The 72,089-nt window shown below is 47.0% G+C and overlaps 2 pseudogenes; both read right to left on the bottom strand.

Annotated features, from left to right (window-relative positions):
* Positions 1–26,383: 26,383 nt before the first annotated feature.
* LOC120849848 lies at positions 26,384–31,500 on the bottom strand (annotated as a pseudogene).
* Positions 31,501–34,578: 3,078 nt separating this feature from the next.
* On the bottom strand, positions 34,579–35,958 carry LOC121835422 (annotated as a pseudogene).
* Positions 35,959–72,089: the final 36,131 nt, after the last annotated feature.

Raw genomic sequence — 72,089 nt, 5'->3', positions numbered from 1 at the left:
CTTAGGTCTAGATGCATTGGTCAAGAAATTCTGGGGGTGTGTCGCCCCCAACCTGGAGATAAAAAGGGGGTGTTGGAAGGGGCTGGCTTTACGTTTATATACATTGCTTAAAACATTCTGGGGGGGGGGGGGGGTGTCACACCCCACCTGGAGATAATTATGCGAGTCGGGTGTACAAATCACTGCAGCAAACTTGTCCTTTGCAGCTGCTCCTAACTATTCGCAGCCGAAATATCTAAATAAATCATGTTGAAAGCTGTACTGTCAAAAATGGTTTCTCAAAAAGTTTATACAACAGATAGCCATTGATCTATGATTATAGGGACGAACTTGGGGAAGAGAGCGCTGCAGACCTGAGGATGTTGAGGGCTCCAATGCTATTACTGCGCCACCTTCGAAAGACGGGGTCACACATAACGCATCCTACGAATACAGTTTGCAGACAAATAGTAATTCGAGGCACCGCAGCATCCCTGCTTTGTATGTCGCATGGCAACCAATGAAAGGAGCAGCCTGGCACGCGGCTTATGAAACACGGATGCGTCAGTGAGTCGCGTTCGATCAATGTCTGCAGACTGTTTTTTTGTCTTTTGTATAAGCAGTCTGACACCGGCCTGACTTGGGCTTAATATGATAGCTTACAAAAGTAAGTGGTAAGTGCCTGGAGCTGGGCTAGTTGGCTAAACATGCTTCTGAAAGTTTAAGCTGAACGTAAAAAAAACGGATCGAGGGTGAAAAAAAAAACAGACACACAGCTTTTCAGATTCAGTTACAAAAGTATTCGCAATTGTTAAGCGTCAACAAGTATTTCTCATATTTGAGGATGCATTTATTACCAGTATTACTATAGGTAAAGTAAGATTACATTAACGGCTTTTAAATAACAACGTAAAACCATGTGTGAACTTTGTGCTGTACTTCTAGCTCCCATCAAGGATCACAAAGGAAAATTGCCAAGGGCTTTGAGACAGGGCGAAATTTTCCTCATTGTGTGGGGAGCGTTGACGGAAAACACGGACATATCGAAGCCCTTGCCGATTCTGGAAGCCTGTACTATAACTACGAGGTGCTGTATATGGGTCTACAAATTTACTTTAACACATATCATGTTTTGCAAGAGCGCATGAAGTGAGGTAACATTCGGCTTTTCAGGGTAACCTACTCTATAGTGCTGATGGCCGTCGTGGACAGCAAGTCGAGGTTTAAGGCCACAGACGCTGGAGCGTATGGCCACCAAAGTGATGGTGGCGTCTTCAATTCATCAAGGATAGGACAGTGCCTCAGTCAAGCTGCCTTGAATTGTCCACCACCAAATCTGCTGCCATCTTCCCATGTTATCGCCGCGTCCGTTTTCGTTGGAGACGAGGCGTTTCAACTGAGGTCGGACTTTCTGAGGCCCTGTCCTGGTTGATACCTCATCGATTATCTAAAAATATTCAACTATCAACTGTGTAGAGCGAGGTAACCTTTAGAATTGTTGCACTTGCATTATAATAGCAAAAATCAGAGTGTTGTCTTTGTCCCATTTCCAGAAGGTGCGTCCAGAACGCATTCGAAATTTTGGCAACTAGATTTTGCATCTTCCGCAGGCCAGTCGACCTCCTCCCAGACCACGCCACTGGAGTCGTCCGCGCAGCTTGTGTATTGCACAACTACCTACAAGACGACAAGTTGCCCATGCTAAATGCCAATGCTGATTGAAGTCGACCACTTCGGCAACATCGTTGATGGCCAGTGGCGCAAGGAGGTCTCTCAACAGACAAACGCGTTCCTCCACCTACTGAAACTGAGATCGTGGCACGTCGACCAATCTGCCCGAAAATGCAACACAGTGGCCACCGCAGTGAGAGACCTGTACTGCAGGTACTTTGTAAAGGAAGCTGCGGTGTCATGGCAAAGGAACCGCGCTGGATTGAAATCCTAAGTAGTGTCAGCGGTATGGTGACAAATCACGAAGTTTTCAAGTTTTTGTGTGTGAGGATCGTCTGACCTATTTCCGGTGGAACAGGGAGCTGAGGCCACCATTAAAACAATATTGTGCCGCTGCTAGTTAGCTACTTTTGAACGGGCGCTCTGGTGAGAGACGGCTTCCGTGTGAGGCCCACTAGGACTTTGAACAGAGAAAGTGAAACATCTGTATTGTACCAAGACCAGTGCTACTGGAGGGGGATGAAATTAAGGACCCTCCCTGTTCATGTACGCTCTTAATGTGCTTAACTAGGAGTGGACGTAATTTATACTCTACCGCCCGTGGACGAGTGACACAGTCCTCTCAGATCCTTGGTTGGATAAGTGGGACGAGTGTTTTCAGTGCACGTTCTGCAAGATCCTGAACTGAGGCGCAGTCCTTAAAGGGAAGCCGGAACACTTCTTTAAAAAAAAATGAGATAGAGCTTGATTCTAGCGTAGTTTTATCCCGTGGATATGAATATCGCGTTCGTTTTCCCCGAAGATGTAACTAAACTCGAGAAAACGCGAGAAACACCCGACCCGTCGTGGCTTCATAGAAGGGCCTTTCGGCCGCAAAGCTCGTGTCGCTCGAGGGCCGCGCATGCAATCCCTACTGAGCTTGCCAGGTGTATTCCCCCGTACTGGCACAAGTGTCAACATCTTCTTCTGCCCCTCTTAAAAAAAATAGCAAGAGTACGTGTGCATAGCTTTGGTGGACGCTGCTGGAAGGAAGATTCTGAAAACTCCTTTCGTGGCGACACGCTCCTGGAAGGACGGCCTTCGGCGGTACATTGAAAATGATTTTCTGCAACCTCCATGCACCAAATTATAAAATAAATAATTTTTATATTCACGATCCTGGAGGTGAAATGAAGACGATTTAAGTGTGTTTCCTCAAATACAAAACCGCTTCAGCTTCCCTTTAACTTGGTGTGTGATAGTTATTTGAGTAGTCTCCGAAATATGTGCATTTAGGTGGTTCAGGTAGATCTGCAATGTGCTGGAGGTAGTGTAGTGTTGAGAGAGAGCGTGTTTGTACACGCCGAAGAAGCGTAGCATCTACCCTCTTTGCAGTGTGGGGTGGGCTGTAGGGGGTTATGTGGTTACGACGAAACTATAACAGAAGGCACGGCGAGTTTCCTTCTCGTCGTGCCTTGCGTTGTAGCTTCCGGGTCACGTAGGGGTCAATTTCGTCTGGCCATTGACAAGGGGTACTCGGACCGTCGGCGGCGTGCGTAGATGAGCGGGCGGCCTTGCAACACCGGCGCACAATTCAAATATTTGCCTTTTGGCGCCGGTGCACCCCATGACTCCAGCAACCTGTTATGTTCCTCTTTATTCATATTTGATGTCTGCCAAAAAGGTGAGCCTGTACTTGATTTTTTTTTCTTTTGTAATTGCATCTTTTTTTTGTCTTTTGTTAGTTGCTATCTTTCAACGTTTAAAGCCCGCAATAAAAAAATTTATTCCTGGATCACCCCTGCCTCATGTCATCTCTCTAGTTCATTTCCACCCCGGACCTGTTGCCTGCAAATCAGTCAATTTTTTTGTAGAAAATGGGTTGTGGTCTTTGCCTCTTTTACGGACAAACTGGCGAAAACTTTTTTGAGGCAGATATAGCCCAAAGTATATCGACAGAGTACTGGCTGATTCCCCACAGTGTGAGGTGCTATTTTACTGTTTTCGTTAGACCTACGCTGCCCAATCGGGTCTTTACTTAACACAGAATGCGTTTTATTGGCCGACTTTCATAAAATGAACGACACGCTGGACGTGCAAAACACATTCTGCACTTCCTCAGTGTATGTCAGCATGAACAAGCTAACGTAAATGTTTAGCTTTTTTTTTCAATTCAAAACAATATTAGCGATTACGAACATGACAAGAACACTGAAGATAAAGGAAACGGCATAAATAAAAAAAATCAGGTTATCAGATGCAAAAAAAGCCAAAACAATCATGGTGAAATAATCGCAAACTATGCACGAAACCAAATTGTCGCAGGATTTTTACGACAAATGTCACGCGTGGCACGTGTGACATTTGCGTAGGGGACTCATTGAATAGCAGAAAGACCCTTTCTTGAAATCTGTTTGGGGATCTAACACGAAGGTCTGTCCAGAAACCGAGAATCGCTGATCGGCACCTTGTAATTAAAGCCATTTTACACGCGTGTCGCTCGCGTAGGACGCCTCCAGCGCGTTTACATATCAATAGTTGTTGTCACTATACGTAAAAATGTGAAGCTCGATTTTTATCAAACGGCTTTAATAACAAGGTGCTTTTCAGCGTTTCTCGGTTTCTAGACAGACCTTCGCGTCATCTGCAAACCGCTTTGAAGAAAGGATCTTTCAACTATGCCACGAGTCCCTTACGCAAAGTGATCGAACAGAAGAGTGAATTGTTCTCGCCCGCAATTTTACAAAGCAAGCAACCACAACCCTCGCGTGGTACGCAAACGCCAGTTCGTTTTAATGCCGAGCTGAAGCTTACATTTCCCGGCGAAGAATATTCACATGGAAGAAGCACATCCGCCGCCCCACCCCCGGAGCGAATTTTGAAGACGACGACGTAGGTGACGCATTTTTCGTATCTTTGATTCCCACGTTGCTATAACCACCGTGACGTCTTTCACGAGCCGCGTTTGATTGGCTGTCCGTACCCTCCGCAAGAGCGGCCGTTCGCAAGGAAAGTTTGGCAAAATACGGAGTGGCGAATTAGTCGAATTCGCACCGCAATTGCGTTGTGCCGCAAAACGGCGTCGCAATTGCGAAATCGCAGGCAAATTCGCACCATGTGAATCAGGCATTACGGAGTGTATTATGCGGAAATCGCAGTGACTGGTCCTCATGGTAAGGCAACAAACAGCCAGTCATCGTGGCTCAAATCTGTGGCTCAGGAATTAGCGATGTGCGCGGCCAAAAGCGTCGCTGCGGTCAGCTTTCCACGATTATTTGATTAAACACGTCTTTAATGAAACCGCCCTCTGGCTGATAAGGCCTCGAGGTGGGCGGGGGTAAGGGAAGAGGGAAATGGGGTGATTATGTCAAATGAAAGTCCTGACCCCGGAGGATCGGAGGAATGTTATGATGGATGAGTATATAAGCTTGAGTTCCACCTCCTCAGTCGTGGTCGGCTGGGTACTTTCCTCAAAGGAGGTAGGGCGTAAGTGGTTTGGGAGGTCTGCGATGACGGCAGTCCGCTCCCGCGAGGTCCCCCTACAATCCCACATTAAGTGTTGGCACGTTGCAGGGACTTTGCAGCACACGCAGTTCGGGTTTGGTCCGATATCTTGGGTGTCGGCTGGACGGTGTATCCTGGCTCTCCACACGGGGGTCATCATCGTCAGCGTTTGTATACGGTGGAGAGCCACCTTTTCCCAGCGCGGAAATCCGCGAGGGATCGGATGGGAATTATGTGGCAGCAGGGCGGCGAGTCTTGCTTTTCTTGCAATTCTTTCTTCTCGTTTGACTTCGAAGATGTCGAAGTCGTCTTCGTCTTGCTCGTCCCGTTGAACGGGCGAGAAGACGAGACCTTTTGAGGGCAATTTTTCTGCTTGTAGCTGCGCCCTCGCGGCCCCGTCCGCCCGCTCGTTCCCCGGGATGCTCGCGTGGCCCGGAATCCACGAGACCGTGATTGTCTGTTGTGGTTTCGCTTGGCGGACCAGGGTTCGAATTTTTGCGACTGTGGCGTTGCAAGCGTCTGAGCGTCTAAGTTCGCGTAATGCTTCTTGCGAGTCCGTGTAGATTCGAGATTCAGTAATTCCTGCCTGGCGTGTTGTCGTCGATGCATGGACTGCCATCTGTATTGCGAGTAGCTCTGCGGCGCAAGCGCTTCGCGTGCGTGCGGCTAGTTGTTGCTGGGTTTCTTTCCTGGTGGTGGAATGCCAGGCGATGGCTGTGCGGCCACTCTCGTCGCGAGCCGCATCGGTGTAAAACACCTCAACGTTCGCTTTGAGGGAGCCAATTTCTGCGAGATGCATTTTGACCTGTGTGCCGCGACGTCCCGAGTTGTCGCTTCCTTGGTGCTTGGGAGTAGGTTTGATTGAGGTGATCATTTCTGTGTCCCACGGGGGAGGTGTGATGGGCATTAGTGGGCCTTTCGCTAGATGTCTTATCCCGCTCTTTTCGAGAATGACTCGTCCATGGGGTGTGCGCGCCAGTCGGCGCTCCTGGCTGATGGCCATCTCTTGTGCGATTTCTCGGATGGTATTCATTTGCGCTGCACGTTCGAGCTGTTCCACGGTGGTGAAGCGGGGCAGGCCAGTGACAATTCGCATCGCTGCTCGGTTCCTTGTAACTAAGGTCGCTTCCTGTGCACGCGTTAATCGAAGATAATTGATACCATAAACCACTTTGGATACGAGCAGGGCTCGGACTAGGCGGCGTAGTAGTTCTTCTTGTGCCCCCCAAGACTTGCTGGAGATGGCTTTGAGGAGTTCAAGACCTTTCTTCCATTGTCCTTTGACTTGCTTAATCCATGTAGTGGCGCCCCCGTTCTGGTTAAAGAAGACACCCAGGATTTTCACGTTGTTAGATGGTGTGATAGGATCTCCGTCGAGATGAAGTTTGATGTTGACGCTAGATTTCCTGCGCCTGCTTGGGATGACCATGTAGGTAGTTTTATCTTTAGATATTTCCATTCCAGTGGTGCAGGCAAAGGTGGTGACAATATTCAATGCTTGCTGCATGTAGTGCTGCTGTTGTTCAGCTCCCCCGGCCGTAGTCCATAGGGTGATATCGTCCGCGTAGATGGTGTGCAGAACTTGTGGGACATTATCGAGGGCTCGAGCGAGATCCGTCATTACAATATTGAAGAGTAGCGGCGACAGGACGCACCCTGTGGTACTCCAACGTTGTTGAGCTTCCATTTTCCATTTGTGTTGCCGATCATTATTTGGTAGGTACGATCCTGCAGGAACGTCTTAATGAAGTTCAGAAGGCGTCCTTGGATCCCGAGCTTCTTAGCAGCATCTACCACGGTGTGATGGGGGACAGAGTCAAACGCCTTCCGTAGGTCGATGGCGACAAGTGTGCGGGGTTGACTCTTGAATAGCCGTCGCTCATACATGTGGTAGTGTATCATGAGGAGGCTATCTTGTGTTGACATGTGTGGTCTGAAGCCAGTTTGTGTGGGGTGGAATGCTTTGGAGGTCTCGAGGATCCATGAAAGGCGAGTGGTGACCATACGTTCCATGACCTTGCACAGATTAGAGGTGAGGGAGATAGGCCTAAGGTTAGCGACCGTGTGTGGTGTTTTGCCGGCCTTCGGGATGGGAATCACGGTCGATCGTTTCCAATCAGCGGGAATTTCCCCTTCGGACCATATCTTGTTAAAAGTTTCTAAGAGTTCTTCCATGGCGTCTGTGGGAAGGTTCCGGAGCGCCGTAACGGTAATTTTGTCTGGGCCAGGCGCGGACTTCGCGTTCGCCGAGCAAAGAGCGTCAACAAGCTCCGCAAGAGTAAATGGTGCGTCTGCTGGCTGTTCGTGCAAAATAGGCTGTCGAGTGTAAGTTTCGCTTGGCGGAGGGTTGGGTTGCTGTGGACAAAAATGTTCTCCCGCTTCATCTGCCAGTCGTTCTTCGCTTATTTTGAGGCGGAGGGCAAGGTTGCTTCCCGTGTTTCGTGTTTTCGTTTTCCCGGAAAGGCCTTTGTATGCGTGCCATACTTTGTAGTAGCCCGTTCTGTAGTTGAAAGAGTCACACAGGCCACGCCATGTTGTTCGGCAGAGCTCTATCGTGTACTTCTTAGCTTCAGCTGTAACTTGATTGAGGCGGATCTTGTTGGTCAGTGACCGTCGGACTCTGTAGTGCTGGAGGGCGGCTAAACGGTTGTCCCATAGGTTGGTCAGGTGAAGATCTGGCTGAGGAGTGTCTTCTTTCACCTGGTATTCCGTGCGTGCTTCTTTCAAGGCGCGCTGAATTCTCTCGGTGAATGGAATGTCACTGTGCCGGCTCATCGCCGTGCGGTAGTTGTCCCATTTGGTGAGGGTTACTCGCCGTCTCGGGGAAGTACGGATGCCGAGTTTGAGATAAATGGGCAGGTGATCGCTACCCATGGGATCTGACTGGACCTGCCATTGAAGTCTCAATCTCGGGGATGCCCACGTTAGGTCGGGTGACGTGTCATTTTGGCTGGTGGACTGGGCCAACCGGGTGGGAACGCAGGGGTTGTTGCATAGCTTGAGCTTGGCTGTGGCACAGGCTTTCTTGATGTTCCTTCCGCGGGCGTTCTCGTCTGGGTACCCCCACGCAGTGTGACGAGCATTGAAATCACCGGCCAGGATAGTATGTTGTCCAGGTGTTACGAGTCCCTCGATCCAATCGGCCTCGTTGGGACCCACGGACGGCCGTGTGTATATGTTGTGGATTGTAATTACAGTGTCACCGAGCTTGACCTGTGTAGAGACGACCTCACGGTCGCCTGAACACGCCGACTCGGAATCTAATTGCGTGTGTGGATGTGTTTTCTTAATTAGTGTGGCCACGATGCCGTAGTTATTTGTTTGTCTCTGAATACTTGGATATATGAATGTTTTGTATCCCCGTACTCTGAGTTTATTGACATTAGCTTCCTGAAGGAGGATAATGTCGGGTGCGCGGTTTTTAAGCTTTTGCAGACGAACTTTAAGTTCTGGTAGCTTTTGTTGCAACCCTCCACAGTTCCATTTTTGGATCCACGGTGAAGTGTTTGAGCAGCGTTTGTTCTGTGTACGTGAGGATGGTGTCTTTTGAGTGGTTCCGGATATGTTTTGTGTATTAATATTTATCATTATGTGTGTCAATGAGCTTGTGTATTGCCGCCGTGAGCGCGGCCAATTGTTTCTCCATTCGTGCAAAACTTGCTTGCTGAGCTTGCAAGGTTTGTAGCGTGATGTCGTGTTGTTCCAGTTGGTGAGCAGGTGTTGCTACTGGCTCGGAAGTTGCTGCGGTTACCGCTGCATACGATGTCCCACCACTTTGCAGCTTCGGTGGTGCCATATGTGCTTCGGGTGGCGGGACCTTACCCTTTCCTTGTTCTTGTCTGGCCCTTGGCCGCTTGTTGCGCCGTTCTGGGATTGCTCTTTTCGGGCAGTCATTGCTCGTGGCCAGGTGAGCTCCGCTGCAATTCACGCGCTGTGGGCTCCGCGAGCATGTTTCCATAGCATCGTGCTCAGAGCCGCACGTTCCACAGCGCGCAGCGCTTCGTGGGCATACATCCATTTTGTGTCCGATCGTGTGACAACGAAAACACACCAACGGACGCGGGCGATACTCGCGGACATTTAGGACCTCACACATGTAGGTCACTTTCTTCGGAAGAATCTTGCCTTCGAATGTCACTAGAACGGTGTTGCCTTTTGTCCCAATGGGCCTCGCTGATGCGATTTTTCGACCCTTGCAGGTGATGTCGGCCTGTAGTGATCCAGGCGTCACCGTGTTTCCTTGGCCCAGGAGGTAAATAACTCCCCGGCATTGGTTTCCCGCCAAAGCTTTGTACGGCTGTAGTGCGTGTGTATCCTCGCCTTTCCTTATTTCTTTCACTTGCAGAAGTTTCTCCAGCATGAGAGGGTCCCGTGCTGTAATGGCGATTGTGTTCGCTTTTTCATTGCGATGGACGGCATAGCCGTCTAGATTTTGTATTCCAGCCTTCTTGACTGCTTCTTGTATTTCTTTTCCAGTGAAAGAGTTCACCTCTTTCTTTCCAATGGAGCGCAGCACGACAGTCTGCGTCGGATGTGAGGTGGGTGTTGACCTTCCCGCGGTTTCTGTAGCTAATGGATTCCACCTTCTTTTCTTAGGTGTTGCACCCAGGAGTGGCCATTCTTCAAAGTCTATATCTTCAGCATTCCGCAGGCCGGGCTGTTCCATCCCGTGTTTTGTAGATGAGCCGCCATTACTCCCCGACGTGCTGTCTTGGGGCGTTCCTTGCGAGGGCCAGCCGCCATCTTTTGCCGGCAGGTGGGCCGGAGTGGAATGGTCGCCATCTTGGATTTGCCGGTGACCTTGAGTAGGCATCGTGTCGTTTTGTCCAGGCGCTGATCTAGGAGAGCGGGACCTTTCATTTCTGCTTCTCGATGAACATCGCAGTCGTGGGATATGTTGCCGCGTCTGTGGAGGTGGGCTGCTCTCAGGTTGCGGAGGTGGCATGAACTGCGCGACAAGCTAGTTCAGTGCCACAAGAAATGCCGGGTTCTTCTCAATTATGGTCGCAAGAACATTAAGGGTATGCTTCATAACCGATGGTGATAACCTCTGTGGTTGTCCACTGGATGGTGGAAGGCTAACGTGCTGCGGGTGCGAGGTCCCTTCCAGTCTTCTGTCATTATAGGTGCAGTGGGCTCGGGGTGGCTGCTGCTGCTGGTTTATGGTGGTTATTTCGGCACTGGAGGCATCCAGTGGTGGTTGTGGTGGGTCACCGCCCGGGCGGGGGTGGCCCGAGGCCAGGGCTGGAACCGCAGGGGTCCCTTAGGATAGTGAAGCGAGCGCTAGGTTGAAAATTTGGGAGCAGCGAAGAAACACGTCCTATTGCCGTTCGAAAACCTCGTCTTCCTCTTTCAGCTTTCCACGATTGGCCAAACCATGGGCATATGAGCATTGTCAGATTGTCAACTTTGACGGTGTTGGTTTCGGATTGCGATGGCTCCTAGCTTCTACTGTGCGTTTTAAACACACCATCGAACTCGTCGTCCCTCCCGATGGTAAGTAGCCAGAATGACAACTGTCGACGTCACGGCGAGGCAAATCCCGGTCGTGACGTCACGGAGGGAAACCATAAGAGGGCGCCACCGAGACATCTCGGCGCTAATAGGGCCTAATAAACCCCCTTTGCGTGAAGTGCCCTATCAAAAGCGTTGCACATATGCGAAACCATCAATAGGTCGCCTTTCTTTGGATTAAGTTTTATTTCATTTAATCATATAAGAGTAATGTCAGACGATCAACTTTCATGGTGTTGGTTCAATATTGCAACGACTCCAAGCTTCTACTTTGCGCTTTACACCAACCATGGCTCTTGCCCTTTGCAACTAATTATAAGCAGCCAGGTCCGACTTGCTAGAAATAAAGCTAGAAACAGCGTTCCAGTTGAGAGTGTGAGAAAGGAAGCAATGCCAAAGCCAGCGCTCGAGCTGAGCGGCACTCAAGCTGCGTCTCAAGACAGTCGCGCGCCCCACCCTTTGCACTGCTTTTTTTACTCATGGCGAATTCGCGTGGTCGTTTCCCGGCAAAATATTTTGCCATATCTCCGCCAAGGGCGTTCGCGTAGTCAAAGGCTGGCGAGTGCGCGCCGTTCGGGTGGCAGTTCTCAGGCGTGTGCTGGCAATTTACCGGCACAATTTTTGCCCGAGCTCCAAAAGGTCGGGCAGCTTGTCTGCCAGACTGTATCTGGTATCGTCATATCCGAATCGGGAAAGGGAACCAAACGAAACAATGGTCGCCGAGAGCGTGTTCTAGTAGAAAACGAAGCCACTGAGACAGACACCCCTCTGTGGTTTGAGAAAGACAGCAAAAACAACGGAGACAAAGATAAAATATTTTAAAGGAAGCTTCCGCAAGATCAGTTTCCTATGGGACGCAGCGTGTTATTACACCGCTGTAAAAAATGTATTGATAGTGCTGCAGCTCGACACTTAAACGCGCATTACTATTTTAGAGGGCTGGGTCAAATCAAAATGCTGAGGATTCCAGCAAAAAGGTACTAACAAGAAAATGGAATATAAAATGGCGACGCTGGTGAGCCTTCTAGGATCCTTGTAAGATGGCAACAGTTCCTCGAGAATCTAAACAAAATATATTACAATTTGTTTACCCACATCTCAGAGTCCGAATATATGTTGCTGATGCCTAGAGCGTGCCTATTGTATCATAAAATAATTGTGGAAGAAGTTAACGAAGTTCACGAGCGACCCAGGCAGACGAAAACGCCAGTTGCAGGTGCTTTGTGTTCGAGTGGAGAGGGTCACGTGGTGCGCCGCTGGCGCGGTTTTCGCTATGGATTTTCGTTGCCTGTGCCGCCGGCGTGAGCTCGCCGGCGATTGACCACCCGAATTCGCCATCAGTCTCAGCTGAGACTGAGTGAAATAATGCAGCGCAAAGGGTTTGCGGGGTTCCCTAAAACGAAAGGGAAGCGCAAGGAAACTTTACGAGTGTTTACGAGTTGTGATCTAGGAGGGCTATGTTGCGCTTTTTGCACTCCCAGGAGACTTGGAAGAGGGAAGTGACGTCAACGATACAGCAAACGCAGATTGGATGTTGACAGAGAAAACAAAATCAACATCCAATCTGCATTTGCTGCGTTGTTGACGTCACTTCCCTCTTCCAAGTCTGCTGGGAGTGCAGAAAGCGCAACATAGCCCCCTAGGGCCGGCTTGCAGGAACAGCGTCTCAAGATAAATCTCAAGACAGTCGCGCGCCCCACCCTTTGCACTGCTTTCTTTCACTCAGTCTCAACTGAGACTGAGTGAAAGTAGGCTTAGTGAAAGAAAGTAGTGCAAAGGGAGGGGCGCGCGACTGTATTAAGACGCTGTTCCTGCAAGCCGGCCCAGGATCACAACTCGTAAAGTTCCCTTGCGCTTCCCTTTCGTTTTTGGGTACCCCGGAATGAGTGCTGCAAAATAAAATCAAGCGAAATGCTCAGTGATGCCCTGACATATTCTTCCATGACCGGACTATAGGGAGTATTCACTGGCGGCCATATCCGTGTTCCCTGCTGCTGTGCGCGTGCTGACTGCGAGCTTCCGGAGTCCTTTTGGAGCGTGCATTTAGCACCATCAAGGTTGCCGGTGTTAGCAGGCTATTAATGTGAGCTCGTTCTGAGCATGCGCTCTAAACATCGCCCTCAAATATGGCGTCCAGTGAATACCTCCTATACTCCGTTTCATCTTATGTTGTACCGCAGCGATGGCTGGAAGCGCGAGCTCATAGCGTCGGCAGCAGCCCTTAGTGCACGAGGGCTTGTGCCGCCGAGACGTGCCCTAGAGCAAGGAGCTCGCGCTTGTAGCCTTCCCTGCGGTACATCATAAGGTGAAACAGAGTATTAGCGATGTGCGCGGCCAAAAGCGTCGCTGTGGTCAGCTTTCCACGATTGGCCAAACCATGGGTATATTAGCACGGTCAGAGTGTCAACTTTGACAGTGTTAGTTTCGGATTGCGATGACTCCTAGCTTCCACTGTGCTTTTTAAACACACCATCGGACTCGTCGTCGCACCCGATGGTAAGTAGCCAGAATAACAATTGGTGACGTCACGGCGAGGCAAATCCCAGTCGTGACGTCACGGAGGGAAACCATAAGAGGGAGCCACCGAAACATCTCGGCGCTAATAGAGCGGTTTCCTCTTGGCCTTCACTCTTGCCGAGGAGCATTGGGACTTCTTTAGCCGCGTAGCCTCGTGGGATCCGAGAAAAATATGGCGTAGGTATTTAAGGCTGCGGTCCCACGGCAGCCATCTTGAACAAGGCGTTAGTTCAACCAATAGATGGCGACACGCACCCGTGGGGTGGCCGAAACATTGGTTCACAGTGGGATGGCTCGAGCACCATCACGTTCCCCTCGTGGTCTTGCTCGCGCCGCTGCCAGCTGTGCTCAGCTAGCTCAAGTAGCGTGGCCCAGCAAACGGATGTATGCGAGAATGTCAGGCTGGGTATAAATTGTGGTCTGATATAGGGAGATGCGGTCGGCGGTTGTAACGTGCTTTCGCAATAAATCTTACCAAGAAGGAATCAAATGTTGATTGACGTGTCAATATTCTATCAATGAAAATTTCCTCTGCAGGAATGCACGCTCAGTAGACTCAACCAGTGGAAGCGGACGTCGAGTAAACTGCTTCGCGATTTACGGTACTTACCTCACCATTTTAATGACGACTAAAATAACGTCACGAAATATTGTGTTTCACGGGGTCCGGAAGATGTTGTAAAGGTTGTTACATTATAGTTCCCGGAAAACAAACGCCGTTGCAATATTTTCGGAAGTACCGACACACATTATGTTGTAAGTACAGCTTAGGGAAACCATCAGAAGAAATAGGAAGCCGTTTATTTGCAATGAAGACGCTATGAATGAACGGCGTTTAGCGACGGCAAGTTATGAGCGTTCGGGAACTTATAAGTTGACGTGATTGCTAACCATGGACATGCGGACAATGAAGACCAGTTTTGTCGGGAGATGGTGTTGTGGTGATGACCGGATATCGGACGACTCATGGCAGACGAACAAGCAAGTTTCTTCTCAGCGATAGGTAAGTGTCCAGTTTCAAGCACAACACGTGGCTACCGACGTTGTCGACGTTTCCAACACTTACCGCTTTCGACAAAAGTCCTGGCACCTGGGCTAACTTTGTGGAAAGACTCGAAGAGTAACTGAAAACGATCCACTATTCAGTCGGTGGGTGGCGAAACGTATCCACATCTGCGGAGTCATGTACGATGCGTACTCTAAGTGGCTGGAAGTTTACACGATGTCTGCCACGACGTCCAAACACGTCATTGACGTTCTACGGTCTCTTTTACCTACTTTTGCCCTACCGAAAATACTTTTCTCTGATAACGCGCCAAATCTTGCTTCAAATAAAATAAACAAGTTTTTAAAGAAAAAAAAAACGGCATCTGGCATCACATTAGTGCACCATACCATCCTGCAACTAACGGGCAAGCAGAACAGATGGTGTGCGAAACGAAAAAAAAAATCCCTTTTGAAGCTGACGGAAGAAGCAGTTCAGTGAAGAATCGCCAGGTTCTTGTTCCGGCAGCACGCGCCGGTCTCATCTTACACGGAAAAAAACCCGCCGAAGCAATATTCGGCGGAAGAATAGCCACACCCCTCGATCTCACGATACTATCGCTTACGAACAAAGATCGAGAGATAACCACATCGGGAGTAATGGCAGTTTATTCGGTCGGACAACTCGTCTACGTGAGGAATTTCAGCGGAAGTCTGGCCTTCCATGTAAAACTTGAGTAGAAAAGGCTCTATGTTGGTTGACCAGGAGGTGTCATCTCTCTGAATAGGTTGGATATCAATGCCCTTAAGTGTAAATATAACTAAATCACAAACCTTTCTTTGTGTATTGTGTAACTGGCCTTGTATTTGATAGTAGAAGCTACGGTGGTGATCTGGACCTTTCACACCAGACTCCTTTTTCTTATTTTTCGCCTCATACTCCTTTGCGGTTTAAGTATGCTTCAAGAATCTTTTGGAACGGGGACACTTTACGTCAACAAGGCCATTTGTTCCAAGTAGTCAATCAGGGAATGCTGCTAGAAATCCGTCCCTCATATTAACGAATAAGCCGCGCTTCTGCACAGTGCAGTTTTCCTGTTCCACGTACAGCTGTAAAGCAACATCCTCATTGATTCTACCATATACTGTTGCGGGTGAAGAAAGTCTTTGGGTACACGATACTTGAAACAAGTCTGGCACTGTACGTTGTGGTTCAACACCCATTAATGTCGTCGTCCTTATAGAGCCTCATCATTTAATCATTACCTCGTCACCTCATATTGCTCTTCATCAACAGTAAGTACAATAGGCTACCGCCACATTACAATCCAAGAATTGAAAAATTAAGTCGTTCAGTCCTTCAACCAGTTTATAATTTATATAATGTTATTACGTTACATTACCTCGAGACGATCGACGTCCATTGTCGATCTTCAAATACTTATACCTGTATATAAATTAGACGCACAAGGGGGGGTTGGTTGCCGAGTGCATGGTCTAGCGCACACCAGCTCGGAGCACTGAGAGCGAAAGCTCGCGCTGTAGAACCCACCCCGCCCCTGCCCGTTTCGATCTGGAAGAGCATCGTACCGGCGTGCGGTCGTGCATCACTACTGCGTGGCGCACGTTGAAGACCCCAGGTTTTCGGTTGTACCGCACTGGCTAAATTGCTCATCTACAGCTGAGACACCAGACGACCACTAAGGCAGACTAACTTCCGGCTGAATAAACATACACACAACAATTTGCAATTAGACGGATAATAACAAAGAACACAGTGTGCCGCCTCTTTTCTTTGAATGCCTTTTTTTCTAAACCAGCGCAAGCTCGTGCGTTCTCTCTTTTGAGACGGTTAGAACGGTCGCGTATAAAACCCGCGTTTCTCCTACCCGCCCGCTTCCTCCTCTCATTATGTGTATTTGGTTATAACTAAATAAGCTATAATAATGGTGTATTATTCATATTTACTTTCAGTTTCAGTCAGGGAAAAGGAGTTTCGCGGCAACTAGAGCCAATAAATGAGCTGCGCTTAGAGTATCGGCACTCTCTTCCCCGACAGTGTTGTGAACGCCGCCATTTTGGTGCTTGTGCAGAGCAGGCGCAACTGCCGATCGTCATGATTCAAAAGTGCGACATCGTCAGCATTAGATTCAGTGTTAGGAAGCTCATGTAATGTTGCTTTGCTTTGTCGCAAACTGTTTAAAGTAGGGTGCCTTCATGTGCGCTTTGCTTAGGGTGGAGACATCTGGCCATTTTGTCTCACACTTTTATTTTTATTTTTTGTTCAGAAGCGCGTGAAAGAACGTGTCCCTGCACGCGCTCGTGGCGCTGACTGTGCTACGGCGACATTTTGTTTTCGTCGATTTCTTTGTATTTTACCCGTGAGCGCGTGCTGTCGGCATCGGGTACTACAAAGGGTGGCATCACCCTAAAGAGAAGGACATTGAGGCACCCTAGTTTAAAGTGGGGGGCGGAAAAGCGTTTCTTGTGATTTCAGATAAAGCTTCAAATAACTGGCAACCATAATTTTAAGCCATACTAAGGCCAAGCGTGGCTACTCTGAAGCGTAGCTTATTTAATAACACTATTCATGCTCTTGTTCAAGAGGCTTGTAATACCTAGGGTGCCTCTATGTCCTTCTGTTTAGGGTGATGCCACCCTCTGTAGTACCCGATGCCGACAGCACGCGCTCACGGGGAAAATACAAAGAAATCGACGAAAACAAAATGTCGCCATAGCACAATCAGCGCCACGAGCGCGTGCAGGGACACGCTCTTTCACGCGCTTCTGAACAAAAAATAAAAATAAAAGAGGGGGACAAAATGGCCAGATGTCGTGCTCCACCCTAAGCAAAGGGCACATGAAGTGCTCCACCCAGTAATACCTGGAGGGGCCATATCGTAAGCCCCGTGGATTCCACAAGCCACTACCTTTTGACACCTGCCTCTTCTTCATTGTTCCCGCTTGTGCCAGTAAATTAGCTACGGTTCAGAGTAACGACACTTGGCCATATTGTGGCTTAAAATCATGGTTGCCAGTTATATGAAGCTTTATCTAAAATCACAGGGAACGCTTTTCCCTCCCTCACAAATGTTTAAACAAAATTGGACGTTTGAGTGATTTATACAGCGTAAGGTTGGTCTGCCAGTAGGGGCGACACTGGTTTACACTGTAGATGAGCAATTTAGCCAGTGCAGTACAACCGCTAGCCTGGGGTCTTTAACGTGCACCACGCAGTAGTGATACACGACCGCACGCCGGTACGATGCTCATCCAGATTGAAACGGGCAGGGGTGGGGCTCGAACCCAGGATTCCTGGGTTCTGCAGCGCGAGCTTTCGCTCCACGCGCGTCGAGCTGGGTGTGCGCTTCAGCCCACTCGGCCACCGATCCCCCTAAATGTTTAAACAACCCGCGACAGAGCATTGCAATATTGCATCAGCTTCCTAGCACCGCCACTAATGCTGAGGAAGTCGTACTTTTAGATCACGATGATCGGCAGTTGCGTTTGCTCTGAGCAAGACCCAAAATGGCGGCGGCCAAAACAATTTTGGGGAACGGAGTGCCGATACTTTAAAGCTCTTTTAGTGACTCTAGGCATAAAGTGAACTCGGGTGTATTATTTTCCTCTTCGTCTTCATTGTTTATTGATTTCAATCATATCGAATAATGAACACATTATATCACGCTACGCTTGTGTAAATATTGGTCTTAGATTTATTAGCCTGACCCAGTACTTAAACCAATCAGTTATCGATAGTAAATCTTCCAATATATTTTTTAAATGTGAGGGTAAAAAGACACGGAGATTGATGATGATACAGACGCCAACGCCGCCCTCGGAAATTTTTTGAACATTAGAAACCAGCAGTTTGTCTGCCATCCGCCAGGTAGCAAAACAAAACACCCAAACAGTTTTTAATTGTTTTTAAAATTAGCTAAGCTCTACACCTATTAAGAAACCAAAGCAATATCATTGTGAAAATTTAATACATCGCCATGTATATCTATTCCAAACTATAGATGTTATTAAATGCCAATAAATCTGTTTGATGTCCAAAACAGATATGCGTCAAAAACAGGTAAGTTTGAAGGGCTCCTGGAGCGTTATGACTTTGAAAATGAAAAAAAGCCATCGTCCACCTCTTAGGCAACCATTGTAGCTCTAAATTTTATAAAAGATTTTATCATAGTTTAATTATTTCTTCAGCGGCATTTGAACTACCATGACACGAAGCACAAAAAATTGCTACGTTTGATATAAAATATCTAAACAAAAAAAAAATTTACACAACATTAAATTTTTTTCTGCATATTACCAATTATAAGCACTACATCTGTAGCTAATTTCATTGCCCTAGCTCTTGTCATTAAAAACATATTTGTGTGGAAAAATGTCAATTTTAGGGCAATATTTGGAGGGATGAAAAAAACAAAGTAGTGCAAATATAAAAAAAGTGGATCGTTAGATTCTGCTTCGACATCATCTTAACAAAACTGCTATATTGGAACCGTGCTATCTTTAATGGATCGTTCATAAAACATGAACTAGCGGAGCAAGTGAGGGTCCGCGCCATCATATTCGCAACGCTACAAATGCGCCTGAACAGTAAAAACCAACACATACATAATATCAAATGAAAGAGGATTGCATTGCCTTTCAAATGACATCTATCCCACAAAACAGTATTTAAAAGGAGATGCGTAATGGCCTGCCAAAAAGTACATAAACTGCCACATTCAGTGGGACCGTGGCCTTAAGATTGAATACCATTAACTGCTTCGTTAGGAGTCAGTTTGAGCATTTCTGACTTTTTTTTTTTTGCAATGTTAAGGCCTGTTCACACATACAGCGGAGCGCTATGTTAGTGCTACGTGAGCGCTCCATGGAGCGCTCACGTGGCGCTTCCTAGCGCGTGACTTAGTTCTAACATAGCGCGCGATTAGCGCTTCTGTAGCGCCTTGTTAGCGCTCCTGTAGTGCCTTGTTAGCGCTCCAGTAGCGCCTTGTTAGCGCTTCAGTAGCGCCCTGTTAGCGCTTCAGAAGTGCTTTTTGTACCGCGGTGCTGCGGATTAGTGCGTGCACTGCGGTTCCAGTTCCTGTGGTTGGGTGTGCATCAGCCGCACCATGGCGGACATGTGGGATGCTGAAATATAAATGCGACAAATGCTATAACATACGCAATTAGTGCATGTGTGTGTGGACGATTTAACGCCCAGAAGAGCCTTTTGGGTGCGCAAAATCTCTCGCCACCGAGATACCGACGGGTATCCGGCGAACCTTGTTCCCAGGCTGAGGGACCGAGACACAGAGCTCTTTCGAAGGTGAATATTTTTTAACTGCGTGTCTTTGAAACCAGGGTCACGCATATCGAATAGAAAGCGATGAGGTCGTACCCTATCAATTAGTCGCTCAGAGTCCATGAGTCTGGATCGTCTGCCCGAACCTTTGCTTGGAGAGCGGCTCTTTTACTTCCCCTTCTTTCAATGCCAAAGACAAAACAACAACGGAATCGACGTGCACGCGCTGTTCCGCAGCAGCAAGCACGGTACAAGGAGCGTGAGAGCGCTAACAAAGCGCTTCTGTAGTGCTAAAAGAGCGCTAACAAAGCGCTTCGGAAGCGCTAACAGAGCGCTTCTGAAGCGCTAACAGAGCGCTACATCACGCGCTAGGAAGCGCCACATTAGCGCTCCTTGGAGCGCTCACGTAGCGCTAACTTAGCACTCCGCTGTATGTGTGAACCGGCCTTTAGTTTGCAGACTCAGTAAAAGTGGATGTCCACACACATGGGCAGTGGGACTCTGCACTTCAAATCAGGAAAATTATCACATTTTATTCAACATTTTATGAGTTAATTTTACAAGTTAGGTTTCTGGCGGAAGAATAAAAAAAAACTGGAGTGATGACGACAAAACAATGACGCTCATTTCTTGATAAGAAAATCAAAGAAGCAGTGCCAGTCAGTTTCAGTGCAACGTAGATGTCACAGGACGTGCAGCGGTACTGAGTTTTCTTTGAGCAGCCAGGGTTCCTGCACCGTGCAATATCCTTGATGTCGTCTTTTTTTGGCATGTGAAGTGCCTGCGCCGTCCGGACTGGCAAGCTTGGCAGTGAGTTGACTCTCTTGCGCGGAACCTGTGGCAGCGCACAAACTTCCTAAAATGGCATCAGTCTGACTTGTTGTTAGTCCTTAAAAAATTAACAGAATCAATCAAACCAATTGTTTTCACTTCGCGAGTGTTTTACATTGATTGGTTGATTGGTTGATTGGGTTTTTTTGGCACATCAGCATCTAAGGCCATAATGCGCCAAGAGTCTGAACTATTGCAGTAGAGGGTTAGAGAGAGGAAAGAGCTATAGTAGCAGGTGATGTGATAAAAATATGGACATGCATTTGTATAAGTGTAAAAGGTATGGTCATGACTTAGGGGTTTGAAAATAAAATCACAGTCGGTGTATAAGGCCGATATCAGTAAGAAACTTAAATAAGGAAACATGAGAAATAAGTGGTTCATCACCTAGCAGCAGGGCTAGGTGTAGTGGGACATGTTCCCTATATAGTTGTGAGAAGTGTTTCTGACGGTATTGATCATAAGTGCGACATTCAATTAAAATGTGTAAAACGCTTAAGGTTATGTTACAGTATTCACATACTGGAGCATCCTCCCCACTCAAAAGGTGTCCATGTGTGAGACGTGTATGACCAATTCGTAACCGACACAGGATTACTTCGTAGAAGCGCTCCCGATGCCGGGCACTCTCCCTATCACTTATGTAAGGTTTTACTGCATGTAATTTGTTGTACATTTCAGTATTCCACTGAAGTTGCCACTTTAACCGAATGCACCGTTTTAGAGACGTGTGATAGTCTTTATAAGGTATTTCACGCAAGTCTATTTGTTTCTTGCTAGCAGAACGTGCTGCAGAATCAGCCGCTTCATTTCCCGGGATGCCAACATGGCTAGGCACCCAGCATAAAGTTATGCGAATGTTGCTGTTTGCGGCTAGAATAATCTTACTCTGCAATCCAGAAACAAGTGGGTTTGTGACCCGTTCCAGCGATAAAACTGCTTTTAAAGAACTCAAAGAGTCAGTGAATACTACTGAGCGAGGAAACCTTTTCTTGGTTATGTAGTCGACCGCCAATAGCAGACCATAGAGCTCTGCCGTGAATATGGTGGCGTTTGAGTTTATTCTCCTTACTCGCTTAACGGATGGTCCAATCATAGCGCATCCCACAGTGGAGTCGTCTTTTGTCCCGTCCGTATAGAAACTTGTATACTCTTGATATTTACACTGAAGTTCCAAAAATTCCTGCTTCATGACTTCCTTTGGAACATCTTTTTTACTATGTTTCGTTAGTGTGAAGTCGCAGTGAATGTTGCTGTAGTCCCATGGGGCAATATGTGCAGGGTATTGGACTACTGGGGCCTTTGCATCCATCCCAATAGACTCTGCTGAACTACAATTCCTAATTGAAAAAGGAGGAACTATGGAGGGCTTGTTTTGAAATGTTCTTTGGTACCGAATGTTTTCTATGTTATCTCGGGCAGGATGCTCAGGGACCGAGCGGACCCTAATGGAGTACATGAAACCTAGTGTGAACCTTCTATACTCCAAGGATGGTTCATTAGCTTCTACGTACAGACTAGGTACTGGGGAGGTGCGGAACGCACCAGTAGCTAAACGCAACCCCTGATGGTGAATGGGGTCCAACATCTTCAAAGCCGATGCCCGGGCAGAACCATACACTATGCAACCATAGTCAAGCCGGGAACGAACGACAGAGCGATAGATGCGTAATAGACATAGTCGGTCTGAGCCCCATGCCACATGCGATAAAACCTTAAGAACGTTGAGAGATTTCAGACATTTCAGTTTAACACTCTTAATATGTGGAATAAACGTGAGTTTTGAATCAAATATGGGACCCAGAAACTTGTGTTCACTTTTTACGGAAATTGGAGTACCATACATACTTAAAGATGGATCATGGCAAATTCCACGCCGACGAGAAAAACAAACACAGGCTGTTTTTTCGGGCGAAAATCTAAAACCATTTGTATCAGCCCATTTGATCAAGTTATTAACCGTAAGTTGTACCCGACGTTCACAAATCGACAAGTTAGAGGACGAGACGGAGATCTGCAGGTCATCAACATACATAGAATATTGTACTGAAGGTGGTATTACACGGGTAATTGAATTTAACTTAACTATAAAAAGAGTGACGCTGAGCACGCCTCCCTGGGGGACTCCATTTTCCTGTATGAACTCTCTTGAAAGTGTTGTGCCCAGCTTCACGTGAAAAGTACGGTGCTCCAAGTAACTTTGGATGGCAGCTAACATGCGACCTCGAACACCAAAACTGAACAAGTCTTGCAGTATGCCAAAACGCCAAACCGTGTCATAAGCCTTCTCTAAATCAAAGAAAACAGAAAGGCATTGTTGCCTGTTCACAAATGCCTCCCGCACAGCAGTCTCAAAACGAACTAGATGATCAATTGTGGACCGGGCTCAACGGAAACCGCACTGGTACTTATCAAGTAGGTTGTTTCTCTCCAAGTAAAATATAAGTCTCTTATTAATCATTCGCTCCATAGTCTTTGAAATACAGCTAGTTAAAGCTATGGGCCTAAAGCTAGATGAACATGAGGGATCCTTGCCTGGCTTTAGCACTGGTACGATGATAGCAACCTTCCAAGAGGATGGAAAGTGACTCTGGAGCCAAACTCTATTAAAAAGGTACAAAATAAGTTCCAGGGTGGACGGGTGGAGATGTTCGAGCATTTTATAATGAATCCCATCGGGTCCAGGTGCAGACTGCTTGGATGAAAGAGCCGACTGAAGTTCGTGTAGTGTGAATGGAGCATTATATGGTTCTCTCATAGCACCAAAGGTGGTCACGGTCTTTTTTTCAGCGTGCAACTTGTGTCGCTGGAAATTTCGAGTATAATGCTCGGAACTCAATACAAATTCGAAGTGTTCCCCTAGGATGTCTGCCTGCTCTTTCAGACTCGCAGGGCATATTTCATTTCGACTTAAAAGTGGGACAGAAAATGCCCTGTAAGAACCGTCGATTTTATGCACTCGGTCCCAAATTTCTTTCAGGGATGCACTGCTATTAATAGAGGAAGCATATCCTCTAAAGCTTCGCCGCTTAGCGTGCCTTCGGATGTACCTTGCCAGTGCCCTCATTCTTTTGAAATTAATAAGGTTGTTCGGTGTAGGATATCGCCTAAAAATTCCCCACGCTTTGTTTTGTTTCTTTTTAGCCTCTCGGCAGTCTTCATTCCACCACGGCTTTGGCCTTTTAGGAAGATGGGTGGACGTCATTGGTATGGCAATCATTGCAGCTTGCAGGATGTGCTTTGTGAGATGGTCTGTCGCTTCGTCGATAGAGTTGATGTAGGGATGAAACAGCTAAAAGAGATGATTGCTTAAAACGTGCCCATTCAGCTTTTTTAAACTTCCACCGAGGTGAACGCGATGAAAGAGTGACGTGAGAGTGGTTGAACTCTAAAATCAGTGGGAAGTGGTCACTTCCATATGGATTTTGGATGACCTTCCATAAAAGCAATGGTAACATTAAAGGGAGAGATGGATAAGTCTATAGAAGTATAAGTATGAGTGGTAGAACTAAAATAGGTAGCTTCATTCGTGTTAAGTAGGCACAATCCCGAGGAAAGAAGGAAGCGTTCAATGAGAGCCCCTCTGGGATCTCGTCTGCCACTCCCCCACAGAGGATTGTGTGCATTGAAGTCTCCTAAAGTAAAAAAGGTGGTGGAAGCTGACTAACAAGGTCTTCAAGCTCTTCAATCTTTAGCTGATAACTGGGAGGTATATATAAAGAACAAACTGTAATTATACGATCTAATAAAATGCGGGCTGCCACAGCCTCCAGCGGAGTCTGCAGAGTAACTTCGCTACATGGAGTTGAGCGTTGCACTACAACTGCAACACCTCCAGATCAATGAAGTGCTTGTATCCGGTCCTTGAGAAATACCTGAAAGTATTTAATATATTAGTGTGGCTGGCTTTTAGATGTGTTTCCTGCAAGCAAAATGCAATGGGGGCATGATCGTCTAGCAGCTGGCTCACATCGTCATAATTCGGAAGGAGGCCTCTACAGTTCCATTGAAGTAAAAGAGACATTGGCATTCTAAAAGGAAGTCAGATTGATATATATATATATATATGTATATATATATATATATATATATATATATATATATACATACATACCAGAGAAGACTAAGACACAAATTTACGGGGCTTTTGGTGCCTCAACACGGCGGATTGTTTTTTTCCTGGCAGTGTCCTTCGGTCGTCCTACAACCTCAGAGGAGACCAGAGGAAGAGACTCTGTTTCGGGAAGAGACTGGTCGTCTTCAGAGAGCGGTAGGCTCTCGTCCATTTTTTCATCCGGCGAGAGCGTTGGGCCCTTGGGCGGTGGAGGTTGTTCTGTCCGCCTGGGCTTTTGGTTGCTGCAGGAAGCACGAGGAGGGAGCCCTCGACCCCTGCCAGAAGGACCAGCTAGGGCCGCTATTGGCGCCCCTGATACCTGGGACGGTGTGGTACCCTCCTTGGAGGGTACAGCACCCTTAGAACATGAAGGTGACTGAGTGTGCGTCACCTTCAAAAGTTCGGGAGGGGACCCCTGTGGAGAGGACAGGTCTTCCAGGGAAGTCTGTGTCTCCACAGATGCCGTAGACAGTGGGGGTCCCCTCAACACTGCCTGGGCATAAGAACCCCTTGCCTGAAAGGCAAGCTGTTCTTTGGCTGCTTGGTAGCTCAGGTTATGTTTCACTTTGAAAGTCAAGACGTCTTTTTCCTCTTTCCATTTTGGGCAAGAGCGAAAGAAAGCAGGGTGAGCTCCGCTACAGTTTACACATTTCGGTTCATTTTCACAGATGTCCGCTACATGGTCAGTACCACCGCACTTTCCACACGTTTCTCGGCCGCGACAGTTTCGGGAACCATGCCCAAAACGTTGGAAACGGAAACACCGCTGAGGATTTGGAATGGAAGGGCGGACTCTGCAGCTCAAATATCCTGCCTTCACGGTGGATGGAAGGGCATGGAGCTCAAATGTGAGTATCAGATGGCGGGTTGGTTTTTCTTGTCCGTCACGTTTTAAGGTGATTCGTCGAACAGCAACGACAGCACTCTTGCGAAGACCTTCGAGGATCTCGTCTTCACTGCATTCAAGAAGGTCATCTTCTGAGATAACACCACGAACAGTATTTAGGGTACGGTGGGGGGTGACAGTAACCGGGTAGTCTCCCAGGCTTGTCATCTTCAAGAGTGCTGTGCTCTGTGGCTTGTTTTCTACCTCAACAAGGAGGTCTCCAGCAAGTTTCTTTGCCTTATAAGATTTTCCAACCACTTGTTCTAGATGCTTTGCAATCACAAAGGGAGAAACTTTTGACAAATGCACAGTGTCACTTGCGGAGTGTACTACAAGAAATCGAGGATATTTTTCAGGTTCATTAGCTTTTTCAAAAGTAAGGGGAGCGGGGCGAACCCTTTTCGGGGGTCGCTCTGCTCGGGGTTGAGAAGAGAGGGGCGCCATAAAAAGGCAAAGGGTTTTCGGAATCTGTAGCGCGCCGCCCACCACGGAGCCCAACGAGGGAATAGGTAATACCCCATAACAAATATGGCTTTGCTGGAAGCATTACTCTATTAGCGCTACCCAGAAACTATAACCAAGTGTGGATCTGGACGAGAGTATCTGTCACCACCCAAGGTTAGCCCTTGCCGCCAAAGAAGTTGAAAAGGAAAGAAGAGAAATGAAAAGAGTGAAAAGAAGGAGGAGACAAGGGTGAAAGAAGGGAGGGGATAGTAGAAGGAGTGGCGACTAGACTGAATCATCCTGGCCGGGCCTTACCAGGACTCCCGTCTATGAGAAGCGGGGGCCGAAGTGGTGTATTGCCTCGCCCGGGGGGCCCCGAAGGGTCCAAACCTACCCCGGGCTCGGCTCAACCACCAGGATGCCCTTTTCCCCAGACACGGGTAAGCCACGCACAGTCAGATGTGGGCGGGCGAACCCGCATGGCTCGGGGTCCGTGGAGACGCCACTCTCCAAACACCTGCTTTCACAGGTGCCCCCTGCGGGGTGTTTTACTTTGATGACGAACAAAACATGGTCATCGTGAAATTCATGTCACAAGTTTTGGGTCCCGGCGTCCACCCACGTGGACACACAGTTTGACGAGCGACTACCACAACCTATGCTAATACTCTAGTAAATATTAAGCATTAATAATTATCTGTGAACTTTCAAGAGCACTAGAAATATAAATTAACACAGACTCCGTTTGTGTAAATCACGTAAACTGATTACATACCTTGGTGTCGCCCGTAGAACGTGCGAGTGCTGCAGGTCGCCATTTGGAACAGCGAGCCACCAGTTGTTTTCAGCGGTGTTTGCTCAACACTCCTTCTGATGGCATCACAGACTATGTCCATGACGTTGGGGGGGAGTTCTTTCCTGTGTGCGGCGGCGTTTTTCTTTAACAATTCAAAACCCAATGTCTACACTGGTGGACGCAGGGTCTCAGGAGGGTAGGGGTGCGACCACACAACCATGCCCAACGCGGCCTGAGCCATCTTGAACAGCTGTTCCCCGATAAATGCGATTAAAAATGTGTGCAATTATACTTGCTTCAAATAACTGTAGTGAGCCATTTGAAATAAGTTTCGGCTTACAATAACTAAATGCTTGTCTATACAAACTTGTTTCTTAAGGAGGCGGAGAGAAAGACGTGTTCCGAATAAGTCCCTGAGGGCAGCCGGCCTCACGACCTGTAGGTATAATTGCTTTAGGAGCTTATCCAACTGAACCCCGGAACCAAGGGGACAACACGGTGAGTAGGACGTGCCTCTGAGAAAGAATAAAAGCGCTGTAGGAGCGGTTAGAGTTCCTCGATATGCTCCCCCGAAGGGGAAGCATAGTTGCGCGTTTCTTTTCCCTCTCCGCCACGTCGCTATCGCCGAGATTCATCACGTGAGGAGCAAAGCGTCCGGCGCCGGGCAAGAAAGCCTCCTTTACGGTCGCTCCGCCGACGTTGCTCGCGCCTCGGCGTATGTTTCCCTGCTTTTGCCTCCTTCTCCTCCTGTCCTGTTTTCCATGCGCGGCGGCGCGCGTAGCGCCGCTTTTCGCCAAATTTAGTCACGTGAGGAGCAAAGCATCCAGGGCGTGCAGGAAAGCCGGCGCTACGGCCACCCGCCGACGCTGAATGCGCAACTCTGCTACCTACGGTAGCTATATACAGGAACTCTAGGAGCGGTAAGGTTCCAGCGACCCCTCCAAGCTGCCGCCGCAGGGAGCAACTACTCCCGGAGCAAAGACCGTAAGAGATCGCGCCTGTTCACTCTAGCCCTGCCATTGCTCTCCAAACTGCTGATAAAGGCAATGTCCACTCACACAAAGGCGTTTGCTCAATTTTCCTACGTTGCATTATAACTAGGTCTAGGCACCTGATCGAAGGACCTACCGATGAATCAATTAATGATTTACTGGCGATTAAATGTTTCACCAGTGAATGCGTTAATTATTGACAAACGAATCAGTAAAAATTTAGCGCTTTCACCACGCAGACGTGTACGAGTACACCTGTATGAACGCAAACTTTAGGTGAAAATCTGGCCTAAAGTAAACTGTGGGGGTGATATGTGTGACTCAAAGAAGTGGAGAAGGTTATATGGTCCCCCCAGCCACTTGAACGCCACGCGATTGTCCGTTTAGCGCTGCTTAGCCTATAGAAGGTATTCACGGGACGCCATATTTGAGGGCGATGTTTAGAGCGCATGCTCAGAACGAGCTGACATTAATAGCCTGCTAAGACCGGCAACCTTGATGGTGCTAAATGCACGCTCCAAAAGGACTGCGGAAGCTCGTCGTCAGCATGCGCTCAACAGCAGCGCACACGGATATGGCCGCCAGTGAATACTCCCTATTACTAAATTACCCAACTATCAAGTCAAGAAAAATACCGGGAATGGTGTTCCACGCGCCTCACGTGCTGGCGTCTGCAGCAGTAACTGTCCTAAAGAAAAAGCCTGAAACAAATGTCATCTTGCACGCGCTTTCATTAATGCTTTATTTTGGTTATTTATTTCGATTGATTTATACGGCGAAGGAGTGCGCGTGCGGCGCGTGCGGCTCGTGAAACAGCAATCCTTGCATCCTCCTTGGTGCTTGGGTAATTTAGCAATAGGTCTATTGGAAACAATCAAAGGAGTTCCCTATTGCTGGAAATATATTAACGAACCTGTTTGCTTCTGTGGCTAAAGTAATAATTTCTGAGTGTGGCTGCCTTTCGAGTGTTTTCAAATACACATCAATTACACATAAAAAAATGACGCACGCACTAGACACACCTTAGTTAGCCAGGGACTTCGGGGAAGGGTGCCCGTGTCGCACCCCGGAGGCCCGGGTTCTTTTCCCATTTAGACCGCAATGTACTGAAGTTTCTTTCCAAAGCCATTCATTTACTTTGTTTGTGGGAACCTTCGTGAAAACTGTGACGTCAATCCGAGCATTTCTAACGTGTTTTTACTCTTTGCGCCGTCGGCCATTTTTGGTACCATCGCTCGGTCATGCCGCCGCCGCCGCCGCCAGATTTTCGCGTAATGGGGCAAATAATTTTTTCGCATTAAAACGTCTTCTGACCAGGCCAGTGTCAGCATAAAAAGCAAATATGCATAGAGTAATCAAATTGACATTAGCTAAGCATCGTAGTCACAATAAGTAATATGAACATCATCGAAAGTTTCAAATAGAAATAATTCACATCGACATTTTATTTCATTCATTTATTTAACCCTTAAATGCCCACAGGGGGCTTTACCTAAACGGGGGGGGGGGGGGGGGGGGGGGGCAAATGTAAACACATAAAATAACACAAACAAAAAGACTAGAAAGTTTATGAACACGTGCAAGCAGGACGCTAAGTGGTGACGGGAGAGGAAATGGCAGATCTGGAAGCTATTGCAGTCCGTGATGCTCACAATACGTTCCGGTAGGTTTTTCCAATCAGTAATAGCCAATTGTAAGGATGAAAATTTGAATAGGTTTGTCCTAGGCGTAGTCAGTTGAATTTTGAGTGGGTGGTCACAGCGGGGGCAGATGTGGATGGCCGGAGGGCAGTATTCATCTTTTTTTAAAGGAAAATTATAATATATTTTGTGCAGCTGGGCAGTACGTGATACTTTGCTTCTGTGTTTTAAAAGAAGGAGGTTTAATTCCGCTTTCATTGCGGTAACACTTGTAGGCTGATAATTGTGGAGAATGAAACGTGTAGTCCGGTTCCGTACAACTTCTGATTTTTCTTCCAGGTACAACTGGTGGGGGTTCCTGTCAATGGATGCATACACGAGTTGAGGACGGATGAGAGAATGGTATGCGAAGTATCTTTGTTTCTTGCGTGGCCTTATGGAGATGGTGCTTTAAAAATCCCAAACTTCTGTTTGCTTTCGCAGATATGTAGTTTATATGAGGCTCCGATGATAACTTATGGTTAAAGTTGATGCCAAGATACTTTTTTGGCTGTTACGGCTTCAATTGGTATGATAGCAAGTTAATAGTTAATCTGAGTAATGTTTTTTTTTTTGTAGTGAAGTTAAGAAATTTTGTTTCGTCTCCATTGATCTCCATTTGCCATTCTCGACACCATGCTCGAATTTGTGACAAGTCATTTTGGAAAAAGGGTACAGTCGGTTACACTCATTATTTTTCTCTAAATCACGCAGTCGTCCGCATTTAGTCTAATAGTGAAATGCAGAAGATCCGGCAGGTCATTTATGCAAATTAGAAACAACAATGGACCCAGCACGGTTCCCTGCGGCACTCCCGATTTAACAAGTTTTTTTGTGACGAACAATTGTCCTCTATAACAACGTTATGTATTCTGTTTGAAAGGAAATTTTCAATCCTGTTTATAATGGACTTTTCTACTTTAAGTGCTTTTAATTTTTGGATAAGATGGCAATGTGGGACTTTATCGAACGCTCTTTTTAAAATCAATGAAGATAGAATGAGTCATGTTTTTTTATGTAGGATATGGTGGACGTCCTTTAAAAATTCAAAAAGCTGAGATTCACAGGAGTACGACCGCCGGAAACCGTGCTGGTTTGTAAAGAGTATATTGTTTACACATAAATAACTTATTACATTAGAATACACGACATGTTCTATCAATTTACTTACAACAGAGGCTAGAGATATGGGTCTGAAATTGGTAGAGACATCTTTTGTGTCATCTTTAAAAATCGGGACAACCGTTGCAGATTTCCAGTCAGCCGGATCAACACCAGAGTCAAGAGATTCTTGAAATATGCGCGATAAGAGCACAAGATATTTCACTTGTAATCTTTAGCAACTTTGTAGTTATAAGGTCAGGACTGGGAGCCAAGTTACATGGTAAATTTGATATTAATTTTGAAATTCCGATATTTGTCACAATGATCGCGTCTATTTAGGTGGTCATAAAATATTCTGGGCAGTACGAGGGTAATGAAAAAAATTCATCAGCGAACACTTCATTAAAGAAAGTACATAACAACTCACAAGTCTCTGCGGTCGGTAAACTTTTGCCAGAGGCGTCAGTCAAGCTGAACGAGTTCTTTACCTGCTTTGGATTCACAGCGGACCAAACGTTTTTGGGGTTTGTTTTCAGTATATTACAAAGATCATAGTTTAAAAAGTTATCTTTTGCATTTTTTATTCCATATTTGCAAGTTAAATAAAACTCCTTGTATTTTAACCATTAAATAGCAGTCTGAGACACCTTTGCGGCACGAAAAAGCCTATCCTTTTTATTTAGCAACCTCTTCAAACATGTTGAAAACCACGGGTTCGAAAACGACGCGTGAATTGCTAGTTTCGGAATAAATTTGTTGCACAAGTCAAGCAATTTACACTTAAACAAAAGCCAGTTTTCATTCAGAGACCTAGAGTCTAATTCTTCTAAAAACCAAGCTGAAAATGGCGAAAAGTGTTGGTGAATAGCGTCGAGGTTTGCTCTAGAGTAACTGGAAATTGTTTTTGCCCGAAGAGGTTGCTCACATGATGGAATGGAAACTTCATCATTAATATATATGTGATCACTTAATGGTTTCATATACACAGTATTTGCAACTAGATCGGGTTTTGAAATAAAAAAAGGTCAAGCATGGCTTCACCACGACTGGGTTTATTAACAATTTGAGAAAGTGCAAAAGAGTATATAACGTCAACAAAATCGCGAGACTGTTTTGGAGGGTTCTGCTACGATAGAAATGGTATTTTATCATACAGAATGGACCATTTAATTTCAGGGTAGTTGAAATCGCCAGAGATAACTTTCATGAACATACAATGTGAGCGTTACTGTAAAATTCTCCATTTGTTCTGCATTCAAACAGAATATATATATCTATATACATATATATATAACGGGCATGGTGGCGGGAGGCCGAAGGCGTGGGTATAAAACTGAGAAGAAAAAAACCCTTAGTGAAAACAGAAACAACGGACAATTTAATCTTCGACGTTTCGGCCGGAGTCCGGCCTTCGTCCTATATATATATATATATATATATATATATATATATATATATATATATATATATATATATATATATATATATATATATATATATATATATATATATATATATATATACATGTAAGACGTTGGTATATTTTTTTGAACCTCAAAATAACAATAGACCTAATATTAATGAAACAAATCAAAAGCACTATCAAAAGCACTTTCAAATCTGCTTCCCACTCGCCTAACAAATTTGAAGTTTAGGTCACTGGAGCTAAAAAATACACTTTTACTGTTCTCTCGAACATGCAGAATCTTCGACCTCGGCGTACTATTTTAACAATATTGGGGTGGTTATTTATAAGGTCAGATAATTGGTAATCAAGTTTAATCAAACTATCATCAAAATTATAAGTTATATAAAGCACCCTTCTGAACACCCGTCTTGAAATAAAAGTGCTATTGATTGTTCTATCATGAATCAAAATGCAGTCAAATACTATAAGGTACACAAGCACAAACACGCATACTAAAAGCGCAAGGCCACGGTGCACGGTTTGCGCTTAATTGCTTTGACCGGGGACAAAAAACGCACTATACGACGTTGAGCTCCATGACAGTTTTTTCTGACTCTGCTTGATTGGCCTCATTGATATGTTACGTCGGCTGCGCTCTGACTTAGAGCGAAAATTAATTTAAACGTTTGTGTCGTGCAAAAGCTCTTTCGTTGACGAAATACTGACAAGGCATGTCTCATATATGTTATTTAACGTTTGATAACAATCTTCACTGATTGATTGACTATGTTTTTAATTCTTGAATAGTTCAAATGATAGCTACTGACTCGCAAGCCTCTAACGACAACGCTTTGCCAACCCTGCAGCGCGGACCAACGCCAGTATCAAAGAACAAATTTTGCCCAGCTAGGCTTTCTCGATCGGGTCGATGAGCTAGCTGGGCTCCGCTTCTCTGCGAACTGGGTACTACTATGCTCTGCTTCACCTCATGATGTACGGCAGAAAAGGCTACAAGCGCGAGCTCCTTGCAATAGGGCACATCTCGGCGGCACAAGCTCTGGTACGTTAAAAGCAACTCCCAACGCTATGAGCCCGCGCTTCTAGCCTTCTCTGCGGTAACACATAAGGTGAAACAGACTACAGCACCCCTGGCACGTTCGCTGGCATTTGTGTCAGCAGCAGCTGACACAAATGCCAGCAAACGTGCCAGCAAATGATGTTGTTGCACCGCTCCACTGGGTAGCGGGCTTAGTGACGCCTCCTTGAATTATTCGATCTGTATTTCTTTACTTTATGTCTCTCGAAACATGAAAACTATTTTTATAACAAATTCGAATGGTGATTACAATCATACATATTATTTCGTGTTCCAAGAGAAACGTTTGACTGTTCTGACCATCAGGGAACCAGGTAAGTTAACGTCATTAGCCGCGTGCATTTACCATCACGCAGCACCACCGTACATCCAATTGTTTTGCGTCTTGTCATTTTAAAATATGATACACTATTTTTTGTGGTTTTGTCTTTATTCCCTAAGTCTCCCGAACCACTAGGAAATGAAAAGAGCACAAAACAGACAGAAGCTAAAAGAGCATTGGAGGGGCCCTTTAACATTCGCTGTATTCCATGTCAAGGCAAGACGCGAGTACAGCCGGTGTAGCTATGTGACGCTCCATTACGCGTGGACCTACAAACTGGAGTTGGGCAAGTTGGTACATCTTAGATTCGAAAAGCGCCAAAAAACAAGGACAACAGAAGGAATAGCGCATCGTTTCGTCTATTCCTTCTGTTGTCTTTGTTTTCTGGCGCTGGGTAGACCTAGGTAGGGTAGACCTACCTAGGTCTACCCAAAATGAACCATGTCGCAATCCGTCAAAATTTTTTTACATTTTTCGTTCGCATACTCACATACTGTGTTTGCAAAGGTCATGAAACATCCATTCTAGGATGCGTTGCCGCTAATGATAAGGAATGAGTCCGCCGACTTTGATCTGGCTCACGGCAAATTGAATATCCTTGGGCAGCTCTGGGCGCGTGTACTGTTGCAGGGGAACCACACTTTCTGGCCACGACTGTCCTTGCGGCCCAGTCGGTACCACGGAACTCTGGGAAACAGAAATAAAGTATATTATATTCTTCGCACATCATAATCAACAGGTGGCAGTTTTGGAAGCATCGTGGATAACTAAGGTTGCCAGTTAAAATTGCGAGGCTTCGCTCTAGCTGATACGTCGGGCTATGGGAAAGATGCGTTAGCCGAGTCAGCCACGAGCGGAGCTCGTGGCCGAGTCCTGAACTCTTTACAGTTCAGAACCAGGTGTGTAATTAACCTATCCACTTATCTATCTGCTTACAAGAAAGTGAAAAGCAGTCATGAAAATTGAGAGCCTTGAACGAAACAAATAACAGTCATTGATGTCAACCCTTTAATGACTTCAGCTGCCATGATAGCTCGGCCCATGTCAGCCGCTGCAGGCTTCGTGACCAGCTGTATGCGTTATTTGTCTTCCAACACAGTGTCGGGACAAAGGTCCAAAAACGTTTTGAACTCAATCAATGTTTATTTAATGAGATGAAGATTTTAGCCCCATAATTTGGGGCTGGCTACTTCAATGCTAATAATGGGGTAAAGTATGATATGATATGTTCAATAATTATGAAATCTGGGCATAATGAATAACAAAGTAAACTATGAACGTGCTGCGTTAATATCACAAGCAAGCGCACTTTGAGAAGTACGATATGCACAGTATTATACAGTGGTACAAAATATGTGCAATTAAATCCTGCTATACCAGTAACTCGTAATCATTGAACTTAATATTTGGCTTCTATCTTTGAGTCTTTCAGAAATGCAGTTAGTGAGGCTAATGCACGCTTTTGTTTCTTTAAGTCGGGCCAAGGGCCTAGAGCTTTGGCGAGAGAAAATGGACGATTGTCGAGTATCCCGAGACTAATCCGTAAGCGGGCGCGCCACTGATCGTATCTCGGACAGTCCATGATTAAATGTTCGACGTCTTCAACCGGGTTGTCGCACTTGCAACTCGGTGTTTCTACTTGTTTTATCCGGTGAAGGAAGCTTCCCGTGTATGCTACCTCAAGTCGTAGGCGATGGATAAGGGTGTCGATTGACCTGGCTGAATAGGTGTACACTGGGCAAAGGAGGTCCGGATCGATTAGACGGATCAGGCTGTCTTGTGGGATGCTGCTAAGCCATTCATCATGAGACATTCGCTCACGTAGTCGACGGATGTATCTTTTGGCGTCGCTCTTTGTGAAAGGTGTAAGGTGGACATTGTTACTTGTATGGGCTGCGGTAGCCAATTGGTCAGCTTGGTGATTTCCTGAAACTCCGGTATGCCCGGGGACCCACTGTAGATGTATAGTGTTGCCAAATTCGATGATATCAGAGAGTTCTAAGTAAATTCTGTGTACAAGGGAGTTGTGTTCACTACGACTATTCATAGTCTTAATAGATTGCAAAGCTGCCTTTGAATCAGTACATATTACCCAAGAATTCGCTGCCGAGTTGCTTTTTATGTACGTTGCAGCCGCGAGTAAAGCATGTAATTCCGCAGTGGTTGAGGAAGTAGGATGCGATAGTCGAAAGGATGACCAATGGCTAAAATCAGGCACAATAAATGCTGATGTCGATCCGTCTTCAGTGGTTGATCCATCAGTATACACGTGGATGTCATCTTTATATTTTTCTTCCAGATGTGAAAGAGTCAATGTTCTTGCAATCTGTGCGTTAACTGATGTTTTTGTTTGCATGCCTGGAATGTCCATGTTGATCTCCAATAATGATAGCGTCCAGGGTGGTTTACAGATCTCTTAAATCCAGTTAGGTTGTTCGGGAATCCATAATGGAAGAGAATTCAGTGTGGAAAGAAAGTTTGTCCCTTTGCGAGTAAAAATATCATTGAACAGAGGCCGCGTGGAGAGTCGAAAGAAATTATGACATATCTCCTGTGTTCTTAGAATATGTATAGTCGGCTCTCTTGCCGTTACGAGTACAAGCGCGATGGATGTTGATCGCGGTAAACCTAGGCATACTCTTAAGCTTCTTGCTAGCATGTAGGTAAGGCGAGACTCTGATGTCCGGGAAAGTCCGTTTAACACCCGAATAGAGTATGCAATCGCTTGTCGTATTAGCGCCGTGTGGAATGAGAGCATCGCATCTATTGATGCTCCCCATCTTGCCCCCGCAATGCAGCGGAATACATTAATCACAGAATTAATTCTACCCTCTAACATGTCTAAATGTTTGGACCAAGTGAGAGATTGATCTAATATTACACCAAGAAATCTATAGGATTTAACCCTTTGAATTGATGCTCCGTTGAGATCTAGCCTAAGCCCAGGGAGTTTCTTTCTTGTAAATGGCAGAAATGCTGATTTCGCGGCAGAGAGTTCCATTCCTCGTTCTTTTAGAAATCTAAAAGTGGTGTCTAAGCCCGCTTGTAACTTATTCTTTAGGATATCGCGAGATGAACCAGAGATCCATATACATATGTCATCCGCATAGATGGATATTTTTAAAGGTGATTCAAGTTTCTGCGGTAGCTGTGCCATTACTGCATTGAAAAGAGTAGGGCTCAGCACGCTGCCTTGGGGTACTCCATGGTGTACTTCATGTCTCATGCTGTTTCATCGTTGGTTTTTACTATTATGTTCCTACAATAAAGAAATTCCTTTATCCACCGAAGCATCCGTCCACGTACACCAAGCTGTACGAGCCCTTCAAGAACGTGAGCATGGCTAACAGTGTCGAATGCTCGACGAATATCTAGGAAGAGTGCAACTGTAAAGTTTCCATTGTTTCTTTCGTGTTCAACGGATGTGGTGAGATCTAAAATGCCATCCATTGTGCACCTTCGAGGGCGAAATCCTGTTATCTCTTCGGGGAACGCTTCACTTGTTTCGAGCCACCACTGTAAGCGATTATGTATCATCTTCTCAAGTAGTTTACAGACGCAACTTGTTAAGCTGACAGGACGGAATGAATCTAAATTTAACGGCGATTTTTCAGGCTTTAGTAGTGGAACTACCTTAGCCAGCTTCCATGATTCAGGTATCTTTTCTGTTCTCCGAATTTCATTATATATTTCAAGAAGTGTGGTAATAGCGGCAGGGCCAAGATTTGAAAGAGCGTCATAAGTGACTTTATCAAGACCAGGAGCTGTTGATTTTCGAATACTTTGTAGCGCGCACTCTATCTCACGGGTGTTGAATTCATAGTCTAGGTCTGTTTGCACTGAGTGCAGCTCTTTCTTGAATGCACGAGTCGCTTTCTCGTGAGAAAAACGGTATTCTATAGAGGACACCATATCACTTTGTTGCGTTAGCAAAGTACAATATTCATTCGCAATTACTACCTCCGATGTACCTCGAAGGAGAGCTAGAGCCCGGAAAGGTTGTTTTTGTATTACTGGTGTACGGAGAGAACCAAGTATCTTCCATACCTTCGGTATCGGAGTGAATGGAGTTAGAGTACAGCTGAACTGCTTCCATCGGCGAATGGAGAAAATTTGTAGCTCTCGTCGTATTAGTTAGTGAATGTGTTGGGCCTCATTGTAGTCCTCAACACGACCAGATCTTCGATAACGACGTTCTGCTCTGCGCCTTATTGCCCTTAATTTTTCGTATTCGCCATTGTCGCCGACGTGTTCACTGTGTACGGTCACAAGACGCGTTGCTCGTTCACAATTGTTTAAAACGGAGATTGCAAATTCCTCGGGTTCCTTTACATTCGGAAGGTTCTGAGTGTTGAAATGCCTGAACATTTTCCAATTCGTAATCCGAACTCGATAATGCTGTCCACGAACATCGAAAATTGGGTGTTGAATGAGAATTGGGAAGTGGTCACTGCCTCGGGTTTCTCTATCAGTCGTCCATGTCGCTTGAGGTGAAATGTCGGGAGAACATAGTGTCAGATCCAAATAGCTGCAATAGGTATGGCCCCGGACGAACGTTGGGGACCCGTCGTTGAGGACACAGATGTTGTTCTCGTCCATATATTTCCCGATTAGATTTCCACGTTGATCGCAGTGATCACTCCCCCACATAGTGTGGTGGCCATTAAAATCTCCACATATTATGTAAGGAGTAGAAATGTGGCTGAAAATTGCAGAGAATTCCGAATGGGTTAGCGGAGTCCGAGGTTCAATGTAGACACTCAGTATATGCGACATTGTCTCACCACATCGTACCTTGCAAGCAACAAATTCTGGGACTTCTGTAGTTGACGAAAACACGGGCACAGATATTATATCTCTCCGTACCACCGATAACGCTCGGCTTTGGCCGTGTTGGGGAGATGACTTGTATAGTAGATAATTTGAAAGACGAAAATCATCATCTACGCGAGCTTCTGATAATGCAAGTATTGGTATATTATATTGTGCAACAAACCGACGAAAATCGCCTGACTTTTTCCGTAATCCATTCGTGTTCAACTGAAATATTCCTGTATGACTGTATATGTCAGGCATTGGAATACTCCTCATTCATAGTTGCACGTGACGACATAACTAACCTTTCTAGAGTAAATAGCGCTGTTACTTCCGGTAGGTTGTTGGCTGATGGTACTGCATCAAGTATAGCCCGGAGAGCTGTAAAAAACATGGGTACCAGTAAATGTTCAACATCACTCGATCTTCGGGTCTCCAAGTATTGCGGATGATGTTCATGTCGATGAATGCCTTTTCTCAGAGTGCGGGGAGCTGGCACTGGTGTGATCGCTGCTTGTCTGTCTCCTCCAGCAGCCTGACCAGAACTAGACGTGCGTTGGTGTGATATCTGGCCTTCTTGCTGGCGACGCTTTAGTGCGTCCGAGTACAATGGCCTGGGAGGTTGTTGAGACATCTGGACTTGCTGTGTTGATCGAGGAGGTCGAGGTGGGAGTGGAGGTGGATGGGGAGGAGGCAAAGGGACAGGAGGTGGGCGTATAATTTCTAGGTTTGGGGACGGGGAGCGGTTGTTTCTTATCGGTCCGTTCAGGATCTCGTGTTTTCTGGCTGCTGCGGCTGCTTTTTTATGAGGACAGCCTGAATACGAAGCACAGTGTTTTTCTCCGCAATTGGCACATTTTGGGTTGGTTTTGTTCATGCACTACTTGTAGCTGTGCGGCCCTGCACACACCTTGCACCTTTGTTGGCCACGACAATGTCTTGCAATGTGTCCATGCCGTTGGCAGCGGAAACACTGTGTCGGGATGCCGAAGTATTCCATCACCGGGTGGCTTGTGAATCCCAGGAAAACCCGGGAGGGCATCGGCTCATCCTGCGGGAACTGAAGCAGGACACTTTCCGTTGGCTCTTGCTCCATGGAGCCGTCTTCTTTCCTTGAGTATGAAATTTGCCGCTGGACCGCGATGACACCAGCATCTTTTAAGTAGTTGAGTAGTTCAAAGTCTGAATATTGGACTGGGATATTGTTGATCTTGCCAACATTACGGGTGTACGACTCGGAGACGGTCACCGACACGTTTATTCCGACTAGGGATTTCATCGCAAGTAGTCAATTTGTCGCGTTTAGTGATGCCGCATTGACGGTGATAGTGCCATCCTTTCTTATGCGTGGGGCGAGTACCTTCTCTTGCGATACTGCTACCATTTCTTTTGCAATCTTGTTTGGACTGATTTTCCAGAAAGAAGCCCCGTGTTGCTTTGGCTTGATGATCAAGGGGATACCAGCTGGGCGGTTTTTTCGCACGGTGACTTGGGTGAAATCAGTCCCGTCCTGAATGTCATTGTTTTCCTCATTAATCGAGTAGGTTGACGTTCTTGCATCCATATTTTCTTGAGAGAGTTGCAAGTATTGTTTCTTCAATGGGATATCATTATTGAAATCTTCATTCGCCGTTGGCTAATAGTAAATGTGGTTCCATGCCTGAAACTTGGCTTGTGGTAGCCACGGCATCCATGTTGGTGCCCGGGGTCAAGGTTTCAGAAACCGCGTCATTGAGGCGCGGCGACTCGGTCGCTAGTTGCCGCTTTTTAGCCGACAGGGTACCTCTGCAGGGTCCAGTGACTAAGTTATTGTTCGCGGTAGCCAAAACGATCGGAATAGCGTGAAATAATTCAAGCTTACAGGAGGAGCGAGAAATCGGTGCTTCCTGATCCGGTCGTCGTCGTCGTTCTCGTTCCGTTTTGAACTCTGTCGTTTACCTGTTAATGAGAGAGCGGAAGATATATCGGGCACGTGCTCAAGCAGTACCTCAAAATTACTTCACTCATCAAAATGGAAAAGAGTAAAGCTGTACGCAGTACGTCGTGCACCTCGACCGGAAATGACTATCGGCACGACGCGGAGAACTCACGCCATTCGGGTCACCCATTTCGGACGGCGCGTGTATCACCGGGGAGCGTGTTGAGCCAGCCCCCTGCCTGCGTTCACGCCGCTTTGCGGCGACAGGGTGCCGCTGCTAATTACAGAACTGTTAACCCACTTAGCCACCCCCGTACATGCCGCTTCGCGGCGTCCAGCCGGGAACCCCAAGCCCGTTGTCCCCCATGCACCTCCGGAAAGTTAAACAAAATTTCGCCGAACAAATGATTTTTTTTCAGTGTTTATTGCAAAAAAAGAAATGTAAACATCGCCAAATGCCTCGACAAAACGAAATATTAGAAATAAAAAAAAAAAAAGGTATACCCCCACCAGGCATCGACCTCGGATCCGCTGGGTATGAGGCAGCCGCGAGGTATATGTACATGGGTCAAGGTATATGAACATGGGTAGCGAAGCTGCCATAGAAGCCCACATGTCGAAAAAATGGCGGCCCATGGAGCTGCTTTAGCGCCATCTATGAGTCGTGGAGACACTTCCGGCGGAACAAAAAATCAACAGGAAATGACGACACTTCCGGAAAAAAACGTGACGTCATGCGTGCGTGCGGTTTGGCGCGAAAATTAAACAAAACTAATCCCAGAGATCACAGGTAAATGAACGACATATACACTAAAAAGTCTCCAACATAGCTCCGTGTTTGAGCTTTGTTTGATACTTTTTAGTGTATATGTCGTTCTTTTTACCTGCAGTCTCGGGTTTTTCTTGGGGTGTTTACACCTTGTGTTTACTCAGTACTAGAATACTGGATGGTTTACACCCTTATTTGCCCTTGCTCTTATATTTTGTTCGAAATGTTTTTTTTTTTTCTGCAGCCGACTTTGTTATCCGACCTGCTATGAAAGTAGTTTCATTTCGTCACACCATCGTGTCTTTGCACTGTGGTCAAACTCCAGCCGCAGTGTTTTGCTTTTTGCTCCTTCAGGATCCCTGGGAAATATGTAAGAAACCTTAAAGCAAATTATGTAATGCCACAAAAAAGAGTGAATGAAATTGCTGGAGTGTGTTGGGCGTATGAAATACACAACAGTAACTCTAATGCAAGTCCAACGTCGCTTTAACAGTAGCGTTTTATTTGGTTTATTCACTTACAATCATTCACTCGGATTACTCACTAGAAATATACAATCGGTATCAACTATTTTCAAAAGATCATGGTCGAAAAGAATTAGTAGATCGGTACATAAGGCACACTGTTATAACCTAAGACATTGTACTATCGGCTGGATGCTGTGAGGACATTGACAGTTGATAGGCAGCCACTAATAACTCGGAGGTTCCACAATGTTCCGACGACAACTGAGGCCACCACTGTAATACACAGAAAAGCTACACTTTTCTACACATTCCTTGGGCAAGGTACCATAATGCTGAAAATATCTTAACTTGCATCTGCTGGTGCTGCTACACTGCAACGCAGCGATTGTTTGGTGCAGGTCAAGGAAGCCAAGTGGAGTAAGCCCTCTTGGAGCCCTGTGGTATGCTGCACTTCATGAGCCAGTTTTGCTTCACAGCTTTAAACTCTATATATGTGAATAAGTTAGAAGACTACATTACTCCTCAAGAAACCGAAGAAAATGAAAGGCTCGAATAGAACATGCCTGCACTGCTTTAAAAAGTACTCTGGGTGGTCTCACATACGTTGTCTGCGCACTTGCGGCCTACCTTTACACTTTGCTAAAGTATCAAATAGTCAGCATTTTTTTTCCGCGCGAACCAGTGCAGAATGACTCTGGCAATCAGAGAAAACAAATTATCATAAACACTTTCGTCACATACAGTCAGAGACTGAAATCTTCTGGTTAAAAAGGACACAAAGAGTCCGCTCTACGTTCTCCTTTGAAATTAGGTTGTTGATACGTGTCTCGAAGACTTCCTCACAAGCTTCAACAAATAATATGAAAGAAGCAGAAGGAACTGAGAGGATTCCAAGGTGGGAGTCGGCAGTTCCTTTCACACTCAAATACAAGAGCACTTGATTTCCCTCGGAAAAACACGCATTTTCTGTCCTCAACTCATATATCTGGGATGTTCCTACACAGGAATGAACCTTGAGGAATTTCGATGCCAGCCACCCAGCAAAATAAACCATGTTGTTCTCTTCTATTGCCAAAGGGTAGTTTGAAGGCGAATCGTCTGCCGTGGTAAGAAAAACTGTGCTTCCTAAGGCAACACGAGGAGAAGGTTCCAAAAGGCCTGCTGGGAACGTAGCAAGGAGAGACATGTCATCAGCACAGTTTGACTTTTCCGACAGCTTGAATAGGTTGCTAATCAAAAGGTGCCTGAACGCAGCCTGAAATTGACCGAAAGTGGAGTTCGTGTTTGCACCTGATTTTGAACGTATAACGGCAAAAGTGTTTTCAAGGGTATCCTGGTTCAAATGGCAGTTTAAAAGGTGGGAAAAACCACAATTAACCGCGAGGTGATTGCTGAGCAGCAGTAGAGACCTAACTGTTAAGCAGAAGCCACGAATGCAGTACGGCTGCCTTCCACATCCGAGTACTTGCAGGCTCTTAAAAACCAGAATGCACTCTTTCAGAAACTCCTCATTGATAGAGCCGTTACAGATTGCAGAGGCATATGGCGTCTTTGCAGATTTCTGCGAGCTATTTAGGCTGTCAAAGAGGCGGTCGATTCTTTCAACAAATCTCGCTGTGTGAACAGCTGTGGCTGGCAATAGCTAAGGAGTAACAAGGAAATACATTGCAGCTGCGCAGTGATTGCTAAATACTTGAGCTGCTAGCTTCACCGACATGGTTGAAAAAACCTCGAGACTGCGGGTAAACGACACAGCGCTAAAAAGTCTGTAACACAGCTGAAATTTTTCTTTTCCGAAATCTGGTTATATAGGCAATTTGATACAAAAGAAAAAAAACCGACATCTTTGACTAGAAGGTTCAATTAAAATGCTTCTCCTTCAGCTTTGGCATAGAACCGATCTCAAGTTTACGGTCCTTTTCATAAGCTTCCTTGATGTAGGAACTTTTCACTATGTAATCACCAACCTTTTAGTCGTATTTAAATCACATGTTTCTTAGTCACTTCAAAAGGTGCGGAGCATTGAAAAGGAAAAAAAAAAGTGGCTTGCAATTGATCTCTACGTAAGGCTTTTCGGCAGTTACGATGCTTGAAAAAGAGACACGTTCTTGCACCATTTATCGCATACAACAGCTACCGGCTTCAGGCCAGCGTCCACAAGGGTGCTGTAGCAATGGAAAAAGAGATCTTTTAGTACATCTGAAGGTGTGCCTTTGTGAGCAAAAAATAGCCAAGCGGCTGCTTCCACGGTGTTCCGACTCCTTTCGCCATGAACATGAGAGCCTTATTTGCCAGTTTTTTGCCTTGCTGTCCACTATGTTCTTTAAGTCTTTCAAAACTGTCAGACGAGGGGTTGTATGAAAGCTCCTTTTTGATGTGCATTTCATCAAAGACTATGCTGCAGGCCCGATCGGCTCGAGGAAAAGAAGCTGCCCGCCTCTTTAGCAGCTCGAAAATGCGAGGGTAAAATCCAATCTTTAGTGGCACACGCTGAAGCCATAGCTGCAGTGACCTTACTGATGGAAGCCTGAGCAGACGCCTGCAATACTTATAGCCTTTGGGGCTCTGAAAGTAGAGGCCTAAAGCCAAGGCTTTGTTGTGGCTGCACCATCTCTGGCCAAACCGGCTCACATTGCTCATTCTAAGCTGGGCTTCAACGAGTGCGGCGACACGAGGAGACACATGAACGCGGACACTCTCAACGACTTCGGCAACAGTCCTCATCTGACGTTGTCGTTGCAGCCTTCTTTGCAGCCTCTTGTTACGCTTTTGAAGCTGTCGCACCTTGGCTCTCAGGCGTTCACCTTCTTGTTGCCGATGCTGCGGCTTTTGCAGGATGCTGCAATTTGACAAATGACCCAGATTAGGTCTCCGAGAAAAACTTGCTTTCGCCATCAATTTATTAAATGTGTAATCTATTCACGCTCAAGAACATTCCTCAATGATCTGAAGTGTCTTTAAACAAGAACCGCAAGTTTGACAAACTACACATGCAATTCAAGTTTAGAAAAGCAACAGTACATCTTTATGTTGGACTAGGCGCTTCGTGTTGGCCAGACACCTGATAGTCCAAAAAGACAACGGCGCACACAGAAGCAAGCAAGTCAGAATAGGCATCCAAACTGTGAAATGCATTTTCTTAAAGCTTGACCATACCTTACTTATGCCCATGGCATTGTAACAGTGAAGCGCTCGCACAACAGGCGACTAAAGTTTGGCAGATGGGACAAGGGACCATGACAGGCTCATCATCACACACATATGACCACGGCAGCTTTTCGATAACTTTAAAAAACACTGTCTTACGTGAGGTTTTGCGGGAAGACTAATGATTCAGTGAAACCGGTTCAGCTGTTTTGATTTGACGGTGTTAAAGGGGTTATGACACGAAATTTAAACGAATAGATTATTCTTGAAATGGAATGCTCATAGGCTACTTAGTATATACACTAAGTTACGCAATTTGTAGAGCTCTGATAATGGCGATATTCAATTTACGAATTTTTATAATTTTCATCTGGCGACCAGGCAACACTGCTCAAGTTAGTCACACCATGGTGTCCATAAACCACGCGACCATGAACACTCTCTCATTCTAGGCGCTCCCATGATCGCCCAAGCTCTTCTCGTCGCGGTACGAACAAAACCGCTCAAACAGCTCGGTAAACTGAAAGCTATTCTCGCTCTCGCCCCCCGGCCGGTTGACCTTCCACCCTGCATGCGCCTGCGAGATATTCCCGGACGACGGTGACCAAGGCGAACTCGTCGTCGCTGGAACTCGTCGCCAGCGGGTCGCAGTCAAAATGAACAGCTTCCAACATCTCTTGATAGCAATCCCTCTCATCGCTGCTGCGATCAATGTCGAACACTTCGACAAGGCGATCGATGCCGTAGACGTAATCGTCACGGACCGGATGCTGGAAACGTGGAAGGTAAACGAGGAAGCTGAGGCTCGATACGCCAAGAGAGCCAAGTCTGTGAGTGCGTGCAATTAGACACCACGCTGGAGGCTGGCTACGTCATCAGCCTCCAGGTCCGCCCGGATCTGCCCCTCCCAGGGGCCCGCATATAAATCGATTTATCCACGAAACTATCGCGCCTTTTTCAAAACAAATTTAGCAAGATTATAGGAACATAAAATGGGTCCTAGCAGTATAGTTATCTCATATTTTATTTTTGGCGCGTCATAACCCCTTTAACACCTGCGTGTGAAACTTTTTTTTTGTCTTTTTGTGTGCTTGACAATAACAATACCGTGAAACAAAAATGTGGTGAACTTTGAACAAACTTCGATTTGTAGCTGAGTCGGTCTGGTGTTATGTGACCCCTTGCGTCATCTGCTCTCAAGATAAGGTTTAGTATCCCCTGGTGTTTTTCGACCCTTGGCTTTTTATTTTTGCGGCCTGATATTTTATAACTTCACAAAAAAAAAACTGCAAAAGAAAAAAGTTCGCATCATAGAAAGCACTCACATTTGTGAGAAGGCCCAGCAGCACAGCCAGAGAGAGAGTCTCTAGGCGACGGTGAAGAAACCAAAATCTCCATGTCAGCCACGTCCCCGCTGGACTCTTGAGCAGGAGCAGCATCTTGACGTAGAGCGTAGCTGTGATCAACCGGAAAAAAGAAAGAAAGAAAGAAAAGCTTTTGTAAAAACTGCAAGTAAGAAAGCAAGTTCAACAGAGTGGAAAGTTGGACGAGTTGGTCGTTCATTTAAGCTGGCAGAAACAGTGCCTCTCTGTGTAGTTTTACAGCGCCTGTCTGTATACTCCTTGTTTCCTGTTTTACGTCAAGTTGCGCTGTTTCTACCACTTGAGAAAGCAAGCTCACAAAGAAAAGGGAATAAAAAAGATAGCACAAGCAATATTCGGCCACCACTTATTATTGGCCCCAAGTCGACTGTTCTCTAGTAAGGTGCACGAGTATGTGTGGTCCAATGAAGCCACAGAAATCCGCTTTGCAAATTTAATGTGAACTTAGCAAAGGAGAAGAGGTTGAAGTTCTCCCTTATTTTCCTATTTGAACGCATAAAAAGGAAATTCACTTTCGTTCCATGACAGGTTTATTTCAGAAGACTGGTGGTCAAGGTGGCCACAGGAACTCCGCGAGTCTGAGCGGCCGGAGTACGTGCAGCTCGATGAGGCCGGCGAACTCCTCTTTGCAAATTTAGCGTGAAGTTAGTGATTGAATAGTAGTTGCGTTCCTTCCTATGTGTCTATTCAAACACACGACAAGGAAAATCACCTTGTTCCCTCAAAAGTTCTACTTCAGAAGACTGGTCGTCAGGATGACCACAGGAACTCCGCGAGTCTGAGCGGCCGGAGTACATGCAGCTCAATGAGGCTGGCGAACTCCTCTCTGCAAATTCAGCGTGAAGTTAGTCATGAAATAGTGGTTGAGTTTCTTCCTATATGTCTATTCTAACACACAAGTAAAATCCCCTTGTTCCCACGCAAGTTCCATTTCGGAAGACTGGTCGTCAGGGTGACCACAGAAGCTCCGTGAGTCTGAACTGCCGAAGTATGTGTAGCTCGGTGAGGGTGGCGAACTCCCCTCTGCAAATATATGGTGAATGCGCCTATTTTAACACAAAATGTAAATCCCTTTTTTTCATGGGCAGCTTTATTTTGGAAGGCTGGGTGTCGGCATGGCAAAAGATGCTCCGTGGGCCGATATTGAGGTTGATTATGTCACCTCAAATAAAACATGTCATTATGAACGGGCCTCAAATGAACTTCTAGCAGTGCCTCTGACCATGTTCTAGCAGCTTTTCCAGCTAATCTCACCTAGTTATATTGCGAAATTCTCAGGTCATGAATACCGTGAGGTAATGCAGTGGTGCTGGCAGTTGCTGCCACTTTATGTTAGTTACAATGAAAAAGCTCACCATGCATAACTGCTGAACCTTGAGAGCTTTTGCTAGAAACTGCGGCTAGTGTTGTCTCTGCAAATAATATAAAAATGTTATGAGCCCACAGAAGCAATATTGCCGCGCGCAGGGTCACACACTTGTAGAAAGTTCTCGTTTATTCATGCTGCGGACATAACTATCGTTTATCCCTGCTTTTGTTGTTCTAGAAAGTGCTTGTTCATTCTCGCCCCGAGCGTGCTACGCTCGAACCTTCTCCGCCGAATCTTCGAGATGGTGACTCACTCTAGATAAGAGGCCGCCCGCGACCTTGTCGATTCAGTTTCGCCCCAGCGCTCGTCTCTGCTGTCTCGCCGACCTCGACGCTCGCGACGCTTTGTTATTATTTTCTATTCTCTTTTTGTTTTGGCACAAGTTCGCCACATTAAACGTTTAGTTCTTCCTGTTTATTTATTGTTATTCTGGTCACCACCCGTGACAATATTTCAGCCCCATGTGCTAACTATTTTTCTAAGAGCGGGTTAACAATGCTTAGTCACAAAGTGCACGTAAGGTTTATTCGTCTGCTTAGCTTCGCGGGATAACCTCTTCTCCTTTCCAATAAACCAATTTCTCTCTCTCTCTCTCTCTCTCTAGCTTTTGTGGGAAGCACACTTGACAACGCATTGTGACGGAAGTGCCCGGGCAGCAGGAAAGCTGACTCCTCAAAATGTAAAGAGCAAATTACCCTGCCTCGTAGCTGCCATAGAGTCTTCCCCTGCAAACTTCGGTTGTTGCAGAACCGAACCCACGCTTCGCGCCTGCAGATAAGGCATGGTGCTATGCGGGTCCTGTGATTACTTACGAAAAGAAAATTTGTCCAAAATGTTCCCAAACCAAAGCAAATCAAAGCAAGGACATTAACGAATGCATGACATCAACGCTCTGTGTACATCATGAAGAGTAAAAACACGAGTCTTACGCACAGATGCCCTACTATATATCTGTGGTGTACCACTGATAACCAAGCCGATGATCACGACACTAGGCTCCTCAGAGCCAGGCCGGTACAGGTAAATTTGAATATCATGGGCAATTTTATAACGACGGCACAGAACGCTGCGAAGTCAACATTCCTAGTATAACATATTACGCCTTCAGATGTAGTTTCTTGTGCACATCCAAACAACCATAATAGTTTTAGGTAAAACTAACAAGAGTTAAGAGCATGTTAAGAGAGTTAAGAGCATGTAACAAGAGTTAAGAGCAGCATTCATGTTACTGAGAGTAGCTAACCGCCGAATTCAGAAACCTCACTCAAACTACACTCAAACTCAAGGGCCCCTTCACTTCCTCGAGGAAGGCGCGAGGGCCGGCGCTTGCCAATCGTGAGGAAAGATCCGCCGTCGCGATTGGCCAGCGCCGGCCCTCGCGCCTTCCTCGAGGAAGTGAAGGGGCCCTAGAGTTTGAGTGTAGTTTGAGTGAGGTTTCTGAATTCGGCGGTAAGTCTCACCTTCGAGAGTAGAGGGGAAACGGGTGCAGCGAGATGCCAGCCGTGCGGGTGTCGCTTTTACGCCCTTCCACGGAGCATCGTTTTTTTTTTTGCGTATCGCACTCTGCTCATCATCGCACGTTGAGCCCCTTGGATGCAGTAGCGTCCAAGGTCCAAGCGCATGACTGCCAAGTTCCCGCGCAAATAACTGGGCTAATCACGCCCGAGCAAACAACAAAACTTCCCAAACGGTGTTAACTGCCGCTAAAACAATTGAAAGCGAAGAGCACTTGGAGGCCCAAACACAAGCAAGCAGACGGACGTCAGCAGCCGGTCTTTCCGCGCGCCACGAGGTCTACAAAAAACTGCGAATATCGCTATTGCTAGCCGGCCTTTTCGCTAGTGGCGTACAGAGGACGCTAATAAGTATGCATATTATTAGCAAAAACAAAGACAGGTTTCAATTTTGTAGCGCACCAAATATGATTGATAATATCAAATAATTATATTTAGCTTGTTTAAAAATACAATGATTATACTTCTAGTAACAAACTAATTAATTTTAATAATGTTTGTCCCCACCTCTCCTAATCGCGCTTCAATAGCATCCTTCACGTGACCTTCCAGACCAATGTCTTTGGCGATTTGTTTTGAATCGCTTTTTGCCCGAAGATTAGCTACCCAAGTATGTACATATACCTTGGCAGACGCGTTACCCACTTTGCTAAGCCACATTTTTTTTCTTTAATGCATGGAAATATTTACAAGTGACGTAACATGTTAATACTTATGGGTATATACAGTTATAGGACATTCACTTTCACACGTTATTTACATACCAATGTCACACACACACACCCTATATATGGCATCTTGTACATGTGGCCAGTGGGTGTGATAAATTTAGACACAGAAATGTCATCGACGAGTGTAATACAATGGTCACAAAAGGACAAATCGTCATTAGAGCATTTCAGAAATCTGAGTGACCCAGACATGCATCGAACAGGTCAAACCACTGTGGTTGACTACGCTAAGCCACATTTGGGAAATCTAGTTTTGACATTTGGTTTTATGGGAGAACCAAAAAGTTTCGTGTCGCGCGTATGGTCTTTGCCGGTCGAAGTGCCCGACGTAGTTGGTACATCTCTACTTAATGGAAAAAAGATCCACCAAGACCGGCATAGCTGTACGGAAATGCTATAGGGTGACCATATTCCTCAAGGTAGAGAACGGGACATCCCAGGGAAGGGGGGGGGGGGGGAGGGGGGGGGGGGGAGAGGGAGTGATTGTGCTAAAGATTAAGATTAGGAGAAAAAAAATTAATTAAATAACTGCTATTATTTCAAAACGCCATCATATTGCACTAATTATGGTGGCGTTTTTTCTTTCTTTTGCAAATTGAGTTTTGTTGTAACCATTTCCGGTCGAAGTGCACGGGCTCGTGCGTACTGCTTAACCCGTATTTTAAAGCACCTACGGTTATTTTTGTAAACTACACTTGTAACGAGAACGCACCGTTTCTAGTTGCTTCAACTCGCTTGGGGCCGATTTCGAGACTATGCACTCTTGCGAAAATAGGGCATGATTCTTTATGAAGACAAAAGTACGGGACGGCAGAAGCGTACCTGAAAAACGGGACTGTCTCGGCCATAACGGGACGCCTGGTCACTCTAGGAAATACGTAATGAGCGAGGGTAGTGCTATCGTGGACACTGTTAGCTATAACACGGCAGCGCCGGCCGTCCCGTACCCCCAGCGCCCCATAGTAGGCGCCGTCCGAAACTCCGCGCATGCGCCGTGTGGCGGACTCGCTCTTCCGGCTTGCGAGCACACCCTCACTTTGTCGTCTGCTAGGCACAGAGCAGACGACGCCACAGCTCTCGCCAATTTTCGTTGAACACGGTTCAGCGAACAACCGCGTAAGAGGTGCCCACGATTGATTCCCTGACTCCGCTGGCTAAGGATAATCATCGCCACTAAATGTAACATCACGGCGAATTAAATGTTTTTTATGGGACAAACTTGCAGTTATACTCTGTTTCACTTTAGGTCTAAGCGCAGCGGACGCTACCAGACGATAGGACCAACCAAACAGCGGCAAAATCACTTTTTGCCCCTTATTGGGTCCCCCGGTGATGCACTCCGTGGTGTTGCACCTTTGCCGCTATTTGATTGGCTCTGTCGTTTTGTAGCGTACGCTGCGGTCGGACTTAAGGTGAAACGCAGTATAACAGTCCGATTTCTGGATCACACCTGCTGCGCTCATACTGGTTCGCGAACGCATATTGGTAAAAATGCATTGCGCACGCCTGTTTTTGAAAAAGCGGAAAAAAAAAAGCTTAAACAGGGGTAGTGCCCTAATGACTCCGCAATTGGCCCCAATAAAAATCGCCGGTTGAAAATAAGTTTGCGACCAGTCCGCTATGGCGAGGGTACCAGACGAGCAGCACTGTGGCATCGCCTGCTCTGCGCCTAGCAGACGACAAAGCGAGGGTGTGCTCGCAAACGGGAAGAGCCAGTCCACCACACGGCCTATGCGCGGAAATTCGGACGGCGCCTGCTATGGGGCGCTGGGGGTACGAACGGCCGCCGTGGCCGTGTTATAGCTAACAGTGTCCACGAGAGTACTGTCGTGAGCAAAAGTCTGGACAACACGGGAGCGCCGAACGAATTGCATCGCCGCGCTCCCTGACGGCGCGGCGCCTGGTGCCGAGACCCGCGCAATGCGCACGCGCGTCCTTTCTTATCTGCTGGCCCACTCGTACACTCGCTTCAACGGGATGCGCTCCTGAGCGATTAAATGGGCGCTATACTTCGTTTCAGCTTCGGTCCAGACGCAGCCGATGCTACAAGCGCGAGCATGTGGCCCAGAACAGTGCTTGCACTACACGAGCGCGCGTGCTTGGCAGGGATGCTGAAAGCCCGGAGCTCGCGCTTGTAGCTTTGGCTGCGTCTGGACCGAAGCTGAAACGAAGTATAGGTGCCGTCCCGGGAACCAAGATTCCGAGAGCCTCGCTCACCGCTCTGGAGCCCTAAACTCGTCAAACACAGAGCTGGAGCCCAAAGTTCGCGGAGCGCGCTGATTGGACGTCCGCGAAAAAAGCGCGACGTCATCGTCGTGATAGGCCAATCGGTGCGCTCCGTCAACTTCGGCCCTAACTTTGTAATGAAGCAATGGTGAGGGTGCAGGCTAGCTGGTGTAAATTGAGCATAATTGTAAACCCGAGACTGTGTTTTGTCCCTTGTCCGTATCCCCAGTCTCGGGTTTACAACTATGCCTAACTTTGTGTTTGACGAGTTTAGGGGCCCTGGACGAGCTCGCGTGCTCCGCGGCACGTGCCGTTCCCGCATATCTTTCCCGCGACTCGGCGCCGCATTAAAAACTGTCGATTATGTTGATGCAGTAGCAATGAATTGTAGAACTTGTATTCGCGTACTCGAGGCAGCCTTGGGCTTACTTCCGAGTGATCATGCACGCGCGGTAAAGTCATCACAGCTGATGTCAAACTGAACATTTTAAGGTCACTTCGCGAACAACCATGCTGAGAATTTGTGTCCAGTACCAGGTTTTTTTTTTGTTTTTTTTTCTCGTTGTTTTCTTTACTTCTTGACCCTTTACATTGCGTGCATAATAAATTGAGCAGCAGCTGTTTGCATTGCAGCCGGGGCAAATTTAGGATGAGAAGCTTAAGAATAACGAATGGAGGGAAGGGACAGTGTTTAACGCGTCGCCGAGTCGCGGGAAAAATATGCGCGAACGGCGCGTGCCGCGGAGCACGCGAGCTCATCCAGGGCGGTGAGCGAGGCTCTCGGAATCTTGGTTCCCGGGGCGGCACCTAGCGCCCATTTAATCGCTCAGGAGCGCATCGCGTTGAAGCGAGCGAACGAGTGGGCCAGCAGATAAGAAAGGACGCGCGTGCGCATTGCGCGGGTCTCGGCACCAGGCGCCGCGCCGTTAGAGAGCGCGGCGATGCAGTTCGGTCGGCGCTCCCGTGTTGTCCAGACTTTTGCTCACGACAGTACATACCTGAATAAGCACCTCGCTAACGTTGAACTCCGCGAACTTAGCCGCGATGAACTGCCGCAGCGTTGTTTCGCTCCACCCTTCGATTTCTATGACCCGCCGGCTCTCGTTATGATTAGCTCGTAAAAAACCGACATACGAACCGTCCAAACCGTCGTCCTTCCCAGTCCTTTCTAACCCAAAGAAACTAACCCTAAAAGCGTAATCCGCGCCAAAACAGTTGCTTCGTTCGATTTACTTACTGCACCGGTGCAAAAACGTGTAAGGCGGTGTACTTCTAATCGTATCTGAATACATCTACTTGAAATACACTGCCCCACACGTTTCTGCACCGGTGCAGGCGTGCAGGTAAAACGAACGCAGCCCACGAAATCCGATTGCGAAACTGTCAAAACGACGAAAGTGACGTAGGGGCTAACTTTACGTCCCAAAAACGTATTTGAAATAGGAGGCGCTAGTATCTGTCTCCCTCAAGGAGGTAATAAGCAAGGCATTTACTTCCACACCAAAGTGAGGGTGTAAAAGTTGCTTGCTACACCCTTTGGGAACCTTTTGGGAACCTTTTTTTTAAGAGTGTAGACGTGTCTATAATTATAGACACTGGACACGCAACAAAAAGACAACAAAATCAACGAGGTAGAGGGGCTTAGAGTGATAAACCGGAAGTTCAGAAGTGGCACCCCCCCGGTTGCCGCCATGTTTTACGCAAATGTGACCACTCGTCACGTGACCTCACAAGAGCCGTGAAGTCGCAGGTAAGATGGCAGCGCCCAGAGCTGACGGATGCGAGTTTGTTCGGTGCGCGGCAGCCGTGATGTGCAGCGGCTTTCTGACGATATCGGGCTTTTTCGTGCTCGCTGACGCAGGCATAATGTGAAAAACATGAAGGAAGGAGACTTTATACCCTTTTTGCGCGAGATCGCTCTGGATCATCTGGATATTAACACCTGTGAGACAGCATCAGCCGTATCGCCGTTACCGGTGCTCGGATTCGGGATATGTTCGAGGATCGATAGAACTTTGAGTGGTTTTAGCATAAAATTTTTGCATTCTCTTAGTTTTGTTTGAACGTTGTAATGTGTGAGAATCGACGCGAAAGGTATACGTCGCGTTAGGGCCTAGGAGAAGTTGTTTCAGGCCTGCGTCACCGAATAACCATAGCAACTTTTAGCGAGGAAGCTCATGCGATCTTTAACCCCTTGTGCTAATCGACGATTCTACATTCGATCGCTTTTCTTCCTTTTTTGATGAAGGCGAAGTGCACACTTATTTTCAGCTACGGGGATGATGTTTTATTGAGTGTGGGGATGAACAAATCGTTGCAGCACCTGCTTCAAAGCTATTCAACTTGCAATAAAAACAATTGTGTTGGTGTATGCACAGACTAACTGCACCTTTTTCTCTTTTGTAGGATTTATTGCAGCAATACCTTTTTTCATCAAGAGTGCATTGTATTAGTCTGTCAATTATTTACTTGTTCTAATTACCTGATAAGATGATGAATATTTGTGTTCATCCCTTGCCTGAAGAGCAGTCTTGTTGAAAAATGCAGACCATTCCTTTCGGTCTCTTCAATAGCCTTTTTTGAAAAGTGTGGGTTGCCTATATATCATTGTAACCTGGAAAAGGGCAACCGCCACAGCCCCCTCGAGCCAATCAGATAAACAGAGCGAAGGTGTGGGACAAATCTGTGCAGACAAGCACCCTGAATGACATGTTGTCATGTGCCTTTCTCCAACGAGCATATTGGCTCACCGAGACTGTAGCCTTTGCTGTTTGCCAAGTTGTGATGAAACGAATTACAGTAGCTACTACTCTAATTACCCCAGGCTTTCATACTTTGGTCATTTGTTCAACAAGAATGGTATGTACGCCATCACTCTGACCTCGGCTGAGCGCCTATTGGACTCGAATGCTGCATTAGCATTCGACATGAATTGGGGCCCATCCGTGTGCTTTACGCCGAAATAAAATGGTGACAGTTGTGTTGCTTGATGGGGTTCTGCAAAGGGTCTATTGTGTCTGACGTATAGGAAATGTCCTGCTATATAACAATGCATCAACACATACGATTAAAGTATATGCACAGAGGTGTGTTCCGGAGAAGTGGAATGAGTGCAGCCCAATGCAACAAGTCTGCCAGTCTGGTATGTCCCATTAATTAATATTGAAGGGTCAGAGAGGAGTGTGTCCTCAAAGGACCTGCGCGTGTGGTGAACACAATTCTTGGTGTATAAACTCTCAAGGCCTAAAGGCAAGCGGAAATGGGTTTATCTGGTTAGTGTATCAAATATGTTTATTTCCACTGGATTACATAATTATTGATTCTCAGTTAATGGTTCCAGAACGAATTCTTTCTGCGGCAGTTTCACGTCAGGCGTTCAGTCGTAATACCTGTGGACCTTGTTGTAGGACGACGCTCCTGGCACGTCGGTGTTCAGTTTGGTCGAGTAACAACTTTGACCGACTGATGGCGTCTTGTAATCATACGTCATGTGTGCCCACTGACATCTGATGCACTGAAGCTGCCAGGGTGGCTTCTAATCTGCAAAACTTTCCTGGTATTTTTCTGCATCAATGCAGCAAGCTCGGGCATGTATTGGTTAGGTGGCTGTGCCTTTTGCTGTACCGTTGACTTGATAGCTGGCAACAATGTTTGTTTGCTATCCAAGAATTTTCACTTCCATTTCGTAATGGAGATTTATTCTGCATCCCACGACTACTGCAACTTGTGCAAGTCTTGTGTGGCAAAGTGAAATCTCGTGATGCTTGCAGTCCACTTTTGAGAGCAACAAACCATTCTATTTCTCAAGGTCACTGAGCGGCATTCTCTGTCAAAGTTGGAAATTGTGTGCTTCGTGGCGTGGGCACAGACAATTAGTGTCAGCAAATTATCAGGTATTGTCCTTGGACGACAACCGACACCAGATCAACTCTCCTTGCATGGCCGCTCACCTGCTTTGTCGTGCTTACCTCCCGTCCAGATGAAGTAGATCACGAGCTTCGAGGTAATGTCGGCACCAGGGACAACGACCGCCGAAAATAGTCCTCAATCTTCCCCGGACGCTCGTCGAGACGTGGTCGAGGGTCGTTCGGCACGAACCCTTGCAGGCCAATTTATTGGTACGGGAACCTTTAGTAGACATGGTCGGCCTCATGCAGTGGCAGCAGAGTGGTTTTCGGTTGGCCATTCGCAGTACCTTTGTTTTCCTCGGTGTACTTTGTTCAGCGCGGACCTACACTGGTTCTTCCCGATGTCAGGAATGCTTCGGCGTTGGGGTGTCTCGTTGAATTGGCACTGAAGAGTAACAGGTAGCCGGTGGTGGTCGTTGTGACTTTGTGGCATAAGTCGCCATAGTTTCGTCCTATGCCGCTTCGCTCGAAGAAGTCTCCAGTTGAAATGCCTGTCGAACTTCTTTAGAAACAATCTCGGCGATCAAAATAAAAGCCGGGCAACTGATGGCAGGAACTAGCTTCCTTATCTCCTCCCGGACACCGTTGTGAATGATGTCACGGATGCCTGGGGGGCTGGTGTCGAAGTTGCAGCTGGACGACTCGAGTGTTGCGACGCTGGGGAGTTGTTGATAGTGACATGCTCAGGCCTGCAGTGTACATTCAATGTTGGAAGCTTAATTGATATGAACCCGGCTTTCGACTGTTGTCGTGGGGTTGCGGACAAGGCTGCTGAAAGTGTTGTACCTCACATAAGGAACATGGGATTCTTAGCTTCTTGTCTTCTGTAGCATACGGGGTTGGCATGGGTGCTCGATCATGCGCAAAACATCCTCCACGAAGGCAGCGACGCTCTTGTTGGGGCCGTGTCCTGGACAGAATCAGGAATTCAGCTCTCTCTCGTCAATGTTGGCTGATGAACATGCACTTCAGCTCGATCTTGCAAACTTCCCATGACGTTAAGGAGGATTCGTGGCTCTCAAACCAGTGCCTTGCAGTTTCTTCACACGAGAAGTATAGGTTCTGCAGGAGCTGGTTGTCCATCTACCCACTGTGGCGGGCGACACAGTCATATTGTTCAATCCAGCCCTCGACGTCTTATGCACCTTGCGTGAAAGGGCATCAGAGTGCGAAATGCGACGGGCATGCAAACGATGGTGGGAGCGGATGTGGTTTGCTGCTACAGGTTTGTCATTGTTGACTTAGTCAGCTTCGGTTTTTTCTGGCAAAAGACCTAATTCCGGTGGTTCTTGCAGGTAGCAGCGACTGGCTTGGATTTCAAGTTCTTCGTGGTGTATTTCCGAGTTTCGTCCTTGTGGTACTCGCTCGTCTTTCGACTTTTCTGCCGGGCTCGGGATAGGACCTGGTTCACGGCTCGCTGGGGGTTTGACTCGGGATAATGTGCCACCCGTGTCTTGTTATCGGGCAACTCGGCTGGGGAGCCGCACGGTTACACACAGAGTGAAGGGCTAGGGGTAAAATGCGCAGCACCTCCACCAGAACATACATTGACAGCTGAGCATGGCCTGGAACTTTCCAGAATAGTAAATATTGACAGAAGGTAGGACTGGAGCAAGCATCCGTGACAATATAACAAAACAGAGAGAAAAGAGTCTATCCTGACCACTAAAGAAGCTGCACTGCTTTAGTGGCATTGTGTCCGAATAAATCCTCTCCTTCGTGGTCTGGCGACTGCTGTGGACGAGCTGAACTGAAATCGATGTGAGACCGCTTTTCTGGTAATGAGCCGCTGCAGACTGCCATCGCAAAGCGGCGTGAATGGGTGGACTGGGTAGGTAACACGCGCGATGAAATGTCCATACAGCTTGCGATACGCGTAACGAGTGTTGATGAAACTTTGGTGTCGACGAAACGTGCGACAGACTAGCGGAATCAATACCAACTGCAACACCTGTGCTACGTGAAGGTGCACGTCTACGCCAGAACAATTTAGTAGACAGCACAGCATCACCTAAAGCACGGCACAGGAACTACCAGCTTGAAGGTAGCTCTTCGGCGCGCCGCACACCTGTGCTCCGTGAAAGTGCACGTCTACGCTGAAACAAATTGGGAAGCAGCACAGTATCATTTAGCAACGCACGGGAACTACAAGTGGCAAGGCAGCCCTCCGGTGCACCGCACAACCAAAGTGAGCCTTCGGACACTTGAACGAAGCGGCACCACGATTGCACACTGCCAAGCACGACTCACGCAATTTCTGTCGCTAAACTGTGTATCCAAATATGTTGTACACGCTTTACTGCAGATCTCGAAGGTTCCGATGGTCAACGATAGCACAAAAATGTCACCTTAAAATTTATCCTAGCGGTGTCCGAATCAATCCGAGGTCCGAGCAACGTAGGGCCGATTGTCTCCTTCGTGGCAATGTCCCCGTAGGTCACTAGCGAAATGCTCACCGTTCCTCCGTATTTTCACGTTATGAAGTCGCTTTCGACCGGCCTCACACAACCTCATATGACGGCTTCCGCATCTAAAATCAACTCGCCGAGACGAATGACAACGAACAAAGCATCCGACAAGCTCCGGCCAATGCTCCGGCCCAGCTGGGGCCAGCCGCTGCATGGGCGCTGCCATCTTTCCTGTGACGTCACGTCTTTGGTTTGGTCATGTGACGTGTGGTCAAATTTGCGTACAATGGCAGCCGCCTTATGGGGGTCACTTTCCAGTGCATACCGGAACCCCGGTTTATCGCTCTAAGCCCCTCTACCTCGTTGAACGAAATAGACCAACGACCAACCCATAGAGTTATTACAATAAACGCTAGAGACTCAGGTGAGGCTAGTGTGCTGTTGCATTTTGAAGCAAACAACACGCAGTAAGAAATTGACTTCCGGTAATGCTTTTCTATGAGAAAAAGCGAGTGCATTTTCTCTCTGCGCTCTAGTATAAGAGCAAATATCACTAATAATTTGTACGTACTAGGCACATTGTAACATTTCTCAGTCACCCAGACGAAATAATTGGTCAGTTACAGTATTTTTATTTGAAATTCGTGGTATGAAAAACGGTGTTAAAACCGCTTCGTACGTGTATTTATGTGCACTGTCGGACACTGTTAGCGCGAATACGGCGTCGACGCTTCCCAACATGGGGGATATACTTGCCAAACGATCGAAGGACATGTGGAAAACCAAGAGAGACCGCAAGAACCACGCAGTAACACTGGATATGTAACTCCTTGCGTACGCAGACGATCAAAATAAATTGAAAGCCACGTAATATAGTCAGATTTGCAATAAATAAGTACTGCTTTATTCTTTCTGCTCATGAATATGTGCAAAGATGCTTGTTCTGGGTTCAAATCATCACCCGCACGCTCTAAATCTTTACAAATAGGGGGAGTCAGAGTGCAGGTGCCCGATAAAAACTGCCCGATATAGAAAGTAATAAAAAGAGACCTTTCCTATCTCACGTGCTTTATCTTTTTTTTGCGTTCGAATGTTTCTTTAACCGATCATAAAGGTGCAAGATGGAATCATTTTCATCCAATGACAGGACGGGCATATTAGCAATATATAGGGTGGTTCAACTCACCAGGCTCGATCTAAAATGGTCCGTAAAAATCGACGCCTGCACGTAGCCATCTAAACTTTACGTCAAAGGTGTAATCCACAGGTCGGTTTTTTCTTGTAAAATTACAAAGCGTAGCTCTCTTTCTGTGTAAAATCAGGCCAAGAAACTTGCCAGGGTCTATGACGGGCAGCAACGCAGACGACAGGGGTCCAGTAGCGGGGCGTGTTTGGCGTTCGTATTGATAGATGGCGCTACCTCCTTATCGCGACGGCTCGCGACCACCGTGGTTTTTTCAAATGAATATAATCTTTTTGAAATGTACCTTCGATTGAAAAATAAATGCGAACAATAAAAACAAAACTGAAAGTATAAAAACGGGTCTGCACAACGGCGGCGCTTTTGCTGCCAACGGAATTCGTCTGCGTGTCGTCGGCTTTTTTTCGCTGGTCGGCTGCACCTTCAGACGCTGCTCCCGACGCCATCTATCAATACGAACGCCAAACACACCCCGCTACTAGATTTGGTCGTCTTGGTCGCCGCCCGCCGTAGACCCTGGCAAGTTTCTTGGCCCTATTTTTTACTAAAAGAGAACTACGTTTTGTAATTTTACAAGAAAAAACGGAGGAAGAGGAAGCTGCCGACCTGATCGGGCGTTCCATTGCTAGCTCTCTACCGTCTTCATTATTTTGATAGATCTGAGCCCGTCTACGCGTCCCTGACTGGCATCTAAGGGATCAGTCGTGGCCGGGAACCGGCCACAGCTCATCGCGGCACGGATTGCGTCGGGTAACCGACACGGAATAAACTCCCAACCCGGTAAGCCTACACCGGCATCAGCGATGGATCTCTCCCAGCAAATCCCTGCTGAAGGCGACCACAACTATCATGTCATCCAGGGAAATCTGACGGGCACCTCAGCTTTGAGAAAACGACCCAATGACATTGATGGCGATTCCCCCGAGTCGTCGCTGACACCAGCCAAAATGCCGGCTGGAGCAAACGACGCAATGGATCAAGGATTCACAGAGGGTGACCTAGAAAGATTCATCCTTGTAGAGCACCGCCGACAAAGAACATCAGGAGTCCCGGTACTACTGACACCATAAGACAAGGCGCATCGCCTCCAGCAACAAAATCCGCTGATATTAAGCACCCAAGTCAATACGGCAGCAGGCGGCCTCATCATACGTCATCGCTTCACTGCCAGGAGGGGTCTCCTGGTGGAAGTAGCGGACGCCACTTCAGTGAAGAAGCTCTTGCAAGTTCGCTGTCTTGGTGGCATACCCATACAAGTAACCATACCCAGCGCCTATCTTCAAAACTATGGGCTGATCAAGGCAGTGCCCACGTGGTACACGGATGCAGAATTAAGAGATTACTTACAACCAGAGGGTGTCATCGCGGCTCGCCGCCTTTATCGTCGCCGAGGGAAGCCTGGCGACGCCGCAAGTCCATCAGATCGCGTCGTTCTCACGTTTCGTCCGAACACAGAGCGTCCGACGAAAGTGAATCTAGGATTTACTCGGCACGAAGTCGTCGAGTAAATTTAGGCTCCTCCGAGGTGCTTCAATTGTCAAGCCCTTGGCCATGTGGCGAAATATTGTAAGAACACCTTAAAATGCAAGAAATGTAGTGAACCACATTCTACCAAAGACTGTGTAGGCGGGACACCACCGAAGCGCGCTAACTGCGGCAGAGAGCATCCAGCAGACTATGCAAATTGGAAAGTACGTTTGGCTGCGCTCAACAAGACAAAAAGCTTCGTGCACGGTCCGCGACTGACCCCTCCCGTTAAGGACGACCCTCCACCTTTGTCGTCTTTTCCGCCACTGGATGTTCTTCAAGAATCATCAACCTCGACGGCCCCTCAGCAGCAAGTACGGCAGAGAACCCCTAGAGAAGCTAAGCAAAAACGTAATCCTTCGAAAAACAAGCAGGGGACTCAGAATGAGTCCACCAATGAACCATAAGGAGCTACAGAAACATCAAAACCTGCTCCGCCACCTCCATCTAAACGCAACAAGCAGTCTAACAAGAACACAGATACCCATGCTGGGTCCATAAGGGGGCCACTGCTCCCAGCGCTTGGATTGATGACGGTCGGCGACATAATAAGTCTTATCTTCTCTGTCCTTGAAAGTTTTACTTCCAAGCTGCCATCCTGCACCTTTAAGAGCATCCTCGAGGGAATCATGGTCTTTAAACCCGCAATTGTAACAATGATCACCAGCATGCATCAGTCTAATGGCTGATGCCTCTTCTTTTGAAGATGATGTAAAAGTAGCCACAGTATTTCAGTGGAATGCGAGAGGGTTACCTTCACGTCTTTCAGACTTCAGGCAGTTTGTATTCAAGTACCGGTTCCCGATCCTAGCCATCTGTGAATCACGTGTAGCCGCAGATTTGCGCCTGTCCGGATACGATGTGTTTCAGTCGGCTCGGGATTCCGGCCTTAGTCGGTTATTTCTAGCTCTTCGGAAAGACCTCACTTATGTTCACCATAATGTCCCATCACACCCGAATAATGAATACGTCTCTGTAACTGTTCGTAGGGGGAAAGTTTCATTCACCATAATTGCTTCATATGTAGCCCCGTCCTGCGTTGACGTTTCTAGATTGGATGCTATTATTAGACAGTGCCCAGGGCCAATCTTATTGACAGGAGACTTTAACGCTCATAACGCGGCATGGGGGAGCGCTAAAACTACGCGTCGTGGAAGAGAGCTGCTTGATCTGGCATACGATCATGACCTTTGTGTTTTAAATGATGGGCCACCGACTTTTGTTTGAGGCACCCGTAGCAGTAGTTGCTTAGACGTCGCCTTTGTGTCACACGAAATTGTCTCACGGAGCTCCTGGTTCGTAGATGTCGAGTGCCATGGCAGTGACCAAATACCAACATACACCACAATTTCTGGTTTCCAAGTCAACACCGAGCCTCATTCTGTACTATACACCGACTGGAAAAAATTTAAAGATGATGTAGAAGTGCGCCTCCAAACCACTGGTACTTATCATGAGTTTATATCTGCCATCCAACTGTCAGCAAAGGAAGCAACGAAAGCTGTTCACCTTTCGCCCTCCCGCACCACGGTGGACACAGAATATGAGCGACTGCGGGCGATTCGCCGACGCGCAGAGAGGCGTCAAGGCGCACAAAATTACCTGCTGATATCCGCAATGATAGAAGAACTCAAAAACACATGCGCCGTCATCTGAACAAACTTTCCAAGAAAAAGTGGAGACGCACTTGCGCTTTTTTTGACCCACGTGCCTCCTTGTCACTTATGTGGCATATAGCGCGAGGGTTACGATCTGCTCCACAGCAGAGAACACCATTTAATGCTCTCTCAATCTTCTTACGAAGGCCAGCTCTTGCAATTGCTGAGGATTTCTGTGCTTCACTTGTAGGCCCATCAACAGTGAATACTATCAACCCAACAAGTGTGTGCTTTGAAGAGGTTGCTGATCATTCTTCAAGAGTGATGGATAATATGTTTAGCGCATTTGAACTCGATCAAGTTCTGGCATCTTTGAATCACTCTTCATCGCCTGGACCAGACGGTATTACGTATGGTACACTTGCACACCTTGGACCTCAAGCCCGCCAACATCTTTTAGACGTATTTAATGCTTCCTGGCCGTCCAGCTGTGTCGCTCAGGAATGGAAAACCGCTTGCGTAGTACCCATCCTGAAAGTCAGGAAGTCTCCTTTAGATATCAAATCCTACCGACCTATTGCGCTTACAAGCGGTATCGGAAAAGGCCCGGAACGAATGATTCTTTCGCGTCTGGAATGGTTTCTCGAATCCAACTCACTCTATCCGGAATCAATGACAGGGTTTAGACAAGGCCGCAGCTCTATCGACAATGTCATTGATCTAGTTGCTCATGTCGATGATCAGAAGCTCCGTGGCAAGCTCACAACGGCTGTATTTCTCGACATTCGGGGAGCCTTTGATAACGTTCAGCACTCAGCAGTTCTGCAAGGCCTAAGATCAATATGTATCGGGGGTCGTCTTTATGACTGGATTGCCGACTACCTCCACAATAGGACAATCTTCGTCCGCACGAGTGATGGAGATACCAGCCACTATAATCTCACCAAAGGTATTCCGCAAGGAGGGGTTTTGAGTCCAGTCCTATTTAATATCGCCCTCATTGGTCTACATGCCCTCATCCCGGATTCTATACATATCTCGCTGTACGCCGACGACGTGTGTCTTTGGACGTCAGCAGCGTCTCCTAAGAGAATACATTTACACCTGCAAGCTGCTCTCCACAATATATCGAGGTTTTTGGCCATGCGAGGCCTTGAGTTATGTCCTGCAAAATCTGCTGCTATTGCATCCACTAGAATGAACGTAGATCGTTCCACCTTATCAATTGACGGTACTACTATTCTATACGTTCCATCTCAAATTTCTTGGAGTTTATATCGACAAAGGGTTAACGTGGAGCTCCCACTTAACACATCTCAAAAACAGACTCTCTGCGTTTATTGCCTTAGGACGCTTTATAAGCGGCACAACTTGGGGTGCTTCAACAGCGGCCCTCCTTCGTTTATACAACGCCTTATTTGTTGGAGTTCTTCGCTACAGCCTTCCTGTCATGCATGGACTTAGTCCTACCAACCTGAAAAAACTCCAATCTCTTCAAGTACAAGCACTCAGAGTATGTCTCGGAGTCCCTAAATCTACATCCACCATTGACACCATTGCTGAATCTCACTGCCTTCCAATAATAGCCATTCGAACCCAGGAAACTGTTCGGAATCATATTCGACACTGAAAGGGGTACTCCACCGGTTTTTTCATTGTCTCCGATTTGCTTGAAATTTTGCTAAACTAACCAACAAACATCGCGAAAATAGTATCCCAAATATTAGGTCAAAATATTGTTTTTTCTCGAAGTTATTGAATTTACAGTTTTGGTCCTCACCGTGTTTTTCAAGCTCGAAGTCTCTACTGGCAACAATGAAAACGTGACGTCAGTGGAAGGCAGCGGTTCACTCTTTGGGCTGTAGATTTTATTTTAAACTGATTCGAAGCAGTTTCATGGTGTCAAATGAATGCTTGGGGAGCTCGCTGCAGTACCCGCGCTCCAGCACGGAAAAAAATGATCGGCATATTCTATTTCTTGGCTGCTTGCTCGACTGGCGAGCCTGCCTGCCACTGAAGTCACGGCACTGAAAAGTGCGCGTATATTTGAATGTTGGTTTTGCATCATTTTCATTTGCCGATTTCACAATACCTATTATGAATCTCGCGATTCTAAATAGCATACCGAAGAGAGTAAAAGCCGGGGAGTCAGAAAATATAGTTAGTTGAGGTAGCTCAAAAAATCGGTGGAGTACCCCTTTAACAAAACATCGCGCTCATCACCTGGCTGACTTACCAGAAAGGTGTTTTTATAGCCGTATTGGACAGCAGATTCTAGACCATACTGACAGCATACCGACTACGTTTCAAGAATATATGCTACCTACCACGCCCCCATGGTTCCTCTTCCCACTACAGGTGTATACAACCATCCCAGGAATTCCTAAAAAGGCCACTCTTCCTGCAGTCGCCTTGCGGCAGTTTTCTCTCTCTGTGTTGTACAAACGACATTCCTCCTCCTGTCACATCTACACGGATGCATCCACGACTCATACTAGCTCCTCTATTGGCATTGTAATTCCCGCCCTCACCCGTACAAATGGTTATAAGCTTTCACATCGAATGTCTTCAACAGCTGCTGAACTTGTAGCAATTCGTGAAGCGTTAAGATTTATTATTGCAATGCCTCCTCGTTCATGGACGATAATAACAGACTCTAAGTCATCGGTGCAGTCCCTAGACTGCCCAAGCAAGAACAGCCCTTATAAGCAACTGCTATTACAAATACTTCAACTCCATTTCGACGGGGTGTGTCAAGGCCACTCGATGTGCTTTCAGTGGATACCCAGCCATTGTGGAATTCCGGGCAACGAAATGGCTGATGCTGTCGCAAACCGAGCCCAAACATCCACTGAGCTAATGCAAGCTCCATTTACCAGGACGGACATCAGAAGCGTGGTGAACACACTCGGAAAAAGAACCGCCTCACGTCTCTGGGAAGATGCCGCTGACAATAGTACACCGCTACGAATCATTGACCCACACTTAACATTTCGAGCACCTCCAGGTCTTAAACGGCGACGTGAGGCTGTGCTTCATAGGATACGCCTGAAAGTTGCATATACAAAACGTTACCTATTTTGAATTAGGCAAATCGACTCTCCAAATTGCACCACGTGGGGGATTACTGAGGATCTAAAACATATAATGACAGAGTGCCCTAACTACGAAGATGAACAACTTCAATTGCACGTACATCTCAACTTATCTCCTGGAACTTCTCTCACCATGAAAATGGTACTAGGTCCCTGGGAAAATGAGGCTTTTGCCGGAAGAGCCACGAACGCCCTCATCAGATTCCTGTCAGAGACAGGCCTGGACAAGAGACTTTAAAGCTGCACAAGTTCTAACCTTCCTCCTTTTTTTTGAGTGTGTGTGTGTGTGATACTTTATTTCTTTCTTTAACTTCCGTATCCCTCATTCCCCGTCCCTACTCAGAGTAGCCAGTCAGGAGATGACTCCCAGCTAATTTCTCTGATTTCCTTTTCCTTCTCAATAAAAAAAGAAAAGACCGACCTGTTGAATACACATTTGACGAAAAGTATAGATGCCTACGTACAAGCGTCGATTTTCGCGGTTCATTTTAGATCGAGCCTGGTGACTTGAACCCCCCTATATAAGCACCACCGAAATGCAAGCAAATCTGGAACACACTCTACATTCCATTGGATCGTTAGTTTGCTTAGAATCCTCGCTCGTTTTCACATACCTTCCTTGAAACAGAGGTTTGGACCTGAAGTAGAGCGAAGTCTAACATCGTTCAGTGGTAGAGAAAAATGCCGTAACTAAAGCGATTTCACTTTCAAAATACCAATAAAGGTGCATACTATCCGGTACAACCGAAATGACAAAAGTTATTCATGTTATTTTCCGGCGAAGAGGCATAATTCACGCGCGTTTTCCCATAGGAATACACAGGGAGGCTGGAAATGTAGACTGCATGCTGTCTGCTTCAATTTGCAACCGGAAGTCTTGTAGACACTAGCGCCAGCTGAGCCTCTAGCGTTCATTGTAATAACTCTATGGACCAACCTCACCAGCCAGTTTCGTTACGGCGCCGCTGCCCCGACGCATCAAAGGAACTTTAGTCTTTCTGAACCACGGTGTAGGATAATACTCTTCAGGTGAGAACAGCGCGCTCTTCGCGCAATGCAGATAAAGTTCGCTTTTCACTCTCTCTCTTTCTCTCTCTCACTATGGTTTCAAGCGGTGCCGGCAGGTGACTCCTCGACCCGTGGGCAAGTACAAGACGGCTCGTGCCGCCTCATGTATCACACGCGCAGAGCTCCAGCGAGGTTGTCACACGTGCAGAAAGACCACGGTGTACCGGGGTGTCATGGCAACGAGATAATTTTTTTCGCTCTCACACAGTTTCGCCGTTTGGCCGTCGGCGACACTGTCAGCCGCGGGCACGGTGGCAGCGGAAGGATGCAGCCTTTCGGATGCCCGTCGAACGAACACTATCTGATTCCTCCCGCCGCGCGTTCAACCCCGCCGTGTCCTTACCTAAAGAGTGTATCCTACACCCTGTTCTGAACTTGCAATAACCTTGTTGGAGCCCCGCACGTGCAGGGCATGAGGCGGCACGAGCTGTAAAGCCCCTTCATGTTTTACGAGCAGCGCAAGGTGCGTTGATGCAAGAGGCACGTGTAACATGCAGCCCTTGGGAAGGACATGGCGGAACAGCGCAGCACTCATACAGTGTACTAGAATACAGGGTAGTGTTGAGACCGGAGCGGCTCGCGTGAGATGCGTGGTGTAGGTCACGATAGGTGTCGACACCGGCGCATAGGCAGTATAGGGCAGTTAAATCCCCTCTATCCTGGGAAAAACGGCGTCATTCATTGTTGTGGAAATGCTCGAGACACGTGCCGCGTGCCACTTCTGGGAAGCACATGGCGTCTGAAATCTAGCTCAGTGCTGCGCTGTGCCGCCATGATCTTCCCAAAAGCTGCACGTTGCACGTACCTCGTGCATCAATGCACCTTGCGCTACTTTTAAAACATGAAGGGCACGGCGGAAGAAACACATTTAGGTGGTTACTCCGGCCGCTCTTCCCGCGAGGGGCGAGCGACCAAATTGTGTTCGGAGCTAGCCTCGAACCAGGTATGTTAAGTTCCGCGTTGCCTCGGAGGGTGCTAAGGTATGAGGTGCCTCCTCGGCGGCCACAGTGTCGGCGGCGTACCGTGCTGGTTATTTTTCGGGGTTTGGTGGTGTGGTGGAGGTGTGCGGCCAGTGGCTGGCCTCGTGTTTTGCTTTGGTGCTGTGTCGATCACAGGTTTCACCATCGTGCACGAAGATGAGCATTAACCCGAAGAAGAAGAAGAACGATAACACAGATTTATGGACTCTGACGACTTGATGACGTCGTGGCGGCGGTGAGGTACAACAAAAAGCGTTGAGCGAGGAAATGCTGGACTACCGCTGAGACAAACAACCACAGCGATCGGTTTGAAAGAGACGCCATACTTGGGCGCCACCTATTCCCGTGCGAGTGAAGCGCGCTCGGTGCGCCGAACATAACGTGGCCACCGCGTCAGACAGAAAGTCATCACCTAGATGTGTTTCCTCCACCGTGATGAAGGGGCTTTAGCGTCCTTCATCACGGTCAGTATGGTGGTGGTTGTATGCGCGCTTCGCGTGTACGAGCACGCGCGGTTGCACGTGCGGGCTGCAGCGACTTTCTGCTGCCCTTTCGACTCCAGGGGGGCTAAGCTCGGCGCGGCAAGATCGAGGCGAGTTCTCCGCCAAACTCGCCGACCGCCGCGATTGGTCGGCGCCGTGCATGACGACACGCGCCGGCACTCCCTAGATCGTGACGTTAAACGGAGGGTTTGAGGCAGTCGGAGAGTTGCATATTCGGAACTCGCGGCGAGATGCGGTGACGTCATTGTGACGTGGCAGAAGCCGCCGCGGATGGGAAAAGCTTGCCGGCTCCGACCTAGGCAAGTTTGGGCGAGTTGGGCGCGAGATCAGGGAGAAGCGTCCAAAATGGCAGCGTTTTCGTTCGTGTTTTGCCGTCGGCATAGGTATTTAAACCACGCCAATGTGTTTGACATGGACGACGTTCATTTTCAACAACACTATCGCCTCTCGAAAGACGTGGTATGGTGGCTGTGCGATGAACTGCGTGGCGAACCGGGCTTGAGGCGATGGAGCCGTGAATGAACCGTCGCCCCCGCCGTGAATCCTACATCCAAATTCTACAAAGTGAATCCTAGAAACAAATGTGATTTTACGCCAATCTGCAACCAGGAACGGAATTTACCATTACCTACAGGCTTTTACAATTATTTTGATTGGTTGCTGTGCTGCGTAGATGCAAGCTAAACGCACTTGATAAAATTCAAACTAAAACAGATGATGGAAGAAAAGCAATATACATGAATGGCGCAGACTAACAACTGTGTAATTTCTTCCTCATCTTTCTCCTTCCACACCGTATTTTGACAAATAAATTGGCCGTTAGTTGTTTATACAGCAGGAGAACATGCCAGAACATTGCGACATTGTCACCTACTGTAGATAAGCAATTTAGCCAGTGCAGTATGACTGCTAGCCTAGGGTCTTTAACGTGCGCCACGTAGTAGTGATACACGACCGCATGCCGGTACGATGCTCATCAACATCGAAAAGGGCAGGGGTGGGGGTGAATCCACGATCCTGGGTTCTGCAGCGCGAGCTTTCGCTCCACGTGCACCCTTTTCTGAAAAAAAAAAATATTGTGGCTGTGTGGCGGTTTGGGGGGAGAAAGATGTGAAAGAAATTACACAGTTGTTAGTGTGCTCCATTCCTGTATGTTGTTTTCGTCTATACTCTGCTTTAGTTTATATCTTTATCAAGAGCGTTTTTTTTGTATCTACGTGGCGCAGAAAACCATCACAATGTCTAGTCAACTAGCCCACATCCAAGCAATGTTGGTATAATTAGCATCCCTGCTATTACCTATTCTTATTTGTCATTTACGATTTAAATAAAAAAAAATTGGCCTGTATGTATGTTGATACTGTCAAAAACTTGGTCTGCCTCAACGGGGAAGATTCTCCCAGCTGTAGATGAGAAATGTAGCCATGCAGTGCCGTACAACCGCTAGCCTGTCTTTAACGTCCATCCCGCAGTAGTGTTACACGACTGCACGCCGGTACGATGCTCATCAACATCGAAACGGGCAGGGGTGGGGGTTGAACCCAGCATGCTGGGTTCTGCAACGGACCTTTCGCTCGACGTGCTCCGAGCTGGCGTGCGCTAGCCCAGCCGGCCACCGATCCCCCGATTTAAATAAAATAAAAACCCTTCACTGCGGAGCGTAGGGAAAAATCGGAGCTACGCTGGGGAACTCGCCGCCGCCGGGGGGGTCGGAAATGTAAAAGGGGGAGTGGGAAACTCGCTGGGGCGGAGTCAAAAGAAGCTCCTCCCCTTCCTCATGACGTGGCATCGGAGAGATTCCCTCCGGAGGCGAGCTTAGCCCCCCTGGTGTGCGCTAGCCCAGCCGGCCACCGATCCCCCGATTTAAATAAAATAAAAACCCTTCACTGCGGAGCGTAGGGAAAAATCGGAGCTACGCTGAGGAACTCGCCGCTGCCGGGGGGGTCGGAAATGTAAGAGGGGGAGTGGGAAACTCGCCGGGGCGGAGTCAAAAGAAGCTCCTCCCCTCCCTTGTGACGTGGCATCGGAGAGATTCCCGCCGGAGGCGAGCTTACCCCCCCTGGTGCCGCGATTATTGCTTACAGGCGCAGCCTCACAAGCTCCCATTGCCGAGCCGCGCCGGTCCATACACGATCGAAAGCGTCGCTGCGGTCGGCCTTCCACGATTGGCCGAATGCTGACTATGACGTCAGCAAAGTTCTGTCATCGACGGAAATAAGAGGAATGTAAGAATTTTAATTTTGATGGTGTTGGCAGTGTTGCTTTGAGAGCGCAATGATTTCAAGCTTCCACCACGCTATTTACAAACACCATCGAACTTGTTGTTCGCAAGGTAATGACGTTACGAGAGGAAACCATAGGAGGGCGCCACCAAAACATCTCGCCCCTAATAGGACACTGTAGTACTGAGCTAGACTTAAGACGCATTGTGCTTCCAAGAAGTGGCACGCGGCACATATCTCGAGTATTTCCACAACAATGAACGGCGCCACTTTTCCCAGGATAGAGGGGCTTTAACGTTCTAACGAGCTGTCTCGTGCACTGGTGTCTGCCTTCAGTGAACAAAAGTTACGGAGGTACCATGCATGCGCAGAACGCTTGCTGCGATCTGTTTATGACTTGATCAAACAGCGGGCCGTTGAAAACAGAAGGCTGTGACGCATGTCCGAAACGAGCGAGCCAGGAATCTAACGCAAATCGGAACATGCGAAAATCGTTACGTCATACGTTTCGAAAAGTCCACCAGTCATCAGGCATGTACCGTGCGTTGTTCGATTGACCGGAGGTAGGTATAGACCATTTTACTCTTTACAGACATGAACTGCCGTTTGCGTGTTGAGCGACATCCGGTCACCCCTTCTTTACAAGCCTGTCGAGCTTGCTTATGTCACCAGTGCTAGAAATAATGAATTCTACACGAACAACAGAGTTGGCAACTTAACGAGGGCCTTCGGTTGTACAATTTAACGACTTGGAGGAGGCAGGTTGGTTTACACGAATATTAAAAAAATATTTAGGAAATCTCGTTCTTCTTGTTTTGTTTTTTTTATCGTTCACCTGGAGATTTGGTGATTGAACGTTTCATCGATATTTTAGGCAGCAGTGTTAAGTTGGGCTGTGTTCATTCTTTTTATGAACCGGACGTTCTCTGGGACGTTATAGAGTGCCTTCATACACACGCGCGCTTTTGCTTGAGTGGTGACATCTCAGTCATTTTTCCGCCCAATCGTTTTTTTTATGCACTTTGAAGCGCGCGCAAGTCTGGTGTCACTCAGCTCGAGCGCGTAGCTCTGGCTAATGCATAGACGCCATTTTACCTCCCAAGTCACGCACCGAGTGCGCGAGACCGTCACGCGCTGACACTATCGGGGCAACAATGGATGTCTTCACCCTGAGACAGACAGACATGTAGGCACCCTAGGACGTTAAAGACTAAAGCACCACCTGGTGGCGTTTGCCATGAAAAGGGTCTATACGCGTTTGCCAAACAGACTCGAAGGGAGAAAGAAAAGCAAGACGAGGGATACGGTTTCCTGCAGAACTCTAAATATATATTTGTTTTATCGGAACACGATACAGTTGTACAGCCGATAGTCTTCGTTCACAAATACTAAGACACAACCATTCCCGAGCAAAGGAATACAGTACAACGCTATGATGGCTAGTCTGCGGTCGCGCTCATAGCTACGTACTGAATGCAAATCAATAATAGAATAAAAAGTGATCAATAATGCACAATTCGGAAAAACAAGTTTCAAGAGATTTTATATTGAAATGAAGCCCAGAAAGGAACACACACTTATGTCTCGTTAATATAGACACCTCCACTCTTCCCCGAAAGTGTCCACAACGCGATATGTTTTATAATAAAAGACAAAATGGATACACGTATTTTGGCAGGTCGTTTCCCGAAACATTTGACTATATAGTGCGGTGTTCATATCAGCTGGGGTTGTATTAACAAGGCGTGGCCGCACTACACACTGCGAAAGTTCTGTTTGACGTGGCATGCACAATTTGAAAAAGTCGACATCGGCACATTCCTCTTACTCGGGCTTACTTCGTAGTTGCTTTGATGCTCAAGATTTAGTGAATAGGTTGAGCACAGCGCGTCACATTTTGGTTGTCAAATACCACCGAGAAAACAAGCCCCCCTCCCTCCAGCGCCATCACTAATAGGAGCACGTAGCGTCATCTATACTGAGTTCACCCTTAAGCGAAAGACTAGAAGCTCCGCCTTCAGCGCGAGCTTTCTGCCCTTGCTAACACAAGTGTGATAGCGCTGGCACACGCAACGAAAGCACTGCGGAAGCCAGCGAGCTCGCGCTGAAGGCGGAGTTCCTT

The sequence above is a fragment of the Ixodes scapularis genome, unplaced genomic scaffold (genome assembly GCF_016920785.2).
Source record: "Ixodes scapularis isolate PalLabHiFi unplaced genomic scaffold, ASM1692078v2 PGA_scaffold13__105_contigs__length_92229423, whole genome shotgun sequence".
NCBI lineage: Eukaryota > Metazoa > Arthropoda > Arachnida > Ixodida > Ixodidae > Ixodes > Ixodes scapularis.
Note: the sequence above shows the minus strand (reverse complement) of the source record. Positions and strands in the feature narration are given on the sequence as shown.